At 46.4% G+C, this 72,089-nt stretch overlaps 1 protein-coding gene across 2 annotated transcripts; it reads left to right on the top strand.

Moving 5' to 3' along the window:
- The first annotated feature begins 15,407 nt into the window (after window positions 1–15,407).
- Window positions 15,408–69,318, top strand: LOC148151308 (EH domain-containing protein 3-like). 2 transcript variants are annotated; one of them, XR_015754420.1, is made up of 3 exons: window positions 15,408–15,698; window positions 53,810–54,015; window positions 69,126–69,318. XR_015754420.1 is itself a non-coding variant. In XM_087983223.1 (2 exons), the coding sequence occupies exons 1-2, from the start codon at window positions 15,472–15,474 to the stop codon at window positions 69,286–69,288; spliced, it is 390 nt and encodes a 129-aa protein (XP_087839349.1). In that variant the 5' UTR covers window positions 15,408–15,471; the 3' UTR covers window positions 69,289–69,312. The 2 variants fall into 2 exon arrangements, 1 of the variants encoding a protein (XP_087839349.1); XM_087983223.1 differs by lacking the exon at window positions 53,810–54,015 and having other exon boundaries at window positions 69,126–69,312.
- The last annotated feature ends 2,771 nt before the right edge of the window (window positions 69,319–72,089 follow it).

Genomic DNA, 72,089 nt, shown 5'->3' with positions numbered 1-72,089 from the left:
GATAAGTGGGAAAACGGAGGACTGGGAAGCTTTTAAAGAACAACAGAGGATTACTAAGAAGGAAATACACAGAGAAAAACTGAGGTATGAAGGTAAACTGGCCAATAATATAAAGGAGGATAGTAAAAGTTTTTTTAGGTATGTGAAAGGGAAAAAAATGGTTAAGACTAAAATTGGACCCTTGAAGACAGAAACAGGGGAATATATTGTGGGCGGCACGGTGGCACAGTGGTTAGCACTGCTGCCTCACAGCGCCAGAGACCCGGGTTCAATTCCCGACTCAGGCGACTGACTGTGTGGAGTTTGCACGTTCTCCCCGTGTCTGCGTGGGTTTCCTCCGGGTGCTCCGGTTTCCTCCCACAGTCCAAAGATGTGCAGGTTAGGTGAATTGGCCATGCTAAATTGCCCTTAGTGTTAGGTAATAAGGGGTAAATGTAGGGGTATGGGTGGGTTGCGCTTCGGCGGGTCGGTGTGGACTTGTTGGGCCGAAGGGCCTGTTTCCACACTGTAAGTAATCTAATCTAATCTAATATTACGGGGAACAAAGAAATGGCAGAAGAATTGAATTGCTACCTCAGATCTATGCTCACTGGGGAAGACACAAGCAATCTCCCTGAGGTATCAGTGGCTGGAGGACCTGAACTTAAGGGAATTTATATTTGCCAGGAATTAGTGTTGGAGAGATTGTTAGGTCTGAAGGTTGATAAGTCCCCGGGGCCTAATGGTCTACATCCCAGGGTACTGAAGGAGGTGGCTCGAGAAATCGTGGATGCCCTGGTGATTATTTTCCAAAGTTCGATAGATTCGGGATCAGTTCCTGCGGATTGGAGGGTGGCTAATGTACAACTTTTTAAGAAAGGTGGGAGAGAGAAAACAGGAAATTATATACCAGTTAGTCTGACCTCAGTGTGGGAAAGATGCTGAAGTCTATTGTAAAGGATGAAATTACGACATATCTAGATAGTAGTAACAGGATAGGTCAGAGTCAGCATGGATTTATGAAGGGGAAATCATGCTTGGCTAATCTTCTGGAATTTTTTGAGGATGTAACTCTGTAGATGAACGAGGGAGATCCAGTAGATGTAGTGTACCTGGACTTACAGAAAGCTTTTGACAAAGTCCCACATAGGAGGTTAGCGAGCAAAATTAGGACGCATGGTATTGGGGGCAAAGTACTAACTTGGATTGAAAGTTGATTGGCTGATAGGAAACAAAGAGTAGTGATAAACAGCTCCATTTCTGAATGGCAGGCAGTGACCAGTGGGGTACCGCAAGGATCAGTACTGTGACCGCAGCTTTTTACACTACATGTTAATGATATAGAAGGTGGTATTAGCAATAACATTAGCAAATATGCTGATGATACTAAGCTGGGTGGCAGGGTGAAATGTTATGAGGATGTTGGGAGATTACAGGGTGACCTGGACAAGTTAGGTGAGTGGTCAGATGCATGGCGGATGCAGTTTAATGTGGATAAATGTATGGTTATCTACTTTGGTGGCAAGAACAGGAAGGCAGATTACTACCTAAATGGAATCAGTTTAGGTAAAGAGGCAGTACAGAGAGATCTTGGTGTTCTTGTACACCAGTCAATGAAGGTAAGCATGCAGGTACAGCAGGTAGTGAAGAAGGCTAATAGCATGCTGGCCTTCATAACAAGAGGGATTGAGTATAGAAGCAAAGAGGTTCTTCTGCAGCTGTACAGAGCCCTGGTGAGACCACACCTGGAGTACTGTGTGCAGTTCTGGTCTCCAAATTTGAGGAAAGACATTCTGGCTATTGAGGGAGTGCAGCGTAGGTTCACGAGGTCAATTCCTAGAATGGCAGGATTACCTTACATTGAAAGACTGGAGCGACTGGGTTTGTATACCCTTGAGTTTATAAGACTGAGAGGGGATCTGATTGAGACATATAAGATTATTAAAGGATTGGATACTCTGGAGGCAGGAAACATGTTTCTGCTGATGGGTGAGCGCCGAACCAGAGGACACAGCTTAAAAATATGGGGTAGACCATTTAGGACAGAGATGAGGAGAAACTTCTTCACCCAGAGAGTGGTGGCTGTGTGGAATGCTCTGCCCAGAGGGCAGTGGAGTCCCAGTCTCTGGATTCATTTAAGAAAGAGTTGGATAGAGCTCTCAAGGATAGTGGAATCAAGGGTTATGGAGATAAGGCAGGAACAGGATACTGATTAAGGATGATCAGCCATGATCATATTGAATGGTGGTGCAGGCTCGAAGGGCAGAATGGCCTACTCCTGCACCTATTGTTTATTGTCTATTATCCCTCGCAATCTAGGACCCGCGCGTTCTTCAGAAGTATCATCGATATCCTCATGTGGACATTTTCCTTGCACTGTAGTGGTTGTCAGATTATAATAGTAAAGCGCTAGGGCTCTGTCAGAATAGGAAGCACTTCCAGGGGTAGCTGAAATGACCATAAGATGCCGTGTGGTGACGCAAACTAAAAAAGACTGAATAAAAGGTAAAGCGCAACAAAAGACGAAGGCAACTACAAGTAAAACTGCATCTATAATAAGACCAATCTTGACAAACCATCCTCCCCAAGACCCTAATATGCCATTCAACCAATCAAAAGCCTGATGACCAAATCCCTCATTGTCTTTTCGCCCCTGTCTTAGATCCTTCAGTTTTTCTATTGCTTTAATAAAAGATCCCCAGGGCTAGTGTTGTTAGGTATAAAGGTACAGCAATGCTCCCCAGACGTTACACAAACCCTGCCTTTTTCTGTTAGTATCCAGTATAAGGCCTGTCTGTTTGCCATGTCATTTTGGTTGTAACATCCAATTGCTCCAAGCTCGACCCTTCATAGGCACTGGCATAGGTCAACCTGTAAGCATCTCATGTGGTGTTAGATTGGTCATGCAATTATTCTGCATGCGATAACTCATTAGCGCTAGCGCCAGCTCATCAACCTAATTAAGGTTGGTGCTTGCACAGATCTTGCTTAATTTGGCTTTCAATGTCCCATTAATCTTTTCCATCATACCCTGTGACTGGGGATGATACACGTAGGTAAAAACAATGACTGCAGATGCTGGAAACCAGATTCTGGATTAGTGGTGCTGGAAGAGCACAGCAGTTCAGGCAGCATCCAAGGAAATTCGAAATTGACGTTTCGGGCAAAAGCCCTTCATCAGGAATAAAGGCAGTGAGCCTGAAGCGTGGAGAGATAAGCTAGAGAAGGGTGGGGGTGGGGAGAAAGTAGTATAGAGTACAATGGGTGAGTGGGATAGGGGATGAAGGTGATAGGTCAGGGAGGAGAGGATAGGTGGAAAAGGAGATTGGCAGGTAGGACAAGTCATGGGAATAGTGCTGAGCTGGAAGTTTGGAACTAGGGTGAGGTAGGGGAAGGGGAAATGAGGAACCTGACGTCCACATTGATGCCCTGGGGTTGAGGTGTTCCGAGGCAGAAGATGAGGCGTTCCCTAAAGTGCTCTGCTAGGAGGCGTCCAGTCTCCCCAATGTAGAGGAGACCGCATCGGGAGCAACGGATACAATAAATGATATTAGTGGATGTGCAAGTAAAACTTTGATGGATGTGGAAGGCTCCTTTAGGGCCTTGGATAGAGGTGAGGGAGGAGGTGTGGGCACAGGTTTTACAGTTCCTGTGGTGGCAGGGGAAAGTGCCAGGATGGGAGGGTGGGTTGTAGGGGGGCGTGGACCTGACCAGGTAGTCACGGAGGGAACGGTCTTTGCGGAAGGCGGAAAGGGGTGGGGAGGGAAATATATTCCTGGTGGTGGGGTCTGTTTGGAGGTGGCAGAAATGTCGGCGGATGATTTGGTTTATGCGAAGGTTAGTAGGGTGGAAGGTGAGCACCGGGGCGTTCTGTCCTTGTTACGGGTGGAGGGGTGGGGTCTGAGGGCGGAGATGCGGGATGTGGATGAGATTCGTTGGATACACGCACCCAACCCTTTGTTAGATTCTGAAAGACTGCAGCACCAACTTTACTTTCTGAATGAAGGCACACCCATTGTCTGAACTGATTTCCGACGGTATACCAAACCTTGCGATAACTTAGTTCATCAGAAATTTCACGACTGTTCCAGCTCCTGCATCTTTGGAAGGGACAGTTTCTACCCATTGACTAAACCTATCAATCCCCACTCACATGTACCTTTTCCCTCTCACCTTTTTTATCATGTCCACATAGTCAATTACTAAATGCTTGAATGGCCCTTCCGGCACTGGTATGTGTCCTAAAGGGGTTGTTATCCCCTTCCTAATATTGTACTGTGCACACACCTCACATTGTGACAATAAATAGTCCACTGAAGCCTGCAGATATGGTGACCAGAAACCATCCCGCTTTATCTTCCTCAGCACTTCCCCTAGCGCACAGTGATCCAATCCATGCACCTCTGAAATAAGAAATGTCAACAGTGGGGTGGGTGCTACCCATAAACCTTCCTCTGTGGTCCATAAGCCTTCTTGATTCTGCCCAGCACCCCTCTGCTTCCATAGTGTTTGCTCAGCCAGGGTAGCCCTCCCCTATATATCAATAAGGTCCTCTATCATCGGTTCTGGATTTATCTGCACCTGAGGCGCAATAACAGATGAAGAACAACCCGAAGCCATCTTAGCTGCGTCCACTGCCTGATTACCCATTATCACCATATCGCTGCCTTTTCTGTGTGTTTGGCACTTAATGGCTTCATCATTGTAGTCATCAACTCTACAATCTGCTGGCAGTGTTATATGGGATCCTCATTACTCTTCTTAAAGCTTCTTTGCTTCCACACTGCCCCAAGCAGGTGGCATACCCCATGTGCATAAGCCGAATAAGTATAAATGTCAGCTTCTTTACCCTCCATCATTTCACAGGCTGCCATCAATGCCTTAAGTTCAGCCAACTGAGCTGAACACAACTGTGGGCAAGTTTCCAGTTTGATTGTCCTATATTGGGACTGGTCCTGTCTTACAACTGAGTACCCATCATGATTCCCATCATAATCCCTCTATCAAGAACCATCCACAAATAGAACCTCCTTATCTGCATCAAACAGTGGCTTGGGCTGTAAATCAGCCCTCAGTTTGGCAAATGCAGTCACTTCCCTTGGGGGCTCTCCCTCATACACAAGTGGCACGTAGTCCACTATGTTCCTTGTCGTACACTTATGTATGGTTATGGTGGGAAATGTCAGCAGCATCCCATATGCTAGTATTCTAGCTGGCGTCAGTACAAATTTCCCTTTCTCCAATAACTCTGCCACCTTATGATAAATGTATAGGATGACGGGGTAACCCATTGTTACTGAGGATGCTTTTTCATATGCAAAATAGGCAGCCACCAATCCCTGATCGCATGGTGGATCGCCCTGAGCTACTTCATCTAGTGGGGTGCTATAGTAAGCAATTGGCTGCATGCGTCTCCCTACACTCGCCTCCTGCATTAGTACTGCAACAGTATAGCCTGTCCGCCTGTTTGACACATAAAGGTGAAAAAAATTGTCGTAATCAGGCAAGGCCAATGCTGAGGCTGACAGCAAGGCTCATTTAAGGGTATTGAAAGCTGTAATAGCCTCTTCATTCCATTGCAAAGCGCCCCTTAAACATGAATGTTCGACATCCTTCATCCTTCCTTAAGGATGCCGTAATTTCAGCATACTCCTCAATCTAATCTGCACTAAATCCTGTCATGCCCAAGAATGTCATCATTTGCCCTACTGTCTCTGGCCTAGGAATTTTAACAATTGCTTCAGTCTGACTTGGTGCAATTGCCTTCGTGCCCTTAGCAACCAGGCAAAAGTGAGGACCGCAGATGCTAGAGATCAGAGTCTAGATTAGAATGGTGCTGGAAAAGCACAGCAGGTCAGGCAGTATCCGAGGAGCAGGAAAATCAACGTTTTGGGCACCAATGAAGGTCTTTTGCCCAACATGTCAATTTTCCTGCTCCTCGGATGCTGCCTGACCTGCTGTGCTTTTCCAGCACCACTCTAATCTAGGCCCTTAGCAACCAGCCTACCCAAATAGTCAATCTGCTATTTGTAAAAGAAGAAAAGGGTATCTTGCTCACACAGTTTCTGACTATCTGAACAGACAAGCGAATCATAACATACTGTATCAGAGTACTTTCTAAAGTCAGACCCTCCAGTTCTGATTTTAACACCTGGTTGAATACATACAGTGAATGCGTAAACCCCTGGGGCATTCTTGTCTAAGTGTATTGCTGACCTTTGTACATAAAAGCAAACAGATACCGGTAGTGTTCTGCTAGGGGAATGCTAAAAAAAAGCAGAACATAAACCTACCACCGAGAAGCAAACTGCCTGTGGGGGCACATTAGTTAGCAGTCTGTGCCGATTAGGAACAACTGCTGGCCAATCCTCCACTACCTCATTTATAGCTCTTAAATCATGTACAAGTCTCCATTTTGACCCGCTTGCCTTTAAAACTGGTAACATGGAGTGTTGCAGGGTCTACAAGTTTCTTTAAGTATCCCTGCCTTCAGCAATCCTTGTATTGTTGCTGCTATTCCCTCTATTGCCTCTGGTTTTAAAGGATTTTTTTTATTTCAAAAATATACTTTATTCATAAAATAATTTGATGGTCTGTACAGTTGGTCATGCCACACATATGTAAACATGTACATACAGAGATCAAAACTTATCATTTTTATACAGGTCTGTACATTTTTTGATCATATGCCCATATAATTAGCTGAGGCGTCAGCAGAGCCCAAATGACTGCATGGCCCCCCTGTTCTTCGTTAGGCAGGCAGACTTTACACAGTGGTCTTTCCCCACCGTGCCTTGGCGGCAGCTGCCCCAAGCTTCAGCGCGTCCCTCAACACGTAGTCCTGGACCATGGAATGTGCCAGTCTGCAACACTCAGTTTTTAAAGGATACTGCAGTCTCCTAGGCAGAATAGCTCTTGGGTTCAACCTTATTTCCACTGGGCTAGCTGATCTCACTCTCCCCACATCTGTATCATGCTGTGACCACAAAGTGGCTGGTAATGTATCCAATTGCTCATTACCATATTGATCACCTTCCTCCGCTGTCACTGGCATGCTCCGCTGGGGTGTTACCTTGACTTCTTTTGGATTCCCTGTCAGTTAGCAGCATGCTAGGATTTTAATATCACTGCCATCCCCGTATTCCCAAACCCCTGTGAGTTGTGAGTATATGCCATTCCCTAACTGTTTCTACATGCCTGGCCATAGGTCCGAAATCTTTAGATTGATATCCCTTATTTACCAGTAAGGTTACATATGGTGCTGTGCCTGGTACACTATACCACTTTTCCAGGAACACATTTCTCTCTATTTGCAGGATCACTCCTTGCTCCCCTATTGCTATTGCTTCACTTCTCAAATGTTGTGGAGCAGTGACTTCCTGCTGCCACTGCCTCTCTAACACCTCATCCTGAGACTCATCAAATATCACTGTACCCAGTGCAGTTCAAACTTAGGTGGTCAACACTTCTGCTTACCACACCTCCCAAATGTCTTGAATATCACCTGCTATACCCCCTGTCCAATAAACATTAACATGTTTAACTTCTTGCATCACTAATTGTGTATTGACCTTTTAAACAACCATGCCCTGCTGTGTGCACTCCAATCTTTTTGCTCACAGTATTAACAAGTTAATTGGCGTCTCTTTAGACACTAATATTGGCAGAATTATCTCCCTACCTTCCATTTTTAATCTTACTGGAGCTGTAAATCAAGTTAACTATGAATTCCCTGAGAACCCAACAGTTTTAACATATTTACTTGACATGGGAAGGTGAGAAGCATACCGCGGCTGTACACAAGTTTATATAGCTCCAATATCTATCATCACCGGTGTCTGCTGCCCTTCGATATTAACTTGTATTACTGGTTCTTGATCAGCCTCCCATGCTATTACAGGGTAGTGCCCCTTCCCTCCTAGATTCTCAGGGCATCCTGAGCACATCCCATACAGGTAAGCAGGTCCTGCTGGGCCTGTAGGCTTCTGGGAAGTGGCCACTGGGGATTCCTGCTGTCTAAGCCCACTGTAGGACAGAGTGGGCCCGGTCCAATAAGGGTAATTCCTCCTAAAGTGGCCCAGTTGATGGCATCCCCAGCACATCATTTCTGCCCCCCCCCGGAGCCTGATTATTTATCATGTCCCTTAGGCCCCCATTCCTACATCCCTGTCCTTGGGGACCCCAGTTCTGTTTAGGCTGTTGTTTAAATCTGCCCTGCCCTGGATACGTCACCTGCAGGAAAGCTTCTCTAAATACCTCCATTGCTGGCATTGGACTTTCTGGCCCCTATCCGACTACCTGATAGGACCCCCCCACCCCCCCTTGCGCTGGCACTTGGTTCATGCCAGTGTTGATTACTGTGTCGGTTCGTACTAGCAACACCTTTTTAGCCTTCTCTTTTTCTTTCTTTTTAAGCTCTTTGAGCTGCATTTGCGCCAGCTTCCTTTGCAACTCCTCCTTTGCAACTCCTCCAGACAGTTTCTCTTTGTCTTTTCAAAAACTTTCAAATTCATGAGCTACATGATCTCTAAATTCCTGGTGGCTCATTGATGATGTCAGACTCACCACCTCCTCCAGTCTTGACCTGACTTGGGAGAGCATTGCCTCAATGAAGAAATTTCAGTACATTGTGGTCAGCAACTGATTAATCTGTATATCTTACTCTGTTTCCCGCCTCCACTTTCTTAACTGTTTCTCCAAGTAGGCCGCCACGTTTTCACTTTCTCCCAGTGGATCCCCTCTCAAAGCCTGGGGGTGATTTTGGGTGGATAACAGTCTTTTAAGGCTTGCTATACATTCTGTCTCACTCGAACAAACCCGACCCCATCAATCATTGGATTGTCTGCTACATTTTTCAAACAGGCTTGGACTATTATTTCCTTTAACTTTGGGAGCCCTACCAAACTCACCAGCAGTGCCTTCAAGTCTCCTAGAGCAAGCAATCACCCTGTGGTTTCACCTTTAAAAGCCCTAATTCACTTTCCCGCTCCCTCATGTAAACTGGGCAGCACATTCTTCAGCCCTTCCAGGTCCTGAATTCCCCAAGGAATGTACTGTGGGTTTCTCCTCTCTTTTACAAGCAGCAGTAGCATCCTTCCCAGTTGGCCCTTTTTCCCTTTACCTGAGCTACTTCTCAATAATTCCCTCTTGGGCTCTGAGTCTGATGCTATTTCCACTTCCTCCCATTCTTTAGGTACTGGAGACTTTTTCTTTCCTTGTCTCTCTTCATCCCTTTCCACTTCCTCTGCGTCACGTTCACTTCTTTTCTCATCAGCCCCCCTTTCATATCACCATGAGTATTGTTGTGGTTCTGTTCGCTGAGCTGGAAGTTTTTGTTGCAAACGTTTCGTCCCCTGGCTAGGCGACATCATCAGTGCTTGGGAGCCTCCTGCGAAGCGCTTCTTTGATGTTTCCTCCGGTGTTTATAGTGGTCTGTCCCTGCCGCTTCCGGTTGTCAGTTTCAGCTGTCCGCTGTAGTGGTTGGTATATTGGGTGCAGGTCGATGTGTTTTTTGATGGAATTTGTGGATGAATGCCATGCCTCTAGGAATTCCCTGGCTGTTCTCTGTCTGGCTTGCCCTATGATAGTAGTGTTGTCCCAGTCGAATTCATGTTGCTTGTTGTCTGCGTGTGTGGCTACTAAGGATAGCTGGTCGCGTCGTTTCGTGGCTAGTTGATGTTCATGTATGCGGATTGTTAGCTGTCTTCCTGTTTGTCCTATATAGTGTTTAGTGCAGTCCTTGCATGGTATTTTGTACACTACATTCGTCTTGCTCATGTTGGGTATCGGGTCCTTCGTTCTGGTGAGTTGTTGTCTGAGCGTGGCTGTTGGTTTGTGTGCCGTTATGAGTCCTAGGGGTCGCAGTAGTCTGGCAGTCAGTTCCGAGATGCTCCTGATGTATGGTAGTGTGGCTAGTCCTTTTGGTTGTGGTATGTCCTCGTTCCGTGGTCTTTCTCTTAGGCATCTGTTGATGAAGTTGCGGGGGTATCCATTTTTGGCGAATACCTTGTATACGTGTTCCTCTTCTTCTTTTTGCAGTTCTGGTGTACTGCAGTGTGTTGTGGCCCTTTTGAATAGTGTCCTGATGCAGCTTTGTTTGTGTGTGTTGGGGTGGCTACTTTCATAGTTTAGGACTTGGTCTGTGTGTGTGGCTTTCCTGTATACCCTTGTAGTGAATTCTCCGTCTGGTGTTCTCTGTACCATCACGTCTAGGAATGGGAGTTGGCTATCCTTTTCTTCTTCTCTCGTGAATTGGATTCCTGTGAGTGTGGCGTTGATGATCCGGTGTGTTTTTGTTTCATGTCAAGCAACATGAATTCGACTGGGACAACACTACTATCATAGGGCAAGCCAGACAGAGAACAGCCAAGGAATTCCTACAGGCATGGCATTCATCCACAAATTCCATCAACAAACACATCGACCTGGACCCAATATACCAACCACTACAGCGGACAGCTGAAACTGACAACCGGAAGCGGCAGGGACAGACCACTATAAACATCGGAGGAAACATCAAAGAAGCGCTTCGCAGGAGGCTTCCAAGCACTGATGATGTCGCCTAGCCAGGGGACGAAACGTTTGCAACAAAAACTTCCAGCTCGGCAAACAGAACCACAACAACGAGCACCCGTGCTACAAATCTTCGCACAGACTTTGAACCATGAGTATTCCTCAGCTGCTTTTTGTTCCTTTAGTCCTCACAGCATACTAATCTCATGTTTCAGCTTTTCTTGCTCTCGTTACATAGCTTCCATTTGCTCCTGCCTGTCCCTTTTCTCTCTTTCTTTTCTTTCCCTCAGTTCAGACTAAGACTTTCTATAGGGATTTAAGGAATAAAAGAATGACGAGAGTAAGATTAGAGCCAATCAAAGATAGTAGTGGGAAGTTGTGTGTGGAGTCAGAGGAGATAAGGGGAAGCACTAAATGAATATTTTTTGACAGTACTCACTCTAGAAAATGACAATTTTGGCAAGGAGAATACTGAGATACAGGCTACTAGACTAGGTGGGACGGAGGTTCACAAAGAAGAGGTATTAGAAATCCTGCAGAGTATGAAAATAGATAAGTCCCCTGGGCCGGATGGGATTTATCCTAGGATCCTCTGAGAAGCCAGGGAGGAGATTGCTGAGCCTTTGGCATTGATCTTTAAATCGTCATTGTCTACAGGAACAGTACCAGAAGACTGGAGGATAGCAAATGTGGTTCCCCTGTTCAAGAAGGGGAGTAGAGACAACCCTGGTAATTATAGACCAATGAGCCTTACTTCAGTTGTTGGTAAAGTGTTGGAAAAGGTTACAAGAGATAGGATTTATAATCATCTGGAAAAGAATAATTTGATTAGGGAGAGTCAGCATGGTTTTGTGAAGGGTAGGCCGTGCCTCACAAACCTTATTCAGTTCTTTGAGAAGTTGATCAAACAGGTAGATGAGAGTAAACCGGTTGATGTGGTGTATATGGATTTCAGCAAGGCATTTGATAAGGTTCCCCACAGTAGGCTATTGTACAAAATGCGGAGGAATGGGATTGTGGGAGATATAGCAGTTTGGATCAGTAATTGGCTTGCTGAAAGAAGACAGAGGTTGGTGGTTGATGGGAAATGTTCATCCTGGAGTCCAGTTACTAGTGGTGTACCGCAAGGGTCGGTGTTGGGTCCACTGCTGTTCGTCATTTTTATAACCGACCTGGATGAGGACGTAGAAGGGTGGGTTAGTAAATTTGCAGATGACATTAAGGTCAGTGGAGTTATGGATAGTGACGAAGGATGTTGTAGGTTACAGAGAGACATAGATAAGCTGCAGAGCTGGGTTGAGGGGTGACAAATGGAGTTTAATGCGGACAAGTGTGAGGTAACTCACTTTGGTCAGAGTAACCAGAATGCAAAGTACTGGGCTAATGGTAAGATTCTCGGTAGTGTAGATGAGCAGAGAGATCTTGGTGTCCAGGTACACAGATCCTTGAATGTTGCCACCCAGGTTGACAGGGTTGTTAAGAAGGTGTACAGTGTTTTAGCTTTTATTAATAGAGGGATCGAGTTCCGGAACCATGCGGTTATGCTACAGCTGTACAAAACTCTGTTGCGGCCGTACTTGGAGTATTGTGGACAGTTCTGGTCACCGCATTAGATGAAGGATGTAGAAGCTTTGGAAAGGGTGCAGAGGAGATTTACGAGGATGTTGCCTGGTATGGAGGGAAGGTCTTACAAGGAAAGGCTGAAGGACTTGAGGCTGTTTTTGTTAGAGAGAAGAAGGTTGAGAGGTGACTTAATAGAGACATATAAGATAATCAGAGGGTTAGATAGGGTGGACAGGGAGAGCCTTTTTCCAAGTATGGGGACGGCGAGCAAAAGGGGACATAGCTTTAAATTGAGGGGTGAAATATATAGGACAGATGTTAGAGGTAATTTCTTTACTCAGACAGTAGTAAGGGTATGGAATGCTTTGCCTGCAACGGTAGTATATTCGCCAACTTTAAGTACATTTAAGTCATCATTGGACAAGCATATGGACGTATATGGAATAGTGTAGGTTAGATGGGCTTCAGATTGGTATGACAGGTCGGTGCAACATCGAGGGCCGAATGGCTGTACTGCGCTGTAATGTTCTATGTTCATTTTTGTCTTCTGTACTTCTGTCCCATTCTAACTGTCCCTCTATTTTTACTGCTCCCTTTATTACTGGACACTGCTTCAATGCCTCTTCATTTGTGTGGGAAGAAGGTCTATTCAGCTCCTCCACATCTGGGTATGGGCGGGGGGGGAGGTTGTAGGGTATCTGATTCCTGCTTTTCTGTTTCCCGTAACTGCTCAGCTTGTTCTTTCCAGCTTTCCTAGTCACCATGGGTGTCTGACAAGCTACCTTCCACTCCTGACTCTCTTTCCTGAAATGTTTCAATATTTGCATCGCCTGATCCCTCTTTCGGTTCCTATTTTAGATTTCTCTTTCAGCTTATAGTTCTTAATTAGTCCTTCCACTTCATTGCACATATGAATATCAAAGGTATTCTCTTTTGGCCATTTAGTCACTTTCTTATGCTATTCAAGTCTGGTACAGCTTTGTCAACAGTATAAGCAATCCTTAACTTTATAACTTGCAATTGTCCTTTACCAATCTAACAATTCTTAAATGTTCTCAGTTAATAATTCTCATTCGTTCAGTTTAAACCAATCTAACACTGCACCAGCAAAATGCAGCAATCACTAATGGTTTCTTGAAAAATCTCTCTCTAAAAAAAAACACTATCTTAAATTCTTACAGTGCAAAATAAAATCAAACTACTCCAGGATCTCGAGCTCCAGGGAAACAAAATATAAACATTTAACCAACAACAAACAATTATGCATACAAACCAGATCACAATGGTTAAACTATGAAGTCTCTCTCTCTCTCTCTCACACACAGAAACTTTCTACTCACAGTCAAGAACTCAGCATTAAATCAATGGCTCTTTCTCTCTCATGCAGAGCCTTGTTGCGAACAGCCAAGAGCTTAGCAGTAAATCAATCTCTCTCTCTCTCTCTCATTCAGAGCCTTACTTAAACAGACCCTTTGTTAATTTCCCAAACTACTGTCTCAGTATTATACAAGCCTTGTCTAAAACATTCAACAGTCTAGTAACATTTTAACACTGACTATTTGCTACTATTTTACTTTTAATCATCCACTACAAATCTGCCGGCTTTCTAAACAGGTCTATCAGTTCTCTTTTTTTTAGTTTAGCTGAGTTGGCTGTAATGTTGGTTTACAGAGCAGTGTGATGTGGACAGCGTGGGTTCAATTCCCATTACCAGTTTGAGGTTGCTATGAAGGACTCTCGTTTTCAAATTCTTCCCTTGCCTAAGGTCTGAGGTCCCTCTGGTCAAAACACCATGAGTCGCTTCTCTCTGTACTGAAGAGGGCAGCCCCTGTGGTCTGGTAAGGCTATGGTGACACACACATTCCAGTGAGTTAACATGTGATTGTATTCTGCTGTTATTGCATCCAGAACTGAACTGTGTTTATTTATTTTTTTCTTTTTTAACCCCCACACTACCACCTAAGTGCGGTAGTGTTTATTTTATCCCCAGCACCCATGGTGTGTGTGCGCAGGTGTGAGACACAGTGAAAGACACAAAGTGCACGAATCTTTAGTCAATTTCCACCACCAGGAAGATAGGAAAACACCCGGGTGGCCAGTGACAAACACTGCCCTTCACATCAAAGGGCAGTGCTGTGTGATCAAAACAGTGAAGGGGAGGGTAGGGACTAAATCAAAATAGAGTTGGAGGGAGAAATGATGCACTCCACTCCCTGCGGCGCCCACCTCTCCCTGAACAACTCCAGGGTGTTGGTCGACACCGCGTGCTCCTTCTCCAAGGACACCCGGGCTCTAACGTAACCGCGGAAGAGGGGCAGGCAGTCGGCCCTAACGACCCCCTCCACGGCCCGCTGCCTGGACCTGTTGATGGCCAGTTTGGCCAGGCCCAGGAGCAGACCCACGAGGAGATCTTCAGACCTGCCCTCCTTCCTCCGTACCGGGTGCCCAAAGATCAGGAGCGTGGGACTGAAGTGCAGCCAAAAACAGAGAAGGTTTTTCAGGAAAAAAGGTCTATCAGTTCTTTTAGTAAAACAATTCCCCCTTATTTATTTTGCCCTATCTGTTCAGGCCCTTGTTTCCATGAGGCATTATCTATAGGGTCTTATATTCACCACGTGGAATGTTCACTACCACCATGTGGAAGTTTTATTAACACCACTTGGATTTTATTATCACCACATGGAATTTTCACTACCACCATGTGGAAGTTTTGCTCGGGCAATTGCTACGTTCTATTCTTACTCACCTCTTACCCCACTGCGCAGTTTTCTTGACCAATTCTCCACATTTCCTTCATCCCTTTTTGACTCTGATCTCCTGTATCTGCAGTCCTCACTTTCTCCCAATTCAGTGTGTAGACCAGCAGGGGGTGAGAAGAAACAGTAAGCCTGAAGAAGGCTTACACCCAAAATGTTAACTTCTCCACCTCCTGATGCTGTCTGGCTTGCTGTGTTTTACTTTGGATTACAGCATCTGCGACTTGTTTCTCTGGATAATTTAGTGAAACTGGTTAGTTTATTTTAGTCTGACAACTCGGTGAAGCTGGCGAGTTCGTGAGATGAGGTGGCGATAGCTAGGTTGTTGGTTATCAAGGTTGCGAGAAGAAAGCAGGGGAGTGGGGCTGGGAAACGTCTCAGGCACGGCTGGCTGAGCAGACTGGATGGGCTGAACGGCCTCATTCCCGCTTCCCCTGAACCGCGCGTGCGGGATGAAGCCGTTGGTTGACGTCACTGGAAGAGGACGGCGCGCGGGGGCGGGAGCTGTCTCGAGCTGCGGCTCCTTAAAGCGGAGCGGCTTCGGGGAGACTTTCAGGAGGAGGGGCCGGGGGAGGGGGGTTCGGGCTTGAAGGAGGTTATTGTTGTCGCTGTAAACTGCTGCTTTAGTCTGGGTTTACACTTTCCCAGGTTATCCGGCAGCATGTTCAGCTGGCTGGGGGCGCATGACCGCGGCAAGAAGGATCCCGAGGTATTTCAGACGGTGACGGACGGCCTGAAGAAGCTCTACAAAAGCAAACTGCTTCCCCTGGAGGAACATTACCGCTTCCACGAGTTCCACTCGCCCGCCCTGGACAATGCGGATTTCGACAACAAGCCCATGCTGCTGCTGGTCGGTCAGTACTCCACCGGCAAGACCACCTTCATCAGGTGAGCACACACCAGCCGGACCCTCACTCACTCACTGTGCCCCCCTGGGTGAGAGGGAGAGGGTATTGCACAGGGAAATCAGGCTGCACTGACCCTCACTCACTCACTGTACCCCCCTGGGTGAGAGGGAGAGGGTATTGCACAGGGAAATCAGGCTGCACTGACCCTCACTCACTCACTGTCCCCCACACTCCTGCTGCCATTAGTGAAATCTGAAATCTGTCCCCAGGATGGAAATGTTGCTGTTTGGAGAAACCAGATTCCCCCTGTGTTCATCTTGGCCAGGGTAGAGGACTCACTGAAGAGAGAAATGGCTTTTTGCATCTGACTTTTATCTGTATTTAATATACACAGGGAATAGAATCAGACAGCAAGAATGCAGACGTTTTGGTCAAACTCCTCTGTGTTGACCAGGCATCCCAATCTGATCCCATTTGGCCTATATCCCTCTTGAGCCCTTGTTATTTGTGTTTCAGCTTGGCTTGTTAGTTCTGTCTACCTGACCTCTGGGGAATTTATAATTTCTGTTCTTCCTTCTCTACAGGGTTATTTGCCCTTCTGATCCTCCTGTCATGTTTATCTGCTCTCCAGTGTTGGATACTGTAGGGGGTGGGTCCTTGGGATGGTAGCATTTAGCCAGTTTCTGGTATGGTGACTGGTTCTAATGTAATCAGGCAGACAACTAATAATGAGAAAAGCTCATACTGTATGGGAGTAAGTCAAATAGTCAAGGTAGACAAGAGCTTGGCAGAGCATGAGGTGGGACTGATAAATTAGCATTGCATTTCAAGGCAAGAAGCCTGACAAACCAGATGAACTTGGGGCAGAGCTGGGGACGTGAGACTGAGATATCATAGCTATTATAGAAACGTGGGTCAGGGATGGGCAGGACTTGTCGTTTTAATGTTGAGGTATTAATGCTATGGGAGAGAAACAAAGGGGGTCAAGAGAAGATGGCATGTGGAGTGTTTCTTTTTGTTTGGGTCAGGATAGTACTATCCCTGTACTTAGGGAAATATTCCTGAATGATTTACCAGTGAAAGCATAGGTAGAAGGGTAGAACTGAGAAATAAAGGGACAATCACCTTGTTAGGATTGTATTATAGTGCCCCTCCCCCTGCCCCCCAATAATCAGTAGGAAATTGAAATGCAAATACGTAAAAGTATCCCTAGAATAATAGGGTTGTAATGGTGGGGGATTTTGACTTTTTCCAATCCTAGACTCGGTGTTAAGGGCTTGAATGGAGAGGCATTTTAAGGAAGTTCTCTTGTATGCACTTGATCAGTATGTAAATGTGAAGGGCTTTTGCCCGAAACGTCGATTTTGAAGCTCCTTGGATGCTGCCTGAACTGCTGTGCTCTTCCAGCACCACTAATCCAGAATCTGGTTTCCAGCATCTGCAGTCATTGTTTTTACCTCAGTATGTAAATGTTCTTACTTGAACAGGAGCAATAATCCCTTCAGTTGGGGAATGAGGCAGGGCAAATGACTGAGGTATCAGTGGGAGAGCGCATGGGGCAACTTATCATAATTCTAATAAAGCTCCTATGGAAAAGGAGAAAGTGAGGTCTGCAGATGCTGGAGATCAGAGCTGGAAATGTGTTGCTGGAAAAACGCAGCAGGTCAGGCAGCATCCAGGGAACAGGAGAATCGACGTTTCGGGCATAAGCCCTTCTTCAGGAATGAGGAAAGTTTGTCCAGCAGGCTAAGATAAAAGGTAGGGAGGAGGGACTTGGGGGAGGGGCGTCGGAAATGTGATAGGTGGAAAGAGGTCAAGGTGAGGGTGATAGGTAAGACTGGGTTGGGGGCAGAGAGGTCGGGAAGAAGATTGCAGGTTAGGAAGGTGGTGCTGAATTTGATGGATTTGACTGAGACAGGGTGGGGGGAGGGGAAATGAGGAAACTGGTGAAATCCGAGTTCATCCCTTGTGGTTGGAGGGTTCCTAGGTGGAAGATGAGGCGTTCTTCCTCCAACTGTCGTTTTGTTGTGGTCTGACTATGGAGTCCAAGGACCTGCATATCCTTGGTGGAGTGGGAGGGGGAATTGAAATGTTGAGCCACCGGGTGGTTGGGTTGGTTGGTCCGGGTGTCCCAGAGGTGTTCTTCTTCAAGGACCGCAATTCCCCCCCCCCCCCCCGACGTGGTCGACGATGCCCTCCACCGCATCTCTTCCACTTCCCGCTCCTCTGCCCTTGAACCCCGCCCCTCCAACCGCCACCAGGACAGAACCCCACTGGTCCTCACCTACCACCCCACCAATCTCCATGTACAGCGCATCATCCGCCGTCATTTCCGCCACCTCCAAACGGACCCCACCACCAAGGATATATTTCCCTCCCCTCCCCTATCAGCATTCCGTAAAGACCACTCCCTCCGTGACTCCCTCGTCAGATCCACACCCCCACCAACCCAACCTCCACTCCCGGCACCTTCCCCTGCAACCGCAGGAGGTGCAAGACTTGCACCCATACCTACCCCCCTCACCTCCCTCCAAGGCCCAAAAGGAAACTTCCATATCCGCCACAGATTCACCTGCACCTCCACACACACATTATCTATTGCATCCTCTGCACCCGATGTGGCCTCCTCTATATTGGGGAGACAGGCCGGCTACTTGCGGAGCGTTTCAGAGAACACCTCTGGGACACCCGGACCAACCAACCCAACCACCCGGTGGCTCAACATTTCAATTCCCCCTCCCACTCCACCAAGGATATGCAGGTCCTTGGACTCCTCCATCGTCAGACCACAACAAAACGACGGTTGGAGGAAGAACGCCTCATCTTCCGCCTAGGAACCCTCCAACCACAAGGGATGAACTCTGATTTCACCAGTTTCCTCATTTTCCCCCCCCCCCCCCCCCCCACCTTGTCTCAGTCAAATCCATCAAATTCAGCACCGCCTTCCTAACCTGCAATCTTCTTCCCGACCTCTCCGCCCCCACCCCAGTCTGACCTATCACCCTCACCTTGACCTCTTTCCACCTATCACATTTCCGACGCCCCTCCCCCAAGTCCCTCCTCCCTACCTTTTATCTTAGCCTGCTGGTCAAACTTTCCTCATTCCTGAAGAAGGGCTTATGCCCGAAACGTCGATTCTCCTGTTCCCTGGATGCTGCCTGACCTGCTGCGCTTTTCCAGCAACACATTTTCAGCTCTGATCTCCAGCATTTGCAGACCTCACTTTCTCCATTAAATGGAGAGCACTTGGCCCATTGTATACCTGGAACACACAGACAAACGGACATTGGAGATAAAGTCAAATAGTTAGTGGGTGGGGAATTGGCTTTCAGTCCAGCAATATTCTGGGTGCAGTCACACTAACATCTTGTGCAGTTCCAGAACCTCCTCCCAGATTTGAACCAGCATTTTGTTTGGAATAAATATATAAAAAATGCCATTTACTCTACCCACCTTGTTTCCTGCATCAAAGCACTGTTTCACATTTCCTTGACTCTCAAATTCAAAATAAAGATCCCAAGAGTTTGGGGTGGATGTGAAGGGATAGGAGAACTTGAGCTGGTTTAGGCTGCCGCAAACTGGTTGCCCTGTTGCTGTTCTCTACACTAACTTTAAAATTCAGGTGGTGAGTCCCACTGTCATGTCAACAAGTGACTGGGACAGATGAGCCAAAGAGGAATTCAACAAAAGCTGTAACGCAATGAACCCCAGGTTGCGCTAATCCTCTTGCAGCCTGCCAATGGAACCTGACCAAGTTTACTGACAAGAAACTGGTGTTTACTTGATTAAGACTAAACAAAAACAAATATATTAATCAAAGTGTATTCAGTCTGCAGTATTACATTGCTCTAGTCATTTGTAGTCAATGTAATACATTTAGTCACCATGTGATTGACTCCGCTCATTCACCAAGATACATTGTTGGACTTAGTCCTTGGAAATGAGTTGGGCCAATTTGGATGATGTGGTAGTGGGAGACAGGAGACAATGATCATTGGAGCTGGTGCTACAAGATGGTGTTGGAGAATGACATGCAGCAATCCAGGGTGAGAAAAACATTTGACAAGAAAGCTGGCCCGATTGACTGGAACAAAGAGGATGGCAGGAAAACCAGGAACTGAAATGGGCTACCTTCCAAAAAGAGATGGTTGAGGTCCAGTTAAAGTATGTTCCCTCCAAACAGGAGAAGGTAGGACAAAAATAGAGTCCCTCAATCAGAAAGGAGGTAGAAAGCAACACGGGCAAGAAAAGTGCTTCTAAATAAGGTGTATGGCGGAAAATACAGTTAAGAAGCTGTTGGCATATTAAAGGTTCAGAGGAGAGGCAAAAAAAGCATATTATGACAAAAACTAGCAGCTAGCCAAGAGGAATCCCACTCTTCAATAGAGAGATGAGATCAAGAAAGAATAGAACTGATTAGAGACCAGAAAGAGGATTTACAAGGAGGGAGGTGGTATGGCTGAGGTGTGAAATGAACTCTTGGCATCTATCTTTAACAGAAGAGGAGGATGTTGCCCAGGCCATGGTGACAGAGGAGGGAACATGGTCACAAGAGGGTTCAAATAGGGTCCGGAGATACAAGCTGTGGTTAATGTCTGGTCCTTTTGATTTAATTTTTTTTCTGAAGCGGTACAAACATGAGAATGCCACTGTACTGGAAAGACTAGGAAAGTAGATTAAACCATTGGGAGGTGCTGCCATATAGAGAATGATGCACCCACCAGCAGGTCCTGGGGCAGCTTCCATGCAGTTAAGTCTATTGAATGGACTCTCCGCTCAAATGATGCTGAGTGTGCTACATTGCACAGGGCGTACAAGAGAGATAAATGTTACTGTAGTCCTCCGTCTGAATATCTTGTTCTGAGCCTTACTGTGATATGCCTGTAGTGCTCATAAACAAAGCTTTTCACTGTACTTTGTACACATGACAATAAATCAATTACCTGGATCCAGCAGTTTTCTGAACCTCCACTAATCTGAGTAACACTGAACTGGATTGAGAAACTACCTTTCTCCTCATCCCCTCTACTATGTCCAGTGTCTCCTTATCAGGAAAAGGGAATATTCTATTGCCCATGTAGAGAGTGGAGTTTTCATCCTGACCCTGTTGTTCCTTACAGCAGTAACCAGTGTTCACCGCTTCCACTCTCTTCCCTCTTTCTGGTTCCGAGGCCACTCCAATTCAAATTTGAGGTGTCTATAGTGTGACTGGGAACTCGTGACGAATTCTAAATGCATGAGGAATGTGTCTGGCACTTTCTGGTTCCACTTATAAGATCCTTCCCCCTCCAGACTCCATTCCACACCCGTCTTCTTCCTCTCACTTACCCCTCCTGTTCCTGAGCCTCCAAGCAAGCTCCCACTTTCCTGCCCCCTTTCGTTGTGCTGCAGAGTTCAACAAGTGCAACCTCTGACCTCAGACACAAGAGCACAAAGGTGACTGTTGTTTGTCACTTTTAAATAAACATCAGATGCCTCGTGATTCTCATATGTACCTAACTTTCAGATGAAGGTGTAACATCATTATAAAAGGGGCTCACGATAACGAGTAATGATGGGATACAAATCAGTTTCCTGCTCACAAACTAATCTGACACAAACACAACATTGAGTGAATCGCAGAACAAGAATTCATCTTGGAATGGAGAATTTTTAGTACCTATCTCATTACATCAGCCTGTGGCCATATTTTCCACTCCTTCAGAACTCATGAAATTTCCTTGAGTGTGCCTGTGATCAGGTTCACCCAGTAAATGTCTTGTTCTTCCTGCAGCTCCCAGTGTATATTTGAATGTTAACTGATCCATGATAAATCCATTATAGAGAACCGGCGACAAAACAAATAACATACAGGAGTTCTTCCAGATGCTGTGATGAAAGACTCAATTTTTACAAATGGTGAACACTGTTTAAACACTTTCCAGTAATTAAATAATTCAGTGTGGGACTCGCTCAGAATGAGTGTGTTAGAGAATGATTTGAAATCTAACCACTGCATGATTTTACATGTAACAACTTCAGTACTTTGTAATTAGGATATGTTGCAGACCGCAATGAGCTCATGTACAGAGTGGTCATTCTGGAATTATATCTGGCACCAGATCCTCCTTAATCCCCATGTGGGAATAAATCATTTTTAACAATTACAACAGAGAAATTTTGCTGTAGTGATTAATCTTTGTTTCCCAATGAAAGACATGGCACCCATGGACAATTGACTTTCACCCCTGTAAGTACTGTGTATGAAGACTTTAAGCTCATGTCACAAAAATGTCCAGAAATTGGTCTGAAATGAATCTGAAACTCTATCCAATAATTTGGATTTGAAGAGGAATCCTCATTACAAAGACTATTAAAATGAACAAGCAGTCAGGACTGCTCTGTCAGGGCCAGACCAACCAGAGCTGGAACCAAATTCTGGTTAATGTGTGGCTGGAAAACCACATAGTTCTTCCATATTGGGTTGAGGGAATGGAGAGGAACATGGCAGATGGAACAGGATTTTGGGAAATGTGATGGGAGCAAAATATGGACCAAATAAACAAGTGGAATGTTTTGAATTGGTGAGTGACTGGAAAATGTTGGTGTTCAGAACGGCGTGAATGTCCTTTTTGTGAACCGTGGAAAGTTAATGGATAGGTTCAGCAAGCTGTTAGAGAAACAAATTGTCTTATATCCTTTTGTTACGACGAGAGTGGAGAGAAAAGAAAGTTTGCATCAATTGTAGTGGGGATGGGCTCCAGGGGAGTGAGGGGGTTATAGTGCCTGGGATTGAAGGGTATATTGTCAGGTAAGTGAGAAAAAGCTTGGGCTCCATCAAGGGACCAGTTTGTAGTTAGGGAAATGTTGGTTCAGCTGGGTCAAATTTGGAGGGGAGTGGGACTGATGGATCTGGTGGGGTCGAGAGGAAGGTGGTGATGTGTTGAAGAGGCAGTGTCGGGTTCAGAGGTTCAAGGAATGGGGTGTGGTGCTACCAGGTCTGGAAGGAGAAGTCGGTTCTACCTGGGTCACTTTGGGTGGGGCTTCACATTATTGAGGCGGGGGGGGGAGCTGTGTATTGTGTGCTGATGGAGAAATGCAGGCGGTTGTCAATTCTAATCCTGTTGGCAGGATTAGGGGGTGTCTGTTCAGGGGCAGCTTTTGGTTGTAATGGAGTTGGGTCGAATAAGGTTTAAATCCTAGGCAAATGGAAGGGTTGTTCTTTTGCTGGTGATGGAGTGGCGGGAAGTATCAATTCCAATGGGACTGTGGTAGTGAAGGGGAGTAGTGGGTCAGTAATGAGGTATTGGCAGACTCCTGGGATTGGTGGGGAGTTGAAAGCATTTTGGGTCCAGCTGGGTCAGTTTGTCCAGTCTGCCTGGGTCATGTCGGGGATGTTATCGGATTGAGGGGAACAGCGGAAGTTGTTAGTGACAATGACTGGTTCACAAATGGTATTTTGAGGCCAACTTTGATGTTACTCAGGCCGAAAAAACTTGAATGAAGAGTAAATGCTTGGTTAGGGATATCGTGACTGACTGTCAGTAGATGGCAGTATTTATAAACAGGATTGAAAATTTGTTGCTGGAAAAGCGCAGCAGGTCAGGCAGCATCCAAGGAGCAGGAGAATCGACGTTTCGGGCATGAGCCCTTCTTCAGGAATGAGGAAAGTGTGTCCAGCAGGCTAAGATAAAAGGTAGGGAGGAGGGACTTGGGGGAGGGGCATTGGAAATGTGATAGGTGGAAGGAGGTTAAGGTGAGGGTGATAGGCCGGAGTGGAGGTGGGGGCGGAGAGGTCGGGAAGAAGATTGCAGGTTAGGAAGGTGGTGCTGAGTTTGAGGGTTGGGACTGAGACAAGGTGGGGGGAGGGGAAATGAGGAAACTGGAGAAATCTGAGTTCATCCCTTGTGGTTGGAGGGTTCCTAGGCGGAAGATGAGGCGCTCTTCCTCCAGCCGTCGTGTTGCTATGGTCTGGCGATGGAGGAGTCCAAGGACCTGCATGTCCTTGGTGGAGTGGGAGGGGGAGTTGAAGTGTTGAGCCACGGGGTGGTTGGGTTGGTTGGTCCGGGTGTCCCAGAGGTGTTCTCTGAAACGTTCTGCAAGTAGGCGGCCTGTCTCCCCAATATAGACGAGGCCACATCGGGTGCAGTGGATGCAGTTAATGATGTGTGTGGAGGTACAGGTGAATTTGTGGCAGATATGGAAGGATCCCTTGGGGCCTTGGAGCGAAGTAAGGGGGGAGGTGTGGGTGCAAGTTTTGCATTTCTTGCGGTTGCAGGGGAAGAGGTTGGGTTGATGGGGGGTGTGGACCTGACGAGAGAGTCACGGGAGTGGTCTTTTCGGAACGCTGATAGGGGATGGGAGGGAAATATATCCGTGGTGGTGGGGTCCGTTTGGAGGTGGCATAAATGACGGCGGATGATACCATGTATATGGTGGTTGGTGGGATGGTAGTTGAGGACCAGGAGGACTAGTTCCAATACCGTACAACCCAGATGGGCTCCTTCATCAAAGACCGCAATTTCCCCCCAGACATGATCGGCGATGCTCTCCACCGCATCTCCTCCACTTCCCATTCCTCCGCCCTTGAGTCCCGCCCCTCCAATCGCCACCAGGACAGAACCCCACTGGTCCTCAACTACCACCCCACCAACCTCCATATACATGGTATCCGTCGTCATTTCCGCCACCTCCAAACGGACCCCACCACCAGGGATATATTTCCCTCCCCTCCCCTATCAGCGTTCCGAAAAGACCACTCCCTCCGTGACTCCCTCGTCAGGTCCACACCCCCCATCAACCCAACCTCCACTCCCGGCACCTTCCCCTGCAACCGCAAGAAACCTTTTATCTTAGCCTGCTGGACACACTTTCCTCATTCCTGAAGAAGGGCTCATGCCCGAAACGTCAATTCTCCTGCTCCTTGGATACTGCCTGACCTGCGCTTTTCCAGCAACACATTTTTAGCTCTGATCTCCAGCATCTGCTGTCCTCACTTTGTCTTTTATAAACAGGATCCCAGGATTCTGAGATGGGCCATTGGAGGAATTGGTCGAATTCCCAATATGGGCACATGTATATAGAACATTACAGCACAGTACAGGCCCTTCGGCCCTTGATGTTGCGCCGATCTGTCATACAAATCTGAAGCCCATCTAACCTACACTATTCCATATACGTCCATATGCTTGTCCAATGATGACTTAAATGTACTTAAAGTTGGCGATTCTACTAGCGTTGCAGGCAAAGCATTCCGTACCCTTACTACTCTCCGAGTAAAGAAACTACCTCTGACATCTGTACTGTATCTATCACTCCTCAATTTAAAGCTATGCCCCCTCGTGCTCACCATCACCATTCTTGGAAAAAGGCTCTCCCTGTCCACCCTATCTAACCCTCTGATTATCTTATATGTCTCTATTAAGTCGCCTTTCAACCCTCTTCTCTCTAACGAAAACAGCCTCAAGTCCCTCAGCCTTTCCTCATAAGGCCTTCCCTTCATACCAAGCAACATCCTAGTAAATCTCCTCTAATCTGTCTAACGAACAGTTATTCTATTCACTAGTAGGCAGGTATAATGGTACACCTTTCTGTAGGTAAGGAGACCAGAATTATACAATGTGCAGTTTGGGCAAGACCGAACAATTTCAGAATTAAGCACATCTCACTGTTCAATATGTACAAAAAAGCTTTCAGAAAAAGTTCATTCCAATTTCTGTGTAAAACATGTTTGTATTAATCCACCTTTTTATTTTATTCTATTTGATGAAAAAGATTTTTCAAGGTTTCTGACGTCTTGTTCAAACTCCTTCAGGAAATCAAATACTAGTTCTTCATATTCTTTCCATTCAAATTAACTGTGAGAAGTCCTGCAATGGAATTAAGAATATATACATTTAATTCTAATTTCTTGTGACAAAACCTGTCTGGATCTGAGTAGATTAACAGGGCAATAAGAACACGAGTCAGTCTTCCAGTCTTTTGAGAACCCTCCATCATGCAGTTCAATTGTGATTACAGAAACAGAATTAATAGGCGATCAGAATGGACAGTCCTGTGGCTGATAAGGGGATGTATTTTTGTGAGGTGTTGCAATAAATGGATTGTCACTTCAGAAAATTGAACAAGGAAATTTTGGGTGTGCCAATATTTGAAGGAAGCATTACTTGAGATAGTAACTAGCAAAGCAAATGGAATATTGAGTTTATACTGAGAGGATGGAATACAGAATGAGGGAGGTTTTGCTGAACCACAGTGGAAGTCTGGAATTGCCCCAACTTGAGCATTGAATCCATTGATCAGCATTTTAGGAAATATGTGAGTGTCCTTGAGGTTGCAAAGAGGTTTTATGAAAATGGTTTCACAAAGGAGGACTAAGCAACTGATAAGGAACAAGGAAATTGAATATGAATGAAATCTGTTTTTTAAAAAAAATGGACTACAAAAACCCATCTACTTTACTCTGCCATTCAATGAGGTCACGGCTGATCAAATAATAAGACCGTAAGACATTGGAGCATAAATTAGACGACTCAGCCATCAAGTCTGCTCCACCATTCAATCATGGTTGATCAGTTTCTCAACCCCATTCTCCTGCTTTCTCCCCATAATCCTTGATACTCAAGAACCTAATAAGACCATAAGACATAATGCTCAATTCCACTTTTCTGTCTTTTTCCCGATAAGCCTAAATTCGGTTGCTGTTTAAAAATCTGTCTATCATAGACTTGAATGAACTTAATGACCCAGCCTCTGCAGTCATTCTTTCCCTCTGAGAGAAATAGTTCTTGCTCCTCTCCAGGTTAAAATATAACAGCTAACTAATTGCTTGTTGACCCCGAAAGCAATGACCCATCATGGGCTTTCCACTGGAAATAATTTTCATTTGTGCACATTACTCCCGTTGTAATGAAGGAGCACTCTCTACCAACTTTCCGACTGGAAAAGATGCACAAGAGATCAGGTAAGGTTAGCAGTTTTCTTTCTTAACTACATTCGTGAACCAATAGTTTATTTCCTGACAATCGGCAATGATATCATCATTGTGATGATTAGACTCCAGATACTTATTGAACTCAAATTCCACCATTTCCTGTGGCAGGTTTGGAATCCGGATCCCCAGAATGTTAACTGGGTTTTTTTTTGGGTTAATGGACATCACTGAAGGCAGACAAATGCCAGAAATGTTTCAGACTACAGATAACCGGTATTAATCAAGAAACTCTGAATGTTCTGGGGACCTGGGTTCAAACCCTGCCAAGGCAGATGGTAGAATTTGAATTCTGTCTATTTTTGTGGAGTTAGAAATGTACTGATGACCATGAAACCATTGTCGATTGTCAAAAAAACCCATCTGGTTCATTAATGTCCTTCAGAGAAGACAATCTGCCATCCTCACCTCACGTGACTTTCAACCCACAGCAATGTCGTTGACTTGTGCTGCTATCTGAATTGGCCAATCAAGCCATTAAGTTGGATCAATTGCTACAAACTCTGAAGGAAATGTAACTGGACTGACAACCTGGCATTGACCTAGGCATCTGAAATGACTGGCAGAAACTGGCCTGTTGACTCTGCAAAGTCTTCCTCGCTAACATCTGGAGGTTAGGGCCCAAATTCGGAGCTGTCTCTCACACTAGTCAAGCAAAAGCTAACATGGTCATTGTCTGTGAGGTATGATTCAGTGACAATGTACTAGACACCATCATGATCCCTAGATATGTCCTGTAACAAACCCCGCAGAGGGGCTTGCCCTGGAAGTCTGAAAGATTGACTCAGTACCCAATGAAGTCTCATGACTTCAGGTTAAACATGGGCAAAGAAACCTCTTGCTAATTATCATGTACTGTCTTCTCTCGGCTAATGAATCGATAGTTCTCCACGATGAACAATTCTTGGAGGAAGCAGTTAGAATTACAAAGGCACAATCTTACTCTGGGTGGGAAATTTCAATGTCCATCCAAGAGTGGCTCAGCAGTAGCACTACTGATTGTGCTGGTCAGATCCTGAAGGATGTAGTTGCAAGATTGGGTCTACAGCAGATGGTGAGGGAACCAACAAGAGCAAGAAACAGACCTCATTCTGACCAATCTGCCAGTCACACCTCTCCATGGCAATTGGCAAGAGTGACCACTGCACAGCCCTTGTGGAGACAAAATCCCACCTTCACATTGAGAATAGCTTCTACAATGCTGTGTGGCACTTAACACAATGCTAAATGGCAAATCCACCAACTCAAGACTCTGCATCCATGAGGTGCTATGTGCCATCAACAGCAGAATTGTACTCCCGGAACAATTTGCGATCTCATCGCCCAGTATATTCCCCACTCAACCATTACCGTCAAGCCAGGAGATCAACTTTGGTTGAACCTGAGCTATAGATCAGGTGATGGAAGAGGTAGTGAACAGGCAGATATGGCATGGGGGAAGTCTGAGAGGAGAGCTTGGCACTTGATAGGGCAAAGCCCTGTAATATTGTGGCTATTATGGAGACTTGGATATCATAGGGGCAGGAATGGTTGTTAGATGTTCCAGGGTTTAGATAATTTCAAAAGGAATGGGGGTGAGATAAAAGAGGTGGAGGAGTGGCTTGGCTAATCAGCAATAGTATCACAGTTGCAGAAAGGGAGATCATGTAGGAGGGTTTGTCTATAAAGTCAGTGTGGGTGGAAGTCCGAAACAAGATAGGAGCAGCCGCTTTATTTGGGAGCTTTCTACAGGACCCCCAATACCAACAGAGATATGGAAGAGCAGATGGGAGGCAGATTTTGGAAATGTGCAGAACTAACATGGGTGACTTTAACTTCCCAATATTGATTGGAACCTGCTTAGTTCAAATAGTTTGGATGGAGCAGTTTTTGTCAGGTGTCCAGGAAGGGTTCCTGATGTAATAGGCCGACTAGAGGGGAGGCCATATTGGATTTGGTGCCAGGTGTCAGCTCTCTGTGGGAAAGCATTTTAGTGATAGTGATCACATCTCTATGACCTTTACTATACTCTTGGAGAGGGTTAGGAGCAGACTGTGTGGGAAAGTATTTAATTGAGGGGAGGGGTAATTTGCAATATTAGTCAGGAACTGGGGTGCCAAATTTGAGAACAGATGTTCTCTGGGAAATGCGCAACAGAAATATGGAGGTTGTTTAGGAAGCACCTACTGATAGTGCTGGGTAGGTTTATCTCACTGAGGCGAGGAAAAGATGGGAGGTTGAAAGAACCTTGGGTGACAAGGGATGTGGGGCATCTAGTCAAGAGGAAGAAGGGTGCTTACTTAAGATTGAGGGGGCAAGGATCATTCAGGACTTTTAGAGGTTTACAAGGGAGTGAGGAAGGAACTGAGGAATGGACTCAGGAGAGCTAAAAGGGGGCATGATAAAGCTTTAGTGGGTAGGATTAAGGGAAGCCCTAAGGTGTTCTATGCTTATGTAAGGAACAAGAGGATGGCCAGAGTGAGGTTAGGACTGATCAGGGATAGTGGAGGGAACTTGTGCCTAGAGTTGGAGGAGGTAAGGGACGTTCTTACTGAATACTTTGTTTCAGTATTCACTACTGAAAGGGACCTTGACATTTCTGAGGACAGCGTGAAACAGACTGATATGCTAGAACAAGTTGATGTTAGGAAAGAGGATGTGTTGAAAATTTTGAAGAACATAAGGATGGTTTGTACCCTGGGCCAGACAGGATATACCATAGGTTACTACAGGAATCGAGGGAATAGTTTGCTGCACCATTGGCAATGATCTTTGCATCCTCACTGTCGACTGGAGTAGTACCAGATGATTGTAGGTTCAATAATGTAATTCCCTTGTTCAAGAAAAGGAATTAGGATAATCCTGGAAATTACAGACCAGTCAGTAGTGGGCAAAGTTTTTTGAGAGGGTTCTGAGACACAGGATTTATGATCTCTAATCAAACTATGGTTTTCCAAGTAATCAGCATGGCTTTGTGAGGGGCAGATCGTGCCTGACAAACCTTATTGAATTCTTTTGAAGATGTGACAAAACGTGTTGATGAAGGTAGAGCAGTGGATGTGGTGTACATGGATTTTAGCATGGTAGGCTCATTCAGAAAGTAAGGAGGGATGGTATATAGGGAAACTTGTCTGTCTGGTTACAGAATTAGCTGGCCCATAGAAGACAGCAAGTGGTAGTAGGTGGAAGGTATTCAGCCTGGAGCTTGGTGACGAGTATTCCTCTTTTGTGATTTTTATAAATGAGTTGGATGAATAAGTTGAAGAGTGGGTTAGTAAGTTTGCCGATGACATGAAGGTTGGTGGAGTTGATAGTGTGGTGGGCTGTTGTAGGTTGCAATGAGATATTGACAATGCAGAACTGGGCTGATAAGTGGCAGGTAGAGTTCAACTTAGAAAAATGTAAAGTCATTCACTTTTTGGAAGGTCGAATTTGAATGCAAAATGCATGGTTAATGGCAGGATTCTTGGCAGTGTGGAGGAATAGAGGTATCTTGGGATCCATATCCATAGTTCCCTCAAAGTTGCCACCAAGGTTGATTGGGTTGTTAAGAATGCAGATGGTGTGTTGGCTTTCATTCACATGGGGATTGAGTTTAAGAACCGTGAAGTTATGCTGCACCTCTATAGAATGCTGGTTAGGCTACACTTGGAGTATTGTGTTCAGTTCTGGTTGCTTCATTACGGAAAAGATGTGAAAGCTTTAGAGAGGGTGCAGAGAAGATTTACCAGGGTGGGTGGGTGCAGGTTTTGCACTTCCTGTGGTGGCAGGGGAGAGTGGCTTGTTAGGGGGCGTGGACCTGACCAGGTAGTCTTTGGATTAGTGGTGCTGGAAGAGCACAGCAGTTCAGGCAGCATCCGAGGAGCAGGAACGGTCTTTGCGGAAAGGGATGGGGAGGGAAATATATTCCTGGTGGTGGTGTCCTTTTGTAGGTGCGAAAATGTCGGCGGAGGTTGGTGTGGTGGAAGGTGAGGACCAGGGAGTTCTGTCCTTGTTGCGGTTGGAGGGTGAAGTTCGAGGGCCGAGATGTGGGATGTGGATGAGCTGGTTGAAAATGCCTTCCAATGCAAGTGGGAGTGGAAATTTGGTGTTTGAAGGAGGAGGCCATCTGGTGCTCTGTGGTGGAACTGGTCCTCCTGGGAACAGATGCGGAGGAGGAGGAATTGGGAATACTGGATAGCATTTTTGCAGGAAATCGGGTGGGAGGAGGTGTAATCCAGGTAGCTGTGGGAGTCGGTGGGTTTGTAGAAAATGTCAGTGTTGAGTTGGTCACCGTTGATGGAGAGGTCCGCGAAGGAGAGGGTAGTGTCAGAGATGGGCCCGGTGAATTTAAGTCTAGATTGGAGTGGTGCTGGAAAAGCACAGCAGGTCAGGCAGCATTCGAGGAGCAGGAAAATCCCTTCAGGAAATTTGTAATGTGTTTGTAGTGGAGGTCCAGTGGTAGTTTGGCGCAGTGGACAAAGGAGGTACTGTGGTAGTTTGGTGGCTGTCTCAACCTGTCCAACCACTTCACCAACTCTCGCCCTCACAACGCGCAGCCCTCCACGTCCTTTGCTTCATCCCCAACCTCACTATCAAACCAGTGACAAAGGGAGTGCAGTGGTAGTTTGGTACACTGACCTCTACACCGCTGACGCCAGGTGCCAACTCGAAGACACCACCTCCTACCACCCCCTCGACCATGACCTTACCCCCCATCACCAAACAATCATCTCCCAGACCACATGCAACCTCATCACCTCAGGGGATCTCTCACCCACAGCTTCCAACCTCCTAGTTCAGGAACCATGCACTGCCCGATTTTTACCTCCTACCCAAGACCCACAAGCCTGCCCACCTCGGCCGACCCATCGTCTCAGCCTGCTCCTGCCCCATCAAATTCATCTCCACCTACCTCCAATATTGTCCTATTTCCACCCCCCTCCCCGGTCCACCCACGCCCTCCACCACCTCCAACCTCTAAGACTTCCATTTCCCTGGCCTCCAACACCTCATCTTCACCACGGACATCTAGTCCCTCGACACCTCCATCCGCCATGACCAGGGCTTCCAAGCCCTCCGTTTCTTCCTCTCCCGAAGTCCCCACCAGTACCCTTCCACTGACACTCTTATTCATTTAGCTTAACTGGTCCTCCCCCTCAACAATTTCTCCTTCCAATCCTCCCACTTTATCCTGACGAAAAGGGTAGCTTTGGACACCTGCATGGGCCCCAGCTATGCTTGTCTCTTTATTGGCTACGTTGGACAGTCCATCTTCCGGAGTTGCACCAGCACCACTTTTTCTTCTGCTACATTGACTGCATCAGCACCACCTTGTGCTCCCATGAGGTGGTCAAACAGTTCATCAACTTCACCAACACATTCCACCCGACCTTAAATTCACCTGGACCATCTCTGATACCTTCCTCCCCTTCCTAGACCTCTCCATCTCCATCCACAAGGACCGACTCAACAGTGACATTTTTCACAAATCCACCGACTCCCACAGGTACCTGCATTACATCTCCTCATTCTACATCCTGCAAAAATGCTATCCTGTATTCGCAATTCTTCTGCCTCCGCCGCATCTGCTCCCAGGAGGACCGGTTCCTCCACAAAACACACCAGATGGCTTCCTTCTTTAAAGACCGAAATTTCCCCTCCAACACATCTCATTCACGTTCTGCATCTCTGTCCTCGAACCCCACCCCTCCAACCTCAAAACGACAGAACACCCCCCGGTCCTCACCTTCCACCCCACTAACCTCCACATAAATCACATCATCCACTGACATTTCTGCCACTGACAAATGGACACCACCACCAGGGATATAGTTCCCTCCCCATTCCTATCTGCTTTCCACAAAGACCATTCCCTCCGTGACTACTTGGTCAGGTCCATGCCCCCCCAACAAGCTGCCCTCCCCTCCTGGCTCCTTCCCCTGCCACCGCAGGAATTGCAAAACCTGCGCCCGCATCTCTCTCACCACTCCAACCTCCATCCAAGGCCCCAAAGGAGCCTTCCACATCCATCAAAGTTTCACCTGCACTTCCTGTCATTTATTGTATCCGTTGCTCCCGATGCGGTCTCCACTACGTTGCGAGAAGGTGTCCAGTTTCCCCAGAGTGCTTCAGAGAACATCTCTGGGACACCCGCACCAATCAACCCCACCACCCTGTGGTCGATCATTTAAACTCCCCCTCCCATTCTACCGAGGACATGCAGATCCTGGGCCCCCATCACCACTCGCTCACCACCCTACACTTGGAGGAAGAACGCGTTATCTTCCACCTCAGGACCCTTCAACCCCAGGGCATCAATGTGGACTTCAATTTCCTTATTTCTCTCTTTTTCTCCCCCCCACCCCAGTTCCAACCTTCCAGCTCAGCACCGCCCTCATGACTTGTCCCACCTGTCAATCTTCCTTCCCACCTATCTGTTCCAACCTATCATCTTTACTCCTGCCTTCATCTACCCATTATGCTCTCAATTACCTTCTCCCCAGCCCCACTCCCCTCCCACTTTTCTGTTCACCCACTAGGCTCCCAGCCTCATTCCTGATGAAAGGCTCTGACCCGAAACATCGATTTTCCTGCTCCTCGGATGCTGCCTGGCCTGCTGTGCTTTTCCAGCAACACACTCTCAACTCTGATCTCTAGCATCTGCAGCCCTCACTGACTCCTAGAGGATATATGGGAACACCACCACCTTCAAGTTCCCATCCAATTCTGTCACCATCCTGACTTGCAGACATGTTAGTTTCTTCAATGTGAGTCAGAATCCTGGTATTCCCTCTCTCATGGTGTGGGTCAACCCAAAGCAGGTGGACTGCAGTGGTTTAGAAAGGCAGTTCATCACCACCTTCTCAAGGGCAACTAGGGTCAGGCAATAAATGCTGGCCAGCCAGCGACATCCACACCCCACAAATTAATTTTAAAAAAGATTATGCGAGCAGGAATGATGCCTGTAGCACCTACGGGTTGTAGGGCAGATTTAAGGTGGACTAATGAGACAGTGCCTCCTTGGGCAATAAATGAACATTTATTTAACGTTTGCCGGCAAAGGGCCAAATAATTCACTGGGTGCTGGCTCAGGGCACTAGCACCTGTGTATAACATCATTTTGGAATATATCACCAAGAACAATGTGTCAGCAAACTTTAAGAATAGCATCTCATTTTCCATTTGGTGACCCTGCAGTCTTAACACAAAATTGCTGTTTGTGTTAATTGGTGTTGTGTTAATGATTCCTGTTTTCCTGTCATCAAAGCTTGGCAATGTGTTACATAGAGCCAAAAATATTGGGGTATTTAGAGTGTAATGACACTAACTGTCATAATGTAGCATCATATGCCAGTTAACTTGCTTACTTGCCACCAGGTGGCGGGATTCCCAGTGGATGTCTCTTTGCTCGTGTCCTTTCTCTTTCCCTCAGGAACCGGGGGTGGAAGGTGTTTTATGCAGCAGTCCCTTATAACAACAGATTGCAGTGATTCACAGATTCCCAACACAATTGCTTATTTTGTGGTGCTGTAAAGTCTGTGGATCATGTATATATTGGTTGTGGGTGTTTGCACTCCCTTTTCAATTACTTGGTCCAGGCAGTAGGCTGTGAGGGGGCTTGTCACTGCCAACTGCCTGCCCCTCATCCACAGTTATCTTTGAACCTGGTTCTCTTTGGAGGTGTCCACCCACACCAATGCTCTTGATGCCTTTAGGGTGTAGTGGGCACTGTGGGTGGTGGAGTGCTTTATTTCCCCTGCCAACTTATTTTCATTTAGTTCTCTCCTGAACTGCCCTCCTCTCCTCTCACCAATTCAACTTTTGATGGAATCATTGCTCTTATCAGGCTTTGCTCATTCATGTTTCACTACACATGTGGATGTTTTCCTGGTGGTGGAGAATAAAGAATAAAGTCTTCACACAATGGTGTCTTGTTGCCTGTGTCAGTAAGCATATTTAAAAAAAAGAGAAAAACATTCTTCAGTTCTCCCTTTATTTAAAGATACTCCACAGAGAAACTGTGTGTCAGTACCTCATTTTTCAAAATATGTTTCTTTGCTCTTCAGGTCAAAAGATCAAAAGTTGAAGAGGTGAGGCATATATATCCTCACACATGGTCCCGATTCTTCGGGTAATGGCCAAAGCATGCAATCCAGCTCTCTTAAAACTTCTTGAGCTAGAGACAGACATCACCAAGAGAAAGTTCTCAGTTAATCTATTTCATTGGCACTTTTTCTTTTTTCTTGAAATATCCCACTTACCTACACTTTTGGTGGTTATTCATATTCCATGTTGTGTCATTTTCCAACTACCAGTGATTGAAAATATTCCCATAATACTCTTAAAACAGGAATCAAATATTCATGTTTTATCCGAGACTTTAAACCAGGAACATGCAAGAACCTGTTACGGTTGGGAATCTCAGGATTCTAAAGGTCGGTTGATAAATTTCTTCAGACATTTCAGTTTTAAAATATTTCAGAACGTTGCTCATAGATTTAGATCACTGAACTGCTTAAACTTCATGTAATTTCCCCACTGAGTGCTTGCCGAGCACAATTTATCACTTTATTTATCAATCCAAATTTCAGAAACAATTCCCAGGCTTGGTGGTTTCACATGTTTTTTGTTAGATCAGTGTCCTGAGTGATCGGAGTCCGTTTTAGGTTCTCCCCTTCATGAACACTTTGTCTCAGAAGATAACACATGTCTTGGCTTGTCAAGGACAAGTCTCTCAAAGGCAAATCCAGGTAGGATGTCTGTAAATTTCCATTAATACACATCTAGCAATATGAAAGGTGTCTGGGCAAATTGAAAGGAAGCTGCCAGCAGAAAGAGTTGAACTCCTTGCAGGACTGAGATAGGGGGTGGGGCCCAAGTCGCTCTGTGATGTTGTAATTTAATTTTGTTCAGGAAAGCTGTTAAAATCTGCTGTTCATTTCAAACTGACCTTGTGAATTTGATAGTTATTTCTTTGGATTTTACGATTTGTTTTCAATTGTCTCCAATCGTTTTAGTATTTTTAAGATCACCTTCACAGCAGAAGCATTTATCTTTCGCCTTGATGTTTTGTATGTTTGTCTTAAACATTTTTGAAAAGCTGAGTTCATTTTGATATTTGCCGATTGATTGTTTATCTGTATTTTGAGAACAACCTGGGGTTGTAAAGCACAAAAACTTGTTGCAAAATCGAATCATAAAACACAGTTCATGCCATTTCAGAAGATTTGAAATTCACGATTAAATCAGTTTTGAATCTCTCATGTAGTATGAACATGATCCCTGATCTCCTGCTCCTCGGATGCTGTATTCCTTTAGTGCTTTTCCAGCACCACTCTAATCTTGACTCTAACCTCCAGCATCTGCAGTCCTCACTTTCACAGTATATGAACAACACTCTAATTTTCAGTGAGCCCTCTTTAACTATCGGGTGAGTTCCCACCTTCGTGCAGTGTAGTGAGGTATACAGCTGATTCAGTATACGGGGTGTCCCTGTCTACTGCCCATTTTTTTTCAGCTATTTTATACCTTATCCTCATCGACACCTGCTGCAGCCACTGACTCGCAGTTTCTTCTTGTATTAGTATAAACTCATCTACACAACTGTAAATATAAAGTGGTGATGATCACTTCCCCTTTCTGATCTTTTTCCTTCTTTGGAACCATCCATATACATTTTCCTCCAGTGGTGTGGTGCCCTGTGAATTGAACCCACCTCTCAACATTGCCTTTGTCAATTTTGACTGCTGTTCTGCTGTAAACCTGGTGATGGAGCTCTCTGACATTCAATCAAATTCTCCTCATTCACTCCCAGATTGCCATTTTTTTTTTAAAAGCCCCCTGAGAATATTGTTCCCCACTAAAGATGTGATTTTAACCACTGACAGAGGCATTGCGACAATGACTCCTCTTGTGAGATCTGTCAGCACAGGTGTGGTATGATGTAGGAAGGAGAAGCTCAGTTAAATGTTAGGCTTTAATGTTTTGAAATTATTTTCCCCGGTAAAAATGGCAGAATAGAGTATTCAACCCCTTGAAACTGTCCCTCAATTCCCTCTGGACTGTCCAAGTGTCACTCTTGCTCTCACTCCTATCTCTTCACCATTTCCTGCTTCAGGCTTCTCTTCCCCTTCCCCAGTTGTAATCTCTCCCAGACCTTTCCCGAGACAACTTTCCCAATGCCTCAGCCCCTCCAGTCTCAGGTAGCATCCTTTGTCGTACCTACTACAGCGTGTTTAAATTCTTGCATTCAGCAAAATAACTAACTGTAAGTTGGCGCTTATGGACAGTAATACTTATTTATTAACATAGTTAACATTAGAACAATAAAGTATCCTGTAAACTAACTGAAAACATACGAACTATATTCTGCTTTTAACTTTGTATGATCATATACCACCACACGAGAACATGGCCAGGCTTGTGGTGATGTCGTTGTTTCTTCCGATGGTCTTAGTGGTGTGTTCTCTTTCGGTGGTTATTCTCGAATGCCCTGAAGGGGGTTTGTGGTGATTCTTATCCTTCCAAGTCTTTGTGCCGTTTTGGGAGGGTTTTGAGGATCTGTCAATGGATCGATCAGGTTCAATTGCCCTGATCAATCAGACCCAACCAGGTGCTGGCACATTGGGTGTCCATTATGGTAGGTGCTGGGTACATGTAACCTTCTCCAATAAGGGTGCTAGGTGCCTCTGTGTCTAGCAAATGATTCATTGCTACAGATGGTCCTAAAGGCAACATTCCGTCGTCCCAATCAAGTGCAACTTCACGTGTGTATTGCAGGGTCTGCAGCTGTCAAGTTTGTTTGCAAACCATCTGTAGGCAGCTGCAGCCTGACTGGATTCTGCAGCATGTGGATTAGCACAATCACTGTAGTCATGACTGGGTTCTATTTCCCAGCATGCTTTAATCATTTTCCATCTTTTGTAATTCCATGGTAAGTTTATTATTGTCCAAAAAGACAATGCAGTCGGGGAGATAACTGAGATGCAGACTACTAGACTAGATGGGATTGAGGTGCATAAGGAAGAGGCATTAGCAATTCTGAAAAGTGTAAAAAAAAAAGGTGAAGTCCCCTGGGCGGAATGGGTTTATCCAAGGATTTCCTGGGAAGCCAGGGAGGAGATTGCTGAGCCTTTGGCTTTGATCTTTATGTTGTCATTGTCTACAGGAATAGTACCAGAAGACCTGGAGGAGAACAAATGTTCCCTTGTTCAAGGAGGGGAGTAGAGACGATCCTGGAAATTATAGACCTGTGAACCTTACTTCGGTTGTGGGTAAAGTGTTGGAAAGGGTTATAAGCGATAGGATTTAGAATCGTCTAGAAAAGGAAGAATTGATTAGGGATAGTCAAGGCAGTTTTGTGAAGGGTGGGTCATGCCTCACAAACCTTTATTGAGTTCTTTGAGAAGGTGACCATACACTGGGATGAGGATAAAGCAGTTGATGTTTATATGGAGTTCAGTAAGGCATTTGATAAGGTTCCCCACAGTAGGCTATTGCACAAAAAGGAGAGGCATGGGATTGAGGTTGATTTAGCAGTTTGGATCAGAAATTGGTTTGCTGAAAGAAGACAGAGGATGGTGGTTGATGGAAACTTTGCATCCTAGAATTCAGTTTCTAGTGGAGTACCGCAAGGATCCGTTTTGGGTCCACTGTTTGTCATTTATATAAATGACCTAAATGAGAGCATAAAAGGATGAGTTAGTAAATTTTCAGGTGACACTAAGGTTGGTGGCGTTGTGGATTGTGACGAAGGTTGTTGTAGGTTACAGAGAGACATAGATAAGCTGCAGAGCTGGGCTGAGAGGTGGCAAATGGAGTTTAATGTGGAAAAGTGTGAGGTTATTCACTTTGGAAGGAGGAACAGAAATGCAGAGCGCTGGGCTAATGGTAAGATTCTTGGTAGTGTATGTGATCACAGAGATCCGTGTCCAGGTGCATCAATCCTTGAAAGTTGCCTCCCAGGTTGAGAGGGTTGTTAAGAAGGCATATGGTGTGTTAGCTTTTCTTGGTAGAGGGATTGAATTTCAGAAACATGAGATCAAGCTGAGCTGTACAAAACTCTGGTGCAGCCACATTTGGAGTATTGCACACAGTTCTGGTCACCGCATTATAGGATGTAGAAGCTTTGGAAAGGGTTCAGAGGGTACTTAGGAAAATGTTGCCTGGTATGGAAGGAAGGCCTTACGAGGAAAGGCTGAGGGACTTGGCTGTTTTTGTTAGGGAGAAGAAAGTTGAGAGGTGACTTAATAGAGACATGTAAGATAATCAGTGGGTTAGATAGGTTAGACAGTGAGAGCCTTTTTCCTCAGATGGTGGTGGCTCGCATGAGGGGGCGTAACTTTAAATTGAGTTGTGATAGACATAGGACAGATCTCAGAGGTAGTTTCTTGACTGAGAGTAGGAGGGGCGTGCATAAGATTGCCCGCAACAGTAGACTCGCCAACTTTAAGGGCATTTAAATGGTCATTGGATAGGCATTTGGACAAGAATGGAATAGTGTAGGTTAGATGGGCTTCAGATTAGTTCCACAGGTTGGCGCAACATCAAGGACCGAAGGGCCCCTACTGCGCTGTAACGTTCTATGTTCAACGTAAATTCATTATTTCAGGTGGTCCATCAGGCCACAGGTTCTTCTCTTGATCCTGAATGTGAAATGTGATGAATCACATAATAAAAGTTAAAAATCACACAACACCAGGTTATAGTCCAGCAGGTTTTTTTGAAAGCACTAGCTCTCGGAGCGCTGCTCCTTCATCAGCTAGCTGTGGAGCAGGATCATTAGGCACCGAGCTTATAGCAACACCTTAGTGTCCTGCAACTGAAATGATATATTGAACAAACCTAGATTGCTATCAAGTCTTTCATCTTTTAGAATGGGTTGCAGGTTTCGGTTCATTATTATGTAAATCCCAGAACAACTTAAATCGCCTTCTCTGGAGCGTTGGAGGCTGAGGGGTGACCGTATAGAAGTTTATAAAATCATTAGGGGCAAGGATAGGATAAATAGACAAAGTCTTCCCCCTGGGGTGGGGAGTCTTGAACTAGAGGGCATATGTTTAGGGTGAGAGGGGAATGATATAAAAGAGATCTAAGGGGCAACTTTTTTATGCAGCGGGTGGTACGTGTATGGAATAAGCTGCCAGAGGAAGTGGTGGAGGCTCGTACAATTGCAACATTTAAAAGGCATCTGGATGGGTATATGAATAACAAGGGTTTGGAGAGATATTGGCTTGATGCTGGCAGGTGGGACTAGATTGGGTTGGGATAGCTGGTCGGCATGGATGAGTTGGATTGTTCTGTACATCATGACAACTGTGAATGCCACCATGACAGATAAAGTTTGAATTTAATGAAACAAGTCTGTGGAATTAAGGGTCTATCCAGAGTTGGGGCTGAGGGGATTCCATTGAGCTGAGTTACACAGTGGTTAGTACAGCTGCCTTACAACACCAGGGACCCGCGTTCAATTCCATCCTCAGGCGACTGTCTGTCTGTGTGGAGCTTGCATGGTCTTCCTGTGCCTGTATGGGTTCACACCAAGTGCTGAGGTTTCCTCCCACTGTCCAAAGATATGCAGGTTAGGGGGATTGGTCATGGTCAGTGCAGGGATAGGGTAGGTGACTGGGTTTGGGTGAGGTGTTCTTCATAGCTAGTTGTTGACTAGTTGGGCTGAATGGCCTGTTTTCACAATGTGAGGATTCAATGATTTCATGACCTACTCTGCTGTTTGACCATGGACAGACCATCATTTACTCACTGAGTAGTAGATTAGGTCAGTGTGGGTGCTGACTGCCCAGTGACTGGAATATCTCACAAAGATCCTGTTTGTGTCCTTCTTTCCTCCCCTGGGATTACAGGGCTGAGTGATCCTCTCCTTCAAAACTACTCCCACTGACATCCTGCTCCTGACACAGCTTTTCACTGGTGCTGCCTATCACTATGGTACAGACTCTCACTGGGTCAGCATTGCCCTGTCACAAACTCTCTCCATTAGTTACTGTTTCTGGCGAACAGTATAGCTACAATCTTAATTCTATTTGTACCTGTTTACAGGGATTAGGGGCTAAGGAGAGAAAGCAGGAGAATTAGGGTTGAGAAACTATCAGCCATGACGGAATGGCAGAGTAGGTTCAGTGGGCAGAATGGTTGAATTGTGCTGCTATGTCTATCGTGTCCCAATGTACATTATATACTTGGAATGAGAATGTGTTGTAATGATATTAAGAAAGTCAGGAAAGCAAATTGGGGAAATTATGGCCACGTGCATGCAACTGTCAGAACAAAAGATGGAGGAAGAAAATTTATTCACTTTCTTTTGACATTGAAGAAAAGTGGAAAGGAAAAGGTCGGGATCTACAGAGGGGTGGGCCTGACATCAGTGGTGGGCAGAATCTTGGAGGGGATTCTGAGGGACAGGATTTAAACCTGTTTGGAAAAGTAAGGACTGATTAGGGAGAGTTTGTGTACGTGGTACATTGTGTCTCGCTAACATGATTGAGTGATGAGGATTGATAAAGGCAGAGTGATGGATGTGGTCTTTCTGGACTTCAGTGAGGCATTTGACAACAGTTCCCTATCATAGACTGGTTAGCAAGATAAGATCGCATAGAATACAGGGAGAACTAGCAATTTGGACACTTGACTGACTCGAAGGTTGGAGACAGAAGGTGATAGTAGAGGGTGGCTTTGCAGAAGGAAGTCTGGGACCACTGGTTTGCCGCAGGGATTGGTGCTCTGCCCACTGCCTTTTATAAATGATTTGAATGTGAATATAGGAGGTATGTTTAGTAGGTTTGCAAATGACACCAAAATGGGTGGTGTAGTGGACAGCAAAGGTTACTTCAGGGTAAAATGGAATCTTCAATTGATGGGCTGAGAAGTGGCAGATCGAGTTTAATTTAGAGAACATTGAGGTGCTGCATTTTGTTAGTACAAATCAAGGCAGAACTCATATACCTTAATGGTAAGGTCTTTGGGTAACTCCTGAAGAAGGGCTTATGCCCGAAACGTCGATTCTCCTGTTCCTTGGATGCTGCCTGACCTGCGCTTTTCCAGCAACACATTTTCAGCTCTGATCTCCAGCATCTGCAGTCCTCACTTTCTCCTCTTTGGGTAACTTGCCAAACAAAGAGGCGTTGGAGTGCAGGTTCATTTTTCCTTGTAAGTGGAGTTGCAAGTAGACAGGGTAGTCAACAAGGCATTTGGTACGCTTGCCTTTATTGTTCAGTGCATTGAGCATTGGAGTTGGGAAATCCTGTTGCAGCTGTACAGGACATTTAGTAGGCCACTTTTGGAATATTGCCTTAAAATCTGGTCTCCCCGCTATAGGAATGATGTTGTGAAACTTGAAATGGTTCAGCTAGATTTACATGGATGTTGCCACGGTTGAAGGTTTGAGTGATTGGGAGAGGCTGAACATGCTGCGGCTATTTTCCCGGGAGCATCAGAGGCTGGGTCGACCGGTGAGGGAACCTTTTAGACGTTTACAAAATCATGAAGCACATGGATAGGCTGAATAGTTAGCGGAGTGGAGTCCAAAACTAGAGTGCATAGGTTTAAGGTGAGAGGGAAAATGTTTAAAAGGGATCCAAGAAGCAACTTTTCCATGCACAGCATGGTGTGTGTATGGAATTAAGAGGAGGCTGATACAGTTGCAACATTCAAAAGGCATCTGGATGGGTATATGAATAGGAAGGGTTTAGAGGGAAATGGGCCAAATGCTGGCAAATGGGATTAGATTAATTTCAGATATTAAGTCCACATGGATGAGTTGGACTGAAGGGTCTGTTTCTGAATTGTACATCTTGATGACTGCCTCTATTTCATTTCTCAAAGTATTCCAAATTCAAACAAAAACATTCCCCTTGGAATTTGTTGCTTCCCTGGAACTACTTCTGTGATCAATCTTGCTCTGAACTGAATATTTACGACTTCATGAATTTTTCATGATACAATTCCTTTAGCTTCACCTCGTCTTCCCTTGTCAGTTCCTGTTGGGTACAACTATTTACTCACGACCTTCACAAAGGCTCCGAAGAAAACTAAAAATTCCCTTGGCCTGTCTTGCACATTTACAGGCCTTGACAGTCTATTGTGTCCTTTGAACTGTGAGGAAGCTCCCATTTTTATTTGCAATATCTTTAAAACCAGCTGCTTCCAGCAACTTAATCAGCACATAGGTTGGGCAAATCAAATTAGCCACAATGCCATAGAGGAGAAATTCCTGGCATGTATATGGGATGGTTTTCTTGACCAAATATGTGGAGGAATCAACTAGAAAGCAGGCCATCTTAGACTGGTTACTGTGTAATGAGACTGGAATCATTGCGTGGAGAAAGTGAGGTCTGCAGATGCTGGAGATCAAAGTTGAAACTTTATTGCTGGAACAGCACAGCAGGTCAGGCAGCATCCAGGGAACAGGAGATTCGACGTTTCGGGCACAGGCCCTTCTTCAGGAATGAGCAGAGAGTGTTCAGCAGGAGAAGATAAAAGGTAGGGAGGAGGGACTTGGAGAGGGGCGTTGGAAATTTGATAGGTGGAAAGAGGTCAAGGTGAGGGTGATAGGTCGGAGTAGGATGGAGGCGGAGAGGTCAAGAAGAAGACTGCAGGTCAGGAAGGCGGTGCCGGGCTGGAGGGATCCGGCTGAGACAAGGTGGGGGGAGGGGGGATGAAGAAACTGGTGAAGTCCAAGTTCATCCCCTGCGGTTGGAGGGTTCCCAGTCGGAAGATAAGACGCTCCTCCTCCGACCGTCGGGTTGTTGTGGTTTGGCGGTGGATGAGTCCAATGACCTGCATATCCTCGGTGGAGTGGGAGGGGGAGTTGAAATGCTGTGCCACAGGTTGGTTGGGTTGGTTCGTCCGGGTGGCCCAGAGGTGCTCTCTGAATCGCTCCGCAAGTAGGCGGCCTGTCTCCCCAATATAGAGGAGGCCACACCGGCTGCAGCGGATGCAGTAGATGATGTGGGTGGAGGTGCAGGTGAATCTGTGGCGGATATGGAAGTTTCCCTTGGGGCCTTGGAGAGAAGTGAGGGGGGAGGTGTGGGCGCAAGTGTTGCACCTCCTGCGGTTGCAAGGGAAGGTGCCGGGAGTGGAGGTTGGGTCGGTGGGGGGTGTGGATCTGACAAGGGAGTCGCGGAGGGAGTGGTCTCTACGGAAAGCTGATAGGGGAGGGGAGGGAAATATATCCTTGGTGCTGGGGTCTGTTTGGAGGTGGCGGAAGTGACGGCGGATGATGCGCTGTACATGGAGATTGGTGGGGTGGTAGGTGAGGACCAGTGGGGTTCTGTCCTGGTGGCGGTTGGAGGGGCAGGGCTCAAGGGCGGAGGAGCGGGAAGTGGAGGAGATGCGGTGGAGGGCACCGTCGACCACGTCGGGGGGGAAATTGCGGTCCTTGAAGAAGGAGGCCATCTGTGTTGTACGTATTTTGAACTGGTCCTCCTGGGAGCAGATGCGGCGGAGACGAAGGAATTGGGAGAATGGGATGGCGTTTTTACAGGGGGCAGGATGGGAGGAGGTGTAGTCCAGGTAGCTGTGGGAGTCGGTTGGTTTGTAGTAGATGTCCGTGTTGATTCGGTCGCCTGAGATAGAAACAGAAAGGTCTAGGAAGGGGAGGGAGGAGTCCGAGACTGTCCAGGTGAATTTGAGGTCTGGGTGGAAGGTGTTAGTGTAGTGGATGAACTGTTCAACCTCCTCGTGGGAGCACGAGGTAGCGCCGATACAGTCATCAATGTAGCGAAGAAAAAGATGGGGGGTGGGGCCAGTGTAGTTGCGGAAGATGGATTGTTCCACATACCCTACGAAGAGGCAGGCATAGCTGGGGCCCATGCGGGTGCCCATGGCTACTCCTTTTGTTTGGAGAAAGTGGGAGGATTGGAAAGAAAAGTTGTTCAGGGTGAGGACCAGTTCGGTCAGTCGAAGGAGGGTGTCGGTGGAAGGGTACTGGGTGGTACGGCGGGAAAGGAAGAAGCGGAGTGCTTTGAGTCCTTCGTGATGGGGGATGGAGGTGTACAGGGACTGGATGTCCATGGTGAAGATGAGGCGTTGGGGACCGGGGAAGCGGAAATCCTGGAGGAGGTGGAGGGCGTGGGTGGTGTCACGAACGTAGGTGGGGAGTTCTTGGACTAATGGGGACAGGACCGTGTCGAGGTATGCCGAGATGAGTTCGGTTGGGCAGGAGCAGGCTGAGACGATGGGTCGTCCGGGGCAGTCAGGTTTGTGGATTTTGGGCAGGAGGTAGAAACGGGCGGTGCGGGGTTGTGGGACTATGAGGTTGGAGGCGGTGGATGGGAGGTCCCCTGAGGTGATGAGGTTATGGACGGTCTGGGAGATGATGGTTTGGTGGTGGGGGGTGGGGTCATGGTCAAGGGGACGGTAGGAGGAGGTATCTGCGAGCTGGCGTTTGGCCTCAGCGGTGTAAAGGTCAGTGCGCCAAACTACTACTGCGCCTCCCTTGTCAGCTGGTTTGATGGTGAGGTTGGGGTTGGAACGGAGGGAGTGGAGGGCTGCGCGTTCCGAGGGTGAGAGGTTGGAGTGGGTGGGAGGGGTGGGGGAGTTCAAGTGGCGGTTAATATCGCGGCGGCAGTTTGCTATGAAGAGGTCGAGGGCAGGTAGGAGGCCAGCACGGGGTGTCCAGGTGGACGGGGTGTGTTGGAGGTGGGAGAAGGGGTCGTCAGAGGGTGGGCGAGAGTCTTGATTGAAGAAGAAGGCACGGAGGCGAAGGCGGCGGAAGAATTGTTCGATGTCACTCCGTGTATTGAATTCATTGACCCGAGAACGTGTGGGAACGAAGGTGAGACCTCTGCTGAGGACTGATCTTTCATCCTCAGAGAGGGGCAAGTCTGGAGGGATGGTGAACACACGGCAGGGCTGGGAGCTAGGACCTGGTGTGGGACTGGAGCTGGATGCGGAGGCGGGGTTAGGCCTGGGGGCGGGGACAGAGGTCGGCGTGGGGGCGGAGTTGGACATGGTGATGGAGACCGGCGGGGGGGGGCGGGGTTAGGCGCGGTGAAGGAACTCGGCCGGGGGGCGGAGTTAGACGCGGTGACGGAACGCGGCGTGGGGGCGGGGTTAGGCGCGGTGACGGAACTCGGCCGGGGGGCGGGGTTAGGCGCGGTGACGGAACTCGGCCGGGGGGCGGGGTTAGGCATGGTGGCGGAACGCGGCGGGGGGGTGGGGTTAGGCGTGGTGACGGAACACGGCTGGGGGGCGGGGTTAGGCGTGGTGACGGAACGCGGCGGGGGGGGCGGAGACACATGCGGCGATGTGGTCCAAATGTAGATTGCTGACGTCACTGGGGGCGGAAGTAGCTGCGGCGACCACGGAGACAGAGTTCTTCCCCATAGCCGCGGAGGTCGCCAATCTGTTGGTGATTGTCTTCATGACGATCGCAGAGCAGGTTGTCTGTGCGGCGATCCCGGAGGCGGTTGTTTGGGCCGCGATCATGAAGGTTGCGAGGTCGGTGGGGGCGGAAGTGACGTCATCGTCTGCGGCTATTGCCGCGGGCGCTGTAGCGGCCGCGTGTGTAATGGTGCCGGATGGTTTCGGAGGCCGATGGAAGTTTCTGGAACGGTTGAGGAATCCGGAGTTTGGGGGTAAGTGCATGAAAGTTTTTGGTACTTACTGCCTTTAATTTCCGAAATGGCTAGAAAGAACTGTTTGTTCAGTCTATGGATTCTTCTGTAAATGAAGAACAGTAGAGGTCCTTTACAGGTCTGTGAGAGAGTTGTCCTGAGCTGGGGTAGGTCGAGTTGCAGGGAATGTAGGTACCGGCGCATGGCTGCAAGCGTGGAGCGGAGGATCCGGAGGGAGGTCCGTTGCTGGAGGCTGCGGATTTGTTGCAGGTACTGGTAGTCCTGGTTGGGTCCAAATTGTGTTGGTCGGAAGGTGATCTGGAGTCCATGGGGGATCAGTCGGTTCCGTAGGCAGGTGCTGAGAAAGGAGATATGGCTGTGGTAACGAGTCTGCTTCAGAATGTGGCTGAAGAGCTTCTGTGCAGAGGAGATGACCTGGGGTGTGCAGTGAGAGAGGGACTCACTGAAATCTTTGTAGAGAGAGGCAGAGAGCTTCTTCAAGGAAGGCATCCTTGTAAGAGGATTCGCAGTAGGTTGAAATTTTCGAGGAGAAAGTGAGGTCTGCAGATGCTGGAGATCAAAGTTGAAACTTTATTGCTGGAACAGCACAGCAGGTCAGGCAGCATCCAGGGAACAGGAGATTCGACGTTTCGGGCACAGGTCCTTCTTCAGGAATGAGCAGAGAGTGTTCAGCAGGAGAAGATACAAGGTAGGGAGGAGGGACTTGGAGGAGGGGAGTTGGAAATGTGATAGGTGGAAAGAGGTCAAGGTGAGGGTGATAGGTCGGAGTAGGATGGAGGCGGAGAGGTCAAGAAGAAGACTGCAGGTCAGGAAGGCGGTGCCGGGCTGGAGGGATCCAGCTGAGACAAGGTGGGGGGAGGGGGGATGAAGAAACTGGTGAAGTCCAAGTTCATCCCCTGCGGTTGGAGGGTTCCCAGTCGGAAGATAAGACGCTCCTCCTCCGACCGTCGGGTTGTTGTGGTTTGGCGGTGGATGAGTCCAATGACCTGCATATCCTCGGTGGAGTGGGAGGGGGAGTTGAAATGCTGTGCCACAGGTTGGTTGGGTTGGTTCGTCCGGGTGGCCCAGAGGTGCTCTCTGAATCGCTCCGCAAGTAGGCGGCCTGTCTCCCCAATATAGAGGAGGCCACACCGGCTGCAGCGGATGCAGTAGATGATGTGGGTGGAGGTGCAGGTGAATCTGTGGCGGATATGGAAGTTTCCCTTGGGGCCTTGGAGAGAAGTGAGGGGGGAGGTGTGGGCGCAAGTGTTGCACCTCCTGCGGTTGCAAGGGAAGGTGCCGGGAGTGGAGGTTGGGTCGGTGGGGGGTGTGGATCTGACAAGGGAGTCGCGGAGGGAGTGGTCTCTACGGAAAGCTGATAGGGGAGGGGAGGGAAATATATCCTTGGTGCTGGGGTCTGTTTGGAGGTGGCGGAAGTGACGGCGGATGATGCGCTGTACATGGAGATTGGTGGGGTGGTAGGTGAGGACCAGTGGGGTTCTGTCCTGGTGGCGGTTGGAGGGGCAGGGCTCAAGGGCGGAGGAGCGGGAAGTGGAGGAGATGCGGTGGAGGGCACCGTCGACCACGTCGGGGGGGAAATTGCGGTCCTTGAAGAAGGAGGCCATCTGTGTTGTACGTATTTTGAACTGGTCCTCCTGGGAGCAGATGCGGCGGAGACGAAGGAATTGGGAGAATGGGATGGCGTTTTTACAGGGGGCAGGATGGGAGGAGGTGTAGTCCAGGTAGCTGTGGGAGTCGGTTGGTTTGTAGTAGATGTCCGTGTTGATTCGGTCGCCTGAGATAGAAACAGAAAGGTCTAGGAAGGGGAGGGAGGAGTCCGAGACTGTCCAGGTGAATTTGAGGTCGGGGTGGAAGGTGTTAGTGTAGTGGATGAACTGTTCAACCTCCTCGTGGGAGCACGAGGTAGCGCCGATACAGTCATCAATGTAGCGAAGAAAAAGATGGGGGGTGGGGCCAGTGTAGTTGCGGAAGATGGATTGTTCCACATACCCTACGAAGAATGTTCCAAGTATTTGGACCATTCCGTATTACCTGTCCTTTATGGAGACATTTGCAAAGAGAAACACCTTTGACCTCAAGTCGAGAATACGTTGTGATCTCGAGACCCTGAGGGAATAAGAGAAGGTAAATCCTGTCACGTGGTTCCCTGAGCAGACTGTCAAAGTCACTCCAACCAAAATTTTCCAACAAGCTTCAAGACATTGCTTGACTGGTGATGAGAAGAACACTACCTGTGAGATCCTTCATGTATGCCCTGTTGGTCTGTGGAACTGCACACTGCTCTCGAAGTGGGGTGGATAGGGGTAGAGACTGTCACACATCTTCTGGAATGTGCCTTTTACAAAGGAAGGCTGGAGAAAGATGCAGTGGCTGTGTCAAGGTTCGTCCCGAGCAGCTCTGACACAGAGCTCTGTGCTATGGTCTGCTCCCCGGGACACAAACCGAGATAGACATTGACTGTGCCTGGAGAACCATCAACTCAGTGAAAGAAGCTGTTCGGTCTGCCTGAAACTTGTTAGTCAGGGTCAACTCCTTGTTCTGTAAGACCGAGTTTTGCAGACTGGCACATTCCAAGGTCCAGGACTACGTGCTGAGGGACACACTAAAGCTTGGGGCAGCTGCTGCCAAGGCGCAGTGGAGAAAGAGCACTGTCTGAGGTCTTCCTGCTGAAGTTAAATAGGAGTCCATTGCAGGAGGGTCTGGTACTGTAATGTGAATACCTCAAATGCATGTGAATATAGTCCTATATGTGTCAGAGATGCCTTTGGTTTGTTATAATGGAATCAAACTCCAATGTTTCTTTGTTTCCTTGATATGATACTGTACAGAACTGAACTGCGTTTGTGACAATGTGTATATATGCAAAGATATTTTTATGAATAAAGTATATTCATGAAATGGAAAAAATGAGTCTTTCTGAATCCTGCTTCCTCAATGGTGAACACAGAGTTAAATAATCCCCTCAATGGGGCTGTTCTCTACTGACTGGGGTCTTCAGATTCTTTCTTTATTTTTCAGATAATGAAGCAGTTCATGATTACACACAGCAATTCAGAGCGGGACAACTTTGATACCTGGATGGCAAGTGAAATCCATGCTGTAAAAGTGCCAGGCAGTGACCATGTCTGATCATATTAACACTGTTAGGTCCAAGTTTCAAATTCCTGGTCATTCTCATTGACCAGAAACTGAACTTGACCATCCAAATCAATACTGTTTCTATCAGGCCAGATTAGAGATTGTGCACTGACTCACCCTTTGCACAAACAAACCTTGGTAAAACTTACAATTCTAGTGTGTAAATGGAATATTCCCAATTTCGTGGATGGGTGCATTCCCAACAACATTCCAGAAAGTAGACACAACAGTTCACAATAAGCCAATCTCCTTGACCGGAATCCCATGTATTATCTTCAGTACTCTGTTCCATCAGAGGCAGGAATGTTGTTCTGTCAATCTGTACTTGCTACAGGATGCAGTGAGGTACTGCAGCTTCTTCAGCTGTTTGTCCTCATTCACACTCAAAGGACAAATGCAGCAGGTAGATGGGAACACTTATCATTTCCAAGTTTCCCTCTGAGACATTACTCTCCATTGTGTCACCATCACTGGCTTCATATCCTAGAACAACTACCTTAACAATGCTAGTGTATAGACACCACACAGACCACAGCGATTCAAACAGATGACTCACTACCATCTTTGGGCATCAAGGAATGGGCAATAAAAACTAATCTTGCCAGAATCCTCAACACCCCAAGAGGCAACAACAAACACTGTGTATGCAATGTGAAATGACTAAACCAAATATGTTTCTGTTCAAGTTTTTTCCAACTTAATTTTTCAACGTGAACGACCACCACTTTTAAAGTGGAGCTCATTGCTCTGAAATGCAGATCTTGTAGATGTATGGACGTACAATTGGAATTTAGTTTCAGGTCTGCCTTTTGAGTCTAATTTTACTTCAGTGAATATTGGGTGGTCCAGATTAGAGTGGTGCTGGAAAGGCACAGCAGTTCAGGCAGCATCCGAGGAGCAGGAAAATCAACGTTTCGGGCAAAAGCCTTTCATCAGGATTAGAGGACTCCAAACAGGTGACTCACCACCATCTTTGGTTTTTATTGTCCATTCCTTGATGCCCAATCTTGTCAGAATCTCCAACACCCCAAGAGGAAACAACAAACACTGTGTATGCAATGTGAAATGACTAAACCAAATATGTTGGCCAACATTTACAACATCGCTGTTCATGAGAAAGATACTGAACTAACTCTATTACTTTGCACTAAGAGGAATATCAATTGGCCCCTTTTCTCAATAGTATCTCAATGGTGATGGAATATTTTAATGTTGAGTCATGAGATATGTAGAAAAATATTGAGACTTAAAGGGGCTCCATCCATACCTGGACCATTCAAGTCTCTGAATTTGACTAAATGCAGATTTTACAACATGAAACGCAAAATGTACCTGTCATTTTCCCAGGCTCTTTACTCCCTGGAACTGTGACAAATCTTGTGGTAAATCCTGAACCAAGCAGGAACAAGGTGGTGGGTGGGAGAGTGATACCACATGGCATGAGGATGCCACACCACATTAGATTGGAGGGAATGATCCCTGGCATCGGGAACGTGGTCCAGGAAAAGGTCTTGGAGAGATTGCAACTAGGGAAGGGGAAGAGAAGCCTGGAGCAGGGAATGTGAAGAGATGGGAGTGGGAACTGGAGTGACATTTGGACAGACCACAGGATGGGAATAGTCTCAAGGGGTTGAAAGTCTATTTCTGCATTTTTGTAGAGCAGAAACTTCAAAACATTAAAATCAACATGAGGCTGGACTTCTCCGAACCGAGAAGCTAAATCACATCAGGTTTGTGCTGACAGATCTCACGAGAGGAGTCTCTGTCTCAATGCCTCCGTCAGTGGCTATAATCGTATCTGGGGAGAATATTGTTAGGAGGATGAATGAGGAAAAGGTTTTGTTTGAATATCAGAGTGCTCCAACACCAGGTTTACAGCAGAACAACAGTCAAAATTGACAAAGGGAATGCTGAGAGATTGGTCCAACCCACAGGGCACCACATTCCCAGAGGAAAATGTTCATGGAAGAACGATAAAGATCACAAAGGGGAAGTCATCATCACCACTTTATATTTACAGTTGTGTAGATGAGTTAATACTAACACAAGACGAAACTGTGAGTCAGTTGCTGCAGCATGTGTCAATGAGGATAAGGTAGAAACACCTGAAAACTAGGCAGTAGACAAGGTAGAAACACCTGAAAACTAGGCAGTAGACAAGAACACAACTGTATATTGAATCACAATTGTGCACTTCACTACACTGTATGAAGGTGGGAACTCACCCGATAGTTAAAGACAGTAGGGGAAGTTATTTAATTAGGGCAGGGGGAATTACAATGCTATTCAGCAGGAACTGTGGAGCATAAATTGGGAACAGATGTTTCTCGGAAATACACAACAAAAATGTGGAGATTGTTTCTTGGAGCACTTGCTGCAAGTGCTGGATTGGGAGGGATGGTCAGGTGAAGGAATCTTTGATAACAAGAGATGTGGAACATCTAGTCAAAAGGAAGGAGGAAACTTATTTAAGTTTGAGGAAGCAAGGATCAGACAGGGCTGTGCTGAAAATGTGTTGCTGGAAAAGCGCAGCAGGTCAGGCAGCATCTAAGGAGCAGGAGAATTGACGTTTCGGGCATGAGCCCTTCTTCAGGAATGTAGAGGGCTGTAGAGAGTTACAAGGTAGCCAGGAAGGAACTGAAGAATGGACTTAAGAGAGCTAGAAGTGGGGGGGCATGAAAATGCCTTAGCGGGTAGAATTAAGGAAAACTGCAAGGCGTTTTACACTTCTGTGAGGAACAAGAGGATGGCCAGAGAGAGGATTGTGCCGATCTGGGATAGTGGAGAGAACTTGTGTCTGGAGTCAGAAGAGGTAGGGGAGGTCCTTAATGAATACTTTGCTTCCATGTTCACTACTGAGAGGGATCTTGACGTTTCTGAGGTCAGTGTGACACAGGTTGATGTTAAGAAAGAGAATGTGCTGGAAATTTTGAAAAACACGAGGATAAATAAGTCCTCTGGGCCAGACGGGATATACCCAAGTTTTATACAGGATGTGAGGGAAGAGATTGCTGCTCCTTTGGCGATGATGTCTGTGTCCTCACGATCCACTGGCCAGATGTTTAGAGGGTGGCAAATGTTATTCCCTTGTTCAACAAAGGGAATAAGGATAATCCTGTAGAACCATCTCGTCAATATTCCACAAATTCCTTTCCTTATGATCCACTACCAACCTGATTTTCCCAGTCCACCTGCATATTGAAATCCCCCAGGATCGCTGTAACATGGCCTTTCTTACACCAGGAAATAGAAAAGGCATGTATCTTGTGCCCCGCATCCTGACTGTTGTTTGGTGGCCTGTACATAACTCCCTCATTTTTCACCTTTGCAGTTCTTCAGTTCTACCCATGCAGATTCAACACCATCTGACCCTACTTAGTTCTTTATTATTGATTTAATTTCATTTTTTTTATTAATGCCCCCACTCCCCTCTGCCCACCAGCCTGTTTTTTTCTACAGCATGTATATCCTTGGATATTTAGCTCCAACTGCTGTTCCACTACAGCCACGTCTCTGTGATGCCCTCCACATCACACCATCAAGGGCCAAAGGGCCTGTACTGCGCTGTATTTTTTCTATACCTGCCAATTTCAATCTGCCCTATAAGCTCATTTACCTTATTTTGTGCACATTCAGCTACAATACCTTCGGTGCTGGATTGACTGTCCCTCTGCGCGTTGTTATTCACTTATCCAATGTGCTTGAAGAACAAAGGTGGATTAATGCAAGTAGGTTTTACGTAGGAATTGGAATGACATTTTTCTGGAAGGTTCTGTTACCTTTGTATGTATTGAACAATGAGATGTGATAATTCTAAAACTTTTCTGTCTTCCTCAAACTACACATTGTATTAACCAAAAAGTTCTGTGCATAATTCTGATCTCATTAGCGAGAGAAAGATATACCCTTATACCTTGTTTCCTGTGAATGCAGTGACTGGTCATTAGACAGATTATGTATATGTGCCCACATTGGGAATTTGACCAATTTTAATTTCCTATCTCATAAATCCTGCAATCCTGTTTATAAACACTGCCCTGTACTGGCAGTCAATAATTTCAACCTTAACCAAAAATGTGGCATTTATTCTTCTTTCAAAATTATTTAGTGCATTAACATCAACGTTGGGTCGGAAATTCTGATCTTTTGAGAGTCAGTGGCTGTCACCAACACAACTTTCCCCATTCCCCCGACCCAAAGCACTCCTGACATGACCCTGTCAGACCAGACAAACCCCCTCCACCTGACACCCATGATCCAGCTGGACCTGAAACTCCCTCAGCTCCCCACCAACCCCAGGAGTCTGCAGAATCTTCAAACACACTTTCCCACACTGTCCAATGATGTCATTGCACTGACCTGAATTCACTCTTGGGTACGATGAGCAAAAATACGGATGTCATCCACTACTATAACTGAAGTGAGACTTCTTTACTCTTTTGAAGGAACGCTCACCAGACCTGAAACATTAACTCTCTTTCCTCTCCCCAGATGCTTTTGAGACTTACTGAACTTTTCCAGCAATTTCCTGGCCTTTTACCTGTCTGGGAGCAGCGGGAGACAGATTGGAGGTGACGTGGAGACCCGGAGGGTGCCAGGAAGATAAGGACTTAGTATATATTTGGACAGCGGCTCAACCCAAGATACTACATGCCCACCCCCCTCCTCTAACCAGATGAAGAAGACTGTAAGATAAGGTTTTTACTTTTTTCTCTTTCTTTTCTTCCATATATTTAAGTGCATTGATTGGTTTTAGTTAGTTGATATAAAGCTAAGACTTACAATGGCAGGGGACCTCAGACCCGTGACATGTGCCTTTTGCTTGATGTGGGAGCTCAGGAACGTGGCTGACATTCCTGACTCTTACACTTGCAAGAAGTATGTCCAGCTGCAGCTCTTGTTTGACTGCATGATGGCTCTGGAGCTGCGGATGGACTCACTGTGGAGCATCTGCAATGCTGAGGAGGTCGCGGAGAGCATATTTTGCGAACTGGTCACACCACCGTTTAGAATTGCTGAGGGAGACAGTGAATAGGTGACCAAAAGGCAGAAAAAGAGTAGGAAGGCAGTGCAGGTGTCCCCTGCAGTCATCTCCCTCCAAAACAGGTATACCGATTTGGATACTGTTGGGGGAGATGGCTCACCAGGAGAGAGCAGCAGTTGCCAGATCATGTCACCGTGGCGGGCACTGCAGTTTAGTGCAAGAAAATGACTCCTAGGGCTATAGTCATAGGGGATTCTATTGTAAGGGGAGTAGATAGGCGGTTCTGTAGCCAAAAATGGGACTCCTGGATGGTATGTTGCCTCCCAGGTGCTCGGGTCAGGGATGTCACCGATTGGCTGCAGAGCATTTTAAAAGGGGAGGGTGAACAGCTAGTTGTCTTGGTGCATATAGGCACCAATGATATAAGTAAAAAATTAGATGAAGTCCTGAAAGCAGAATTCAGGGAACTAGGAAAGAAGTTAAAAAGGAGGACCTCAAAGGTAGTGATCTCGGGATTACGACCGGTGCCACGTGCTAGCCAGCGTAGAAATGAAAGAACATGTGGCTTGAGGGATGGTGTAGGAGGGAGGGGTGTCATTACAACACATTCTCATTGCAAGTAATTAATGTACATTGGGACACCATAGACATAGCAGCACAATTCAACCATTCTGCCCATCGAGTCTACTCTGCCATTCGGTCATGGCTGATAGTTTCCCAACCCTAATTCTCCTGCTTTCTCCCCTCAGCCCCGAATCCCTGTAAACAGGTACAAATAGAATTAAGATTGTAGTTATGCTGTTCACCAGAAACAGTAATTAATGGAGAGCAAATGCCAGGGCAACGCTGACCCAGTGAGAGTCTGTGCCAGGGCAGTGCTGACCCAGTGAGAGTCTCAGGGCAACGCTGACCCAGTGAGAGTCTGTGCCACAGTGATAGCCTTTCACTGGTGTACAGCCTGTGTCAGAAGAAGGATGTCAGTGGGAGTAGTTTTGAAGGTGAGGGTCACTCAGCCACTCTCAGTAATCCCAGGGGAGGAGAGAAGGATGTTTGTGAGATATTCCAGTCACTGGGCTGTCAGCACCCACACCGACCTCATCTACTACTCAGTGAGTAAACAATGGTCTGTCCATAGTCAGAGAGCAGAATAGCTCATAGAATCATTGAATCCCCACAGTGTGAAAACAAGCCATTCAGCCCATTAGTCCACACCAACCCACTGAAGGATATGCCACCCAGACCATTCCCCTACCTTATCCTTGCATTACCCATTACTGCTTTCCTGGGTTTTCAGAGTTCCCAGGAGCCAGCACACAGAGAGTTAATGATTTCTGAATCCATTGCAAAGTCAGAACAAAGAGAAATTTCCATAATTAATCAGCTGGATTGTATCTCCAAGACACCATGTTCCTACTGGAAGCGAAACTGTGTTCAAAATCATCTTCATGAAAGAGTACATAAAGATTGTAGCTCAGTGTTCAAACTGCAGATCCACCTGAAGGTGCTGAGGAGTCAGTCAGTGCATTCACCAGTGATCTGAGAGAACACCAAGATGCTGAGAATCTTCTTAACTGTGTCTGTCCTCTTTGGACATCAAATTGCTACATATGACACAGAGCAGGAGGTGATCGACCTCTGTACTCATGTTGACTGTCTAGAGCCAGGACAAGTCATCTAGGACAAGGTCAGTACAGCTGAGAGTTTCCTCTCTTCTGTCGTGTTTGTACCAGTGGAGATTGTTTCATGCTGTTTTTATTCCATAACCTGCAGTGCACCGACAGTGCATATCCCAACCTGAACCATGAGACTGGACTGAAATTACTCCTCGGACCTCATTAACACTTTCTACATGAGCTGCCATCGCCTGCTTGGCTCCTACTGCCAGCTTGTGCAGTAAGAAGAATATCAGGGCTTCCATCTCCAGCAGCAGGTGAAGGGAAGTGTCAGTGTGCTCACAGAGAAGGGGGATGGTGGGGATCAATGCAAGGACTGTAGAGTCAGGGAGCTCTCCTACTGCTCCTGTCTTCACTCAATCTAACCCTGTTTTTGAAAAGCATGATCACAGGCTGAAGGTCTGTGCCGGGTTTCAACCCAGGTCCCCAGAACCTGACCTGGGCTCTGGATTAATAGCCTTGTGATAAATCCCATGAGGACATCACCTGCCCCAATTCAGCAGGGTGTAAGTAATGATGTTTTTATCCTTTCATTCAGTGAAGGTGTCCCTGGCCTGGCTGCTATTTAATGCCCATCCCTCATTCCCCAATGCATTTCTCTGTTTAAATAATGTATTAAAACATACACAGCGATACACAACACAGGGACATATGGTCATTAACGTTGGCTCAATGTAGAAGGATTTCAATAAATTCTCTAAATGTTGTAATTGAAAACCCAAAGGGAAGGAGCAAGGTGAGTCAACCAGGACAACATGAAAGATGAGAGAGTGAGAGAGAAAGGGAATGAATCAGGAAATGCTGCTGTCAGGAATCCCATTAAAAACTCCAAACTCTGTTTCAAGTTTTGTCAGAGTCACAGAGATGTATATCACAGAAACAGACCCTTCAGTCCAACTCGTCCATGCCCACCAGGTATCCTCTATAAATGTCTTCCCATTTGCCAGCATTCTGGGAAGCTGGGGAAGTGATTGCTGGGCCCCTTGCTGAGATATTTGTATCATTGATAGTCACAGGTGAGGTGCCAGAAGACTGGAGGTTGGCTAATATGGTGCCACTATTTAACAAAGTAGTAAGGAGAAGCCAGGGAACTATAGACCTGTGAGCCTGACGTCGGTGATGGGCAAGTTTTTGGATGGGATCCAGAGGGGACAGGATTTACATGTATTTGGAAAGGCAAGGACTGATTCGGGGCAATCAACATGGCTTTGTCCATGGGAAATCATGTCTCACAAACTTGATTGAGTTTTTTGAAGAAGTAACAGAGAGGATTAATGAGGGAAGAGTGGTAGACGTGATCTATATGGACTTCAGTAAGGCATTTGACATGGTTCCCCATGGAAGATTGGTTAGCAAGGTTAGATCTCATGGAATACAGGGAGAACGAGCCATTTGGAGACAGAACTGGCTCGAAGGTAAAAGACAGATGGTTGTATTGGAGGGTTGTTTATCAGACTGGAGACCTGTGACCAGTGGAGTGCCACAAGGATCGATGCTGGATCTACTGCTTTTCGACATTTATATAAATGATTTGGATATGAACATAGGAGGTATACTTAGTAAGTTTGCAGGTTACACCAACATTTGAAGTGTAGTGGACAGCGAAGAAGGTTACCTCAGATTACAGCGGGATCTTGATCAGATTGGCCAATGGGCTGAGAAGTGGGCAGATAGAGTTTAATTCAGATAAATGCGAGGTGCTGGATTTTGGGAGAGCAAATTTTAGCAGGACTTATATACTTAATGGTAAGGTCCTAGGGAGTGTTGCTGAACAAAGTGACCTTAGAGTGCAGGTTCATAGCTCCTTGAAAGTGGAGTCACAGGTAGATAGGATAATGAAGAAGGAATTTGGTATGCTTTCCTTTCTTGGTCAGAGCATTGAGTGTTTGAGTTGGGAAATCATGTTGCAGCTGTACAGGACGTTGGTTAGGCCACTTTTGGAATATTGTGTGCAATTTTGGTCTCCTTCCTATCAGAAGGATGTTGTAAAACTTGAAAGGGTTCAGAAGAGATTTATAAGGATGTTGCCACGGTTGGAGGATTTGAGCTATAAGAAAGACTGAATAGGCTGGGGCTGTTTTCCCTGGAGCGTCAAAGGCTGAGGGCTGATCTCATAGAGGTTTATAAAATCATGAGGGGTATGGATAGGATAAATAAACAAAGTATTTTTCCTTGGAGTGGGAGAGTCCAGAACTAGAGGTCATAGGTTTAGGATGAGAGGAGGAAGATATAAAAGAGACCTAAGGGGCAACTTGTTCATGCAGACAGTGGTGCGTGTATGGAATTTGCTGCCAGAGGAAGTGGTGGAGGCTCGTACAATTTCAGCATTTAAAAGGTATCTGGATGGCTATATGAATAGGAAAGGTTTAGACGGATATGGGCGAAATGCTGGCAAATGGGACTAGATTAGGTTGGGATATCTGGTCGGCATGGACGAGTTGGACCAAAGGGTCGGTTTCCGTGCTGTACATCTCTATGCCTCCATGACTCTATTTAGCCCATGTTGTCAATGAAGAGTCAGTGTATATTAGTAGATTTTCCTTTTCCTAGGAAGAGAGCATGTCGATTCCTCACGTCAGATCCAAGATAACATTAAAGACACGTAACTCTTCAGTGGCCACATTTCAACAGTTAAAGCAAGGGCCAGCCATTTGTCACTGGGGGTTTTGCTGTCTTGTTGCCAGTCTCAAAGTTGAAGTGGTGGGGTCTGCCTGTCCCCATTTTCAGGATCCTCTCAGGGAAGAGTTGTCCAGCAGTGGTCATCGAGCGGGCACATGAGGTAGGTTCCGCCACCAGTGGGTATCCTGGTTCCAATCAACCCTATCAAGGCTGTCATACGGCATTTGGGATCATGAAGACGCTGGATTTAATTTGTTTTACCTGTAACTTGCATCATGGTTCAGTCCGGTTTGGTCTTGCAGTCAGGGGCATGCTTCATTTACATAACTCCAATTTCCGGGATGGGACCCGGTTTAGGATGGCGCAGGCCACTTATCTCCATGTTAGGATTTGGGAGGATAAAAGGGGTCAGGGAGTCTCTTGCTGAAGTAAGGGCATAACAAACTACTTCATCCTCTCCAAATATTTTATTAGGGGTTTCTAGAAACAAATTGTTAGTGAAGGTTAATATTCCCCCCCGCTTTGTCTCTTTTACTATCTTGATCTATCTGAATGGGGACAAGGCTTACCAGGGATGCCCAAAGTACAGCTGAAATCAAACTGAAATATAACACCTTGACAAGATAAAGACCATTGGGGGTTGTTCTGTAAATGGACTATCCAATCTTCTTGATGAAGTTGACCATTACGGCAATCATAATAATTAATGTATAATAATATAAATCATCTTGGGTAATGTTCAACACATCGAAGGAATCAGTCTCTTGGCATACAAGAACATCATCCTGGCATAGGTGGTGTATAGTCTCTTGTTGCTCAGGATCACACAGATAGATGGTTCCCTCTTGTGTACTAATGCTGGCCCAGGCAAGTCCATATATCAGGAATTTTGTTGTTAATAAAAAACCTACATATATTTGTTGCTTCTGACAACAAAGGGACTTTGAAGCAGCCCCTTTAGTCAGCTTCACCTTTCTAGGTAATGGCAGATCATCCACTTGGATGGAATTTCCCACAATATTCCCATTCCTATTGACGCTATTATTGTTGAGTCATAGTCACACAGCACGGGAACAGACTGTTCGGTCCAAACAGTCCATGCTGACCATAATCCCACACTAAATTAGTTCCAACTGCTTGGGCTTGGCCCTGGCCCTGGCCCATATCCCTTAAACATTTCTTATTCATGTCCTTATCTAAATGTCCCTTAAACATTGTAGCTGTACCCATATTCACCACTTTCTTTGGATGTTCATTCCACACACAAACTCATCTGTGCGGAAAAGTTGCCCGTCATGTCTTTTTAAAATCTTTTTCCTTTCACCGTAATAATACTCCTCCTTGTCTTAATTCCCCACTCGAGGGAAGAGGCACCTGTCATTCACCGTATTTAGATCCCTCACAATTTTATAAACCTCTGTAAGGTCACCCTTCAACCTCCTCTGCTCCAGTGAAAGAAGTCCCAGTCTATCCATCCTCTCCTTTTCGCTCAAACCCTTCATTCCTGGAAACATCCTCAGAAATCTCTTCTGAAACCTCTCTCTAGTTTTAATAATGCCCATCCTATAACAGAGTGACCAGAACTGGACACAATACTCCAGAAGAGGCCTCACCAATCTCCTGTACAACCTCAACACAGTGTCCCAACTCTGATACTCAAGCATCTAAGCAATGAAGGCAAGTATGCTCAACGCCTTCTTAATCGATCTGTCTACATTTGATGCAAACTTCAAAGAATTAAGTATCAGGGCTGATTCAGAGTTCATCTGATCAGTTTCTCCATTACCATTTCTTTACTAAGACTAATCTTCTCCAACTCCTCATCCTCACCAGTCCCTTGGATTTCAGTAATATTTAAGAGATTTATTTTATGTCCCTTTCTGAATGCAGACAAGAATAATTGTTATTTAGCTTCAGTGGATAATCCCAAACATCTTACTTTGAGATGTCTGATATCTGAGGAAGTGCAAATGTTACCGTCATAAGGACAGAGGGTGATGTCAGAGTTTGATGTCAGTCCCATGAGGAACACCCTCTCAGTTCCCAGAAAACTCTCTATAACCCGGAAAGAAAACAGTGACTCCTGTGGGAATTTTGTTTGATTTCAAATAAATGTCTGACAACGTTATTGCAGTCCTTACCAAGTCAGAGTCTACCAACAGAGGGAGTGAGGAGAGACATTCTCCTCTCTTCAAAATTAGGAGAAATATCAAATCATAATCTCCTCACGGGCAGGTGGTGAGATCAGGGAGAGATGTGTTTAAAAACCAACTATATGTCCTTAACAAAGGTGGGGGGGACCTGTTTATTTTATTCACTCATGGGATGTGGGCGTCGCTGGCTGGACCCAGCATTTATTGCCTGTCCCTAGTTGCCCCTTGAGAAGGTGGGGGTGAGCTGCCTTCTTGAACCTCTGCAGTCCACCTGCTGTGGGTCTACCCACAATGCCATTAGGGAGGGAATTCCAGGATTTTGACCCAGCAACAGTGAGGGAACGGCGATATATTTAGGATCGAGAGTGCAGTGCTAGAAAAGCACAGCAGGTCAGGCAGCATCCATGGAGCAGGAAAATCAACATTTCGGGCAAAAGCGCTTAATCAGAAATCATTTATATCAGGATATATTTAGGATGTGGAGTGGCTTTGAGGGGAACTTGAGGGTGGTGGTGTTCCCATGTCCTTCAAGATGGAAGTGGTCACGAGTTTGGAAGGTGGTGTCTAAGAATGCTTGGTGAATTTCTTTGTTCACACTTTAATGCTGAGCAGTTACATCTTTGTGCCAAATCTATAATCCTTTACCTGAAGGAACTCTTAGAGATAACTTCATAATTGCAGTGTGCGTCATCCCTCATTGTGTGGGTTAATTACAGTTTATCCTTTGAACTATCGCCAATATTGTGCTGTAGTGTATTTGGGTCTTTTTGTTCACCCTCATATCTGTATAGTGATGCTATAGGCTAGCTGCCGGCACATTGTAAAATTCACAAGTCACACAACACCAGGTTATAGTCCAATAGGTTGATTCGAAATCACAAGCTTTCGGAGCGCTGCTCCTTTGTTGGGTAACCTGGTGTTGTGTGACTTCTGACTTTGTCCACCCCAGTCCAACACCAGCCCCTCTACACCATGTAAACGTCAGTTTGGATCAGAACCAGCTGGGATACCTTGAGTCAATTCACCACCACTATCCTTACTGCTGGCTGCTCAAAGTAGCAGGGAAGCAGTGTCCCAGTCGAATTATTACTAGACTCTCAACCTGAACCTAGAATCTCCTGTTCCCTTGATGCTGCCTGACCTGCTGTGCTGTTCCAGCAATAAAGTTTCAACTTTGATCTCCAGCATCTGCAGACCTCACTTTCTTCTCAACCTGAAGACCCAGCTGGTGTTCAGGGGACCAGAGTTTGAATCCTGCTGTGGCTCATGGTGGAATTTGTAGTTGATAAAAATCTTGAAGTAAGAGTGTCATGACCATTGACGATTGTCAGGAAAACAATGAGGTAAAAACAATGACTGCAGATGCTGGAAACCAGATTCTGGATTAGTGGTGCTGGAAGAGCACAGCAGTTCAGGCAGCATCCAAGGAGCTTCGAAATCGACATTTCAGGCAAAAGCCCTTCATCAGGAATAAAGGCAGTGAGCCTGAAGCGTGAGGAGGGTGGGGGTGGGGAGAAAGTAGCAGAGTACAATGGGTGAGTGGGGGAGGGGGTGAAGGTGATAGGTCATGGAGGAGAGGGTGGAGTGGATAGGTGGAAAAGGAGATAGGCAGGTAGGACAAGTCCGGACAAGTCATGGGGACAGTGCTGAGCTGGAAGTTTGGAACTAGGGTGAGGTGGAGGAAGGGGAAATGAGGAAACTGTTGAAGTCCACGTTGATGCCCTGGGGTTGAAGTGTTCCGAGGCGGAAGATGAGGCGTTCTTCCTCCAGGCGTCTGGTGAGGGAGCGGCGGTGAAGGAGGCCCAGGATCTCCATGTCCTCGGGGAGTTGAAATGTTGGGCCACTGGGCGGTGTGGTTGATTGTTGCGGGTGTCCTGGAGATGTTCCCTAAAGTGCTCTGCTCGGAGGCGCCCAGTCTCCCCAATGTAGAGGAGACCGCATCGGGAGCAACGGATACAATAAATGATATTAGTGGATGTGCAAGTAAAACTTTGATGGATGTGGAAGGCTCCTTTAGGGCCTTGGATAGAGGTGAGGGAGGAGGTGTGGGCGCAGGTTTTACAGTTCCTGTGGTGGCAGGGGAAAGTGCCAGGATGGGAGGGTGGGTTGTAGGGGGGCGTGGACCTGACCAGGTAGTCACGGAGGGAACGGTCTTTGCGGAAGGTGGAAAGTGGTGGGGAGGGAAATATATTCCTGGTGGTGGGGTCTGTTTGGAGGTGGCAGAAATGTCGGCGGATGATTTGGTTTATGCGAATGTTACAACATTTAAAAGGCGTCTGGATGGGTATATGAATAGGGAGGGATATGGGACTAGATTAGCATATGTGGTTGGCATAGACGATTTGGACCAAAGAGTCTGTTTTCATGCTGTATGACTCTATCTGGTTAACTAATGTCCATTAGGGAAGGATAATGCCATCCTTACCTGGTCTAGTAGTTACGTTATATCAAAGACATGTGATTGTCTTTTGTGGGAGATAGGTTCAGCCTCAGCATAAATCTAAATCACAACTTTAGCTGCACGCCATTAACATGAAGAACAGTCCCTCGGGAGAGTTCTCCATAACTCTGGTGAACACATATCAAAAAAAATCACCTCACAACTCTAAGCTCCCACCACTGACAGGATACCTATGTATCGTGAAGGGTGGACCTTAGTTTGTGATGTCAGTTAACTCATTCAAATGTGTTGCTGGAAAAGCGCAGCAGCTCAGGCAGCATCAAAGGAGCATGAGAATCGCGTTTCAGGCATAAGCCCTTCTTCAGGAATGAGGAGGGTGTGCCAAGCAGGCTAAGATAAAAGGTAGGGATGAGGGACTTGGGGGAGGGGTGTTGGGAATATGACAGGTGGAAGGAGGTTAAGGTGAGGGTGATAAGGTGAGGGTGATAGGCCGGGGTGGGGGGGGCGGAGAGGTCGGGAAGAAGATTGCAGGACAAGAAGGTGGTGCTGAGTCTGAGGGTTGGGACTGAGAAAAGGTAGGGGGAGGGGAAATGAGAAAGCTGGAGAAATCTGCATTCATCCCTTGTGGTTGGAGGGTTCCTAGGCGGAAGATGAGGCGCTCTTCCTCCAGGCGTCGTGTTGCCATGATCTGGTGATGGAGGAGGCCAAGGACCTGCATGTCCTTGGCGGAGTGGGAGGGGGAGTTTAAGTGTTCAGCCACAGGGCGGTTGGGTTGGTTGGTGCAGGTGTCCCAGAGGTGTTCTCTGAAAAGTAGGCGGCCTGTCTCCCAAAGGAATAGGAGGCCACATCGGGTGCACCGGATGCAATAAATGATGGGTGTGGAGATGCAGGTGAATTTGTGGCGGATATGGAAGGATCCATTGGGGCCATGGAGGGAAGTGAGGGGGGAGGTGTGGGCGCAGGTTTTGCATTTCTTGCGGTTGCAGGGGAAGGTGCCGGAGTGGAGGTTGGGTTGGTGGGGGTGTGTGGACCTGACGAGGGAGTCGCGGAGGGAGTGGTCTTTCCGGAGCGCTAATAGGTGAGGGGAGGGAAATATATCCCTGGTGGTGTGGTCCGTTTGGAGGTGGCGGAAATGACAGCGGATGATACGATGTGTATATGGAGGTTGGTGGGGTGGTAGGTGAGGACCAGTGGGGTTCTGTCCTGGTGGCGATTGGAGGGGCGGGGCTCAAAGACGGAGGAGCGGGAAGTGGAGGAGATGCGGTGGAGGGCATCGTCGACCACGTCTGGGGGGAAATTGCGGTCTTTGAAGAAGGAGGCCATCTGGGTTGTTCGGTTTTGGATTTGGTCCTCCTGGGAGCAGATACGGTGGAGACGAAGGAATTGGGAATATGGGATGGCGTTTTTACAGGTGCAAGGGTGGGAGGTGGTGTAATCTAGGTAGCTGTGGGAGTCGGTCGGCTTATAGTAAATGTCCGTGTTGATTCGGTCGGTCGAGATAGAAATGGAGAGGTCTAGGAAGGGGAGGGAGGAGTCTGAGATGGTCCAGGTAAATCTGAGGTCAGGGTGGAATGTGTTAGTAAAGTGGATGAACTGTTCAACCTCCTCGTGGGAGCACGAGGAAACGCCGACACAGTCATCGATGTAGCGGAGGAAAAGGTGGGGGTGGTGCCAGTGTAGCTGCGGAAGATGGACTGTTCCACATATCCTACGAAGAGGCAGGCATAGCTGAGGCCCATGTGGGTGCCCATGGCTACTCCTTTGGTTTGGAGGAAGTGGGAGGATTGGAAAGAGAAGTTGTTCAGAGTGAGGACCAGTTCAGTCAGTCGAAGGAGGGTGTCCGTGGAAGGTTACTGGTTGGTACGGTGGGAAAGGAAGAAGCGGAGGGCTTTGAGGCCTTCATGATGGGGGATGGAGGTGTACAGGGACTGGATGTCCATGGTGAAGATAAGGCGTTGGGGGCCGTGGAAGCAAAAATCATGGAGGAGGTGGAAGGTGTGGGTGGTGTCCCGAACGTAGGTGGGGAGCTCTTGGACTAAGGGGGACAGGACCGTGTCGAGGTATGCAGAGATGAGTTCGGTGGGGCAGGAGCAGGCTGAGACAATGGGTCGGCCGGGGCAGTCAGGTTTGTGGATTTTGGGCAGGAGGTAGAAACGGGCGGTGCGGGGTTGTGGGACTGAGGTTGGAGGTGGTGGATGGGAGATCCCCTGAGGTGAATATTGTAGTTGAAATCAAGATATGAAACAGTGGGAGTTACAGAATTTCAGATTTTTATACAAATATAAAACAACGAAGCACGGCTGCTGACAATCTGAAACAAGAATAGAAATTGCTGCAGAGGCTGAGCGGGTCTGGCAGCATCTGTGGACAGACAGAAACAGGGTTAACGTTTCCCTTTGTCATATCCCTTTGTAAATCAGATTTTGTAGCAGAAAGGATACAGCTGAGAGATTCTTTATCCCAAAGGGTGTAGTTCTAATAGATGCGATTGTGAGTCAGTAGCTCACAGGCAGTAATTGAATGGAGGTGATCAGTGTCTCACCCACTGACTGGAGAGCTGATAAGAGCCCCACATCAGCTCTCTCAGGGAAAGCTTGCTGCATTCAGTGACCCTCAAGCACTGCTGGCTCCTGGCTGCTGATGGCACTGTACCTGAGAGATCAAGCATCAGCACTGACTCCCAGGCTGATAGGTGTGTGTTACCAGGTAGAGGATCGCAGGATACTGTCATGGGGGTGTAGAGTGGGTGAGGTGGGTCAGTAGAAATGGCAGGAGTGTGGGTCTCTCTAATGGCCAGATCCTGATGTTGGTTCATTTTTTCTCCATTCATGAGATTTGGGTTTGACCTATCCCCAATTGCCCTGGAGATGGCGACGGTGAGCTGAGTTCATGAACTGCTGCCATCCTTTGGGTACTTGGGCATCCACAATGCTGTCAGAAAGGGAGTTCCAGGTATTTGATCCAGTGACACTGAAGGAACGGTGATATATTTTCAAGTTAGGGTTGAGTGTGGTTTGGAGGGGATCTTACAGGAGGTGGTGTTCTCATGTGATTACTGCCCTCAGTCCTTCTAGGGAGTAGAGAGTTAAACATCACACAACATCAGAGTATAGTCCAACAGGCTTAATTGGAAGCACTAGCTCTCGGAGCGCTGCTCCTTCATCAGGTGGTTGTGGAGTACACAATTGTGAGACACATAATTTATAGCAAAAGTTTACAGTGTAATGTAACTGAAATTATACATTGAAAAATACCTTGATTGTTTGTTAAGTCTCTCATCTGTTAGAATGACCATGATAGTTTCACTTCTTTCATATGTAAGTCACAAAAAGTTTTTAAAAAGTTACATTCTCAGATTAACTGTAACTATTGGTGTCAGCCCAGATAAGCTGTTAAGATGTTGAAGGTGTTAGCCCCCTGTGTTCTGTTGTCTGTGCCATAATGTTTAGACTGATTCTTATCTAAAAAGTGAGTTAACAAAGTCTTACATGGATTTGTGCAGTTTTTGAGCAAAGTACAAAGTAACTCTGCAAGTTCAAATTCACCCCACCAATGTGTGTGTGTGTGTGTGTTTGGGGTGGGGGTTGTGAGTGTCTGTGCGAGAGAGTATGTGTGTGTGTGAGTGTAAAGGGGTCTAAGTCTGTGAGAAGATGCATATGTGAGTATGGGACTGGTGTGAGAGTGTCTGGGGTGGGGGTTGTGTGTGTGTGAAAAGGGGTCTAAGTCACAGTGTAAACTTTTGCCATAAATTCTGTGCCTTACGATTGTGTACTCCACAATCACCTGATGAAGGAGCAGCGCTGCAAAAGCCAGTGCTTCCAATTAAACGTTTTGGACTATAACCTGGTGTTGTGAGAGTTGTAACTTTTTACACCCCAGTCCAACACTGGCATCTCCAAATCATAGATAGTAGAGAGCACAGATTTGGACGGTGATGCAAAAGGAGCAAGGTGATTGGTTGCAATACAATCTGAGGGATTTTCCAGCCTTCCCTATACAGGCAAGTGGTGTGTAGTCTATCCCACTCCTGACCTGTGCCTTGTCGATGGTGGACAGGGTTCAGTGAGATTCTGCAGTGTATCTTGTAGATGGTACACGTTATTAACTTTGTGTGTTGATGGTGGGAGGAGACATTTCCAAAGGAGCTGATTTCCGGGGCTGAGGTGAGAGAGACCGCCCTTGCCATCGAGGCTGTGTCTGAACAAATGTGATATTAAGGAGTTCCAGCAAAACTGGAATCAATGGGAACCAGGAAGAATTTCCACTGGTTGGAGTCATACCTGGCACATGCTCATTAACCATTTCCCTCTTCGATAGGACTGACTGAACACAAGTCCAAATAAATCTCTGAAGAAGAGTCACACTGGAAGAGTAAAGCACAGGAATAGACTGTTTCGCCCAAATACCTGAGCTGATCTAACCCTAACCCTAACCCTATCTGCCTGCACAAGGTCCATACCCCTCTGTTCCCGGCGTGTTTGTGTATCTGTCCAAATGACTTTTAAACTTTACTCCCATATCTACATCTTTCAGCACCCTGGGTAGCACATTCCAGGCACTGACCACACTGTGTATAAAACCTCCCCTCGCACATTCTCCTCTTACCATAAACTTATGCCCACTAGTGTTTGAGATTTCCACCCTGGGATAAAGACTCTGACTGTCCACCTTCTCCATGCCTCTCATTATTTAATATACTTCCATCAGGCCCCACCTCAGCCTCTGATGTTCTAGTGAAAACAATCTGTGTGCCCAAACTCTCCTTATAGTGAATACACTCCAATCCAGGCAACATCCTGATAAATCTCTTTTGCATCATGTCCAAGGCCCCCACATCCTTCCTGTAATCTGTAGCATGACTTTGCAACTTTTATTCTCAAGCCCCAGATTGATGAAGGCAAACATGCCGTTATGTCTTCTCTCCCACCTTATCCACTTGCATTGCCACTTTCAGGGAGCTATGGACTTGACCCAAGATCCCTCTGCAGATTAATTCTTGACATTTTTTTGTATAATTTTGAATTCTTCTATTTAACTTTCCAAAGTGCATTATCTCACAACTGTCTGGATTAAACTCCACATGCCATTTTACTGCCCATCTTTCCAAGTGATCTCTATTTGTTGCTGTATCCGTTGACAACCTTCCTCACTGTCCATAACTGCACCAATTTGGTTTGCACCACATAACTGTCAGGCACTGACCATCTCCAACAAGACAGAAGGTAAACATCACCCACTGACATTCAATGGCATCACAGTCACTGGATCCACCACTTCAGTGAAAACAGGCACAACATATTCATTCATTCAACTCCTCGACCACTTCTGTGTTCCTGAAAATAAATCCATCCAACTCTGGCTGGACCCACATCCATTTTAGCCAAATCATCACCAATGGAAGCTTTTGCAGTCCGATTTTGATTTTTATGAATTACATTCATATTCAATTCTCCTGTTCCTTACAAGTTTCTTCGTCCTCCTTTGCGGAACCATTCTAGTGAGGACTCTCTGCAACCTCTTAAGGAGACTCATGTATTCCCTAAAATGTGATCATCAATGGCCACAATGGTCATAACAGAATTTCATAGGGGTTCAGCAAAACTTCCTCGATTGAGGAATCAATCATCTCGTTATAAACTCAAGGCCCTGTTTGCTTTGCTATTCACTCTCTCAAAAAAGATCAGTGCACCAAGATTTCCCTGTCCCTCTGCCATGCAATTTTTTGAACAGTGCCGTTAAGTTGATGTCAACTCTCAGAATTCCTCACCAAAACTGTATCCCCTTATCGGCCACGGGACTGTCCATTCTGATTGCTTTTTGATTCTGTTCCTGTAATCATGATGGAACGGAATGATGGAGGGTTCCCAATGGGCTGAAAGCCTGACTCCTGTTGCTGTTGGCCTGTTAATCTATTTGATTCAGACAGGTTTTGTCACGAGGAATGAATTAAATGTCTGTATTCTTAATTCCGTTGCAGGACTATTTCCAACATAACTGATGTGAAACAATATGAAGAACTTGTCCTTGATTTCCTGAAAGACTTGGAAAAAGACAAGGGAATACTTAATGGGAAATTTCTTATTGTTTGGTATAAAAAAGGTGGACTAACACAAATAGCTTTAGAAAAGGAATTGAAATGAAACCTTTCTATAAGGTTCTGTTACCTTTATACATTTTGAACAGTGGGATGTGCTTAATTCTAAAACTGTTTTGTCTTCCCCAAACTACACATTGCATTAACCTAGACTACTCTGGTCTCCGTACCTCGAGAAAGATATACTCTTCTCCCTAACTTCCATTGAATGCAGTGACTGTTCCTTAGACATATTATGGACATGTGCCCACATTGGAAATTTGACCAATTCCACCAATGTCCTATCTCAGAAATCCCGGTATCCTGTTTATAAAACTGCCCTCTACTGGCAGTCAGTAAAGAATACAAAGTTAAAAATCACACAACACCAGGTTATAGGCCAACAGGTTTAATTGGAAGCACACTAGCTTTTGGAGCGACGCTCCTTCATTTCAGTCTCTGTTCCCACTGGTTCTTTAGTCCAATGATTCCAATCAATGGAATTATTCAAGTTACACTTCATTGGCCCGAAATTCTGATCGGGAGTCAGTCGTTGTCACCGACACACTTTCCCCATTCCCCTTGACCCGACAACACCCTCGACATGAATGTGTCCGACTGGACAAACCCGCTCAACCTGACACCTACGACCCAGCTGGTCTCGAAGCTCCATCACCTCCTCACCAACCCCAAGAATCCACAGATCCCTCATCACTGACCCACTACTCCCCTTCGCCCTTTCCACAACCCCATTGGAAGTGGTGGATGCAGCTACAGTTACAACATTTAAAAGACGTTGCGATAACCACATGAATAAGAATTGTTTGGAGGGATATGGGCCAAGCGCAGGCAGGTGGGATGAGTTTAGTTTGGGATGATGGTCAGCATGAACTGGTTTGACCAAAGGGTCTGTGTCCGTACTGCATGACTTGATGACTCTCATTCCAATTTCAGAAACAACTCTCCAGGTTTGGTGGTGTGAAACAGTTTTCTTCAAGATCAGACACCCAAGAGATTGGAGTCAGTTTCAGTTTCTCCCATTTACAAACACTTTGTCTCAGAAGATAACACATGTCTTGGCTGGTTAAGGCCAAGTCTCTAAAAGGCAAATCCCAATGGGATGTCTGTAACTTTCCATTAATACACATTTAGAGATATGGAAGGTGTCTGGGGGAATTGAAAGGAAGCTGCCAGTAGAAAGAGTTAACTCACCATGAGTATGAGACAGTGGGGTGGGGCCAACACACTGAGTGATGTTGTTGTAATTATACTTTGTTCAGGAAAACTGCTGCAATCTGCTGTTCATTAACTTTTTCAAAAGTTGAGTTCAGTTTGATATTTGCCAAACGATAGCATATCGAGATCTTGAGAACAACTTGAAGGTGTAAAGCACAAAAACTTGATTTAATGAGAATCAAAAACACACAGTTCACTCTATTCCCAAAGGTTTGAAATTCATTATTAAACTAATTTTGAATCTTTGATGTTGTGCATGAACAACAGCCTAATTTTCAGTGAACCCTCTTTAACTATGGGGTGAGTTCCCACCTCCATGCAGTGTAGTGAGGTACACAGCTGTGATTCAGTATACGGGGTGTCCCTGTCTACTGCCCATTTTTCAGCTGTTTCTACCTTATCCTCATCGACACCTGCTGCAGCCACTGACTCACCGTTTCTTCTTGTTTTAGTATTAACTCATCTACACAACTGTAAATATAAAGTGGTGATGATCACTTCCCCTTTCTGATCTTTATCATTCTTCGGAACCATCCATGTACATTTTCCTCTGGAGTGGGGGTGCCCGATGGGTTGAACCCATCTCTCAATATTGCCTTCGTCAAGTTTGACTGTTGTTCTGCTGTAAACCTGGTGATGGAGCCCTCTGACATTCAATCAAAGTTTACAGCCTTTTTCTCATTTACCTCCCTGACTGCATTTTTCAATCTCCTCCAACGAAATGTTTTTCCTCCCGACAGATGTGATTATAACCACTGACACAGGCAGTGAGACTGTGACTCCTCTTGTGAGATCTGTCAGCTCAAACCTGATGTATTTTCACATTTTCGTTGGAGAACCCAGCTAAATGTAAGGATTTAATGTTTTGAATTTTTTTTTCTTAATAAAGATGGCAGAATAGGGTATTCAACCCCTCGAGACTGTCCCTCCATTCCCACCTTCTGGTCTATCCAAGTGTCATTCCAAATCCCACTCCCATCTCTTCACCATTCCGTGCTCCAGGCTTCTCTTCCCCTTCCCCAGTTGTAATCTCTCCCAGACCTTTTCCTGGACCACTTTCCCGATGCCAGGGATCATTCCCTCAAGTCTCAGGTGGTGTCCCCATGCCATGTGGTATCACTCTCCCACCCACCACCCACCTCCTCGTTCCTGCTTGGTTCAGGTTTTACCACAAGATGTGTCACTGTTCCAGGGAGTAAAGAGCCTGCGAGAATTACAGGTACATTTTATAGCTCTTGTTGTAGAATTTGCAGTTAGTTAAATTCAGGGATTTGGATGGTCCTGGTGTGGGTGAATTCACTTTGTCTCGTAACAATGTTTCTTTGCATGACTCATTGTTCAACATTAAAATGTTGTGTCACCATGGAGACATTATTGATAAAATGGGCCAAATGGCGACGTGCATGTCTCTTTATGAAAAGTAATAAAATTAGCTCAGTATCTCACTCATGAGCAGCAATGGTGTAAATGTTGGTCAAATCTGGACCACACAATATTCACTGAAAGAAAGACAGACCCAAACAGCAGACCTGAGGCTAAGTTTCAATTGTCCATCTGTACATTTACAGGGTCTGTATTTCAGAGCAATGGGTGGACTGACATTTATCTTTATATGAGTGGTCCAAGTGCTCT

Source organism: Chiloscyllium plagiosum, unplaced genomic scaffold, assembly GCF_037043375.1.
Source record: "Chiloscyllium plagiosum isolate Xiang-an unplaced genomic scaffold, Cpla_swu_hap1 HiC_scaffold_3, whole genome shotgun sequence".
NCBI classification, from domain to species: domain Eukaryota; kingdom Metazoa; phylum Chordata; class Chondrichthyes; order Orectolobiformes; family Hemiscylliidae; genus Chiloscyllium; species Chiloscyllium plagiosum.
Note: the sequence above shows the minus strand (reverse complement) of the source record. Positions and strands in the feature narration are given on the sequence as shown.

Excerpts from the sequence above, each read along its gene's own strand:
- LOC148151308 (XM_087983223.1), top strand. The coding sequence starts at position 15,472 with ATGTTCAGCTGGCTGGGGGCGCATGACCGCGGCAAGAAGGATCCCGAG. Across the intron at positions 15,699-69,125 it reads GGCAAGACCACCTTCATCAG|GACTATTTCCAACATAACTG; the intron begins GTGAGCACACAC and ends ATTCCGTTGCAG.